The following is a 72,089-nucleotide window of genomic DNA, read 5'->3' on the forward strand; positions in this document are numbered from 1 at the left end:
GGTCGCATTTCACTGCCGTGTGAACTAAGCCTATGTTTTGTATACACACACACACACACACACACACACACACACACACACACACATATATATATATATATATATATATATATATACATATATATAAATATATATATAAAAATGTAATAATAATAATAATAATGGAACTAGATGGCATAAAGCACCCAAAAAAGATACATTTGAAAAACTCTACAGCACTGTCTCATGCAGAGCTGATCTGAGACATAAGTGATATATTATTACCAAAGGAAATCATACAAAAACACAATATTATGTTAACTGGCTGGCTAGCTAATATTGCTGGTTTAATAAATTCCATCTACTTCTGTCAAATTAATCCCAAACCAGTCGTGTGAGTCTGCCACCATTTTTAAAATTAAAAACCACAGAAGGGTAAATACATGCCAGGCTGACATTAGAATGATGAAAAAACAAATAAAATCTATAATGGTTGTCTTAGATTTGCAGTAGGTGTGCAAAACTCTGCAGCTCACACCAAAACTATTTAGATGAACAAACAGCACTACAGTTAAGAGAAAAATATGTATTCTTCATTTTGGGGTAAGCTGTACCTTTAAGCTTGGTTGTCATATCGAAAATTACCAATCAACTTGAGCTTCAACAGTTAACATACATAACATTTATAGTATAATCAAACACAATTTGTCAGCCACAGATGAAAATTGCACTCTGTCTCACCCTGTAATTAAAACACCTCTGTGTATTTCTCTTTTATGTGTAGTGCAATTACAGCATTGACATTGCTGATTAGAGCTCCTTAACTCAGCAGGAGAGCTCTATTAGGCCTGTGGAAGGCACATTTAAATGATGGCCTTCTAATGATTGGGAAGGTGAGTATTTAGGTCAATAAGACAAAAAAAATTCAGGGAGCACAAAATCTGATGACCAACAATTTATATCTGACTGGAAAATGATTGATTTATTTATTCATTTACTTTTTGCTCACATCACTTTTTTTCTAGGCAGGAAATGTAGCTAACTTCTTTAGTTGAGCACTTGTGGTGGAAATATTCAGACCTTTTGTCTCGGTAACCGCTGCAAAATGACCATTTAAAATACTTCATCAAAAGTGAAAGTATTGCACTCAAACTCTTTCTCAGCTAGAAAATAGTAGTAGAATGTACTTAAAACATTAAAAGCACAAGTTCTCATTATGTAAAGTTGCCTCTGTCCATGTTAAATTAATTTACATGTCACATTACTGGATCATTGATCTATTACTGTGAAAGAAGCTATTTTAACTTCTCTAAATTGTGTTTTTTGAGTTGCAATGCCTTGAATTGTATAAACTCAGATGTTTTGTATGTGAAATCATGAATTGTTAAAGAAGTAGTGACTATAATTTTTAAATATTAGTGGGCTAAAAAGTAATGACTCTGAGATGAAATAGAAGTGAAAAGTAGCATAAAATATAGATGCAGTACTCAACTGAGTACAGGTACCTCATAATTGTTCCTCTGTAAAGGACAGCGTGTTATAGACCCACACTAGAGTATTCTGTGTCACATTTTACCTTGTATAAGCATGAAAAGTTCATGTGTATGAAGGTACAGTACCAGCAGGGGGGGATAATGATGGGAGCAAAGGATGAACACAGTCTAAAGAGTGATAAAGTCCACATATGGAGGAGGACAGAGTGGATGGATCAGTCAGACACATGGCCTGTGTTGTCCAAAAGACATCACTGATTGTTGTTAGGAAGTTTGCAAAACCTAACCAAGAAGTTTTGGATTCAAGGACATTTATTATCATTAAACAGCACAGGGTTGCATAATGAAATTAGAGTTGTAGTTCCTTCACAATACTCAGAATGGAACAGTGTGAAAAACAACGCAAATATGCATATCTGTATACACCAAGGAAATAATTCTGTGGTGCATTTTGTGAATTAGCGTCAGGTTGAATATAAAAAGCAGCAACAAGATGGTGATGGTGTGATGATAATCCACATCACATTAGGAGTTCAAAATCTGGGAAACAGTGTCCATCGACTTTGACTGAGTTTCAGCACGTTGCATCACTTTTGTGAAAACACAGGTTCTTCCTCACCTCATCCTGCTGAAACCTTGCATGTTGCATCCTGTTTAGCTCGGAGCGCGCGCAGCACTTCGGGTGCAACAGCCCGACCTGGTATGCTATGGAGCAGGTCCCTCTGTGTGGGCACAACAGTCTCGAACGTCCCGTTGTTTGGCCAGCCTGAGTCCCATTTCGTTCATTTCATTTCCCTGGCCAGACATTATCCAGGAGCAGCCTTAAATCTCAGCTGTAGCATGGATGTTAACCGCTCTCCTCCTCTCCTCCTGGGGTGGTCATCCACAGTCACCTGCATTCAGCTGATCTGGCTGCGTGTCGGAAAAACGCTGACTCAATTGTTGATTGCTTCAGGCTGCTCTTTAATTCAAGCCCTTCATCTCCATTTTCCAATGACTAGAATACAATGCCAGTATATTTTTGTGATAAGTGATACGTGTTTCAGCAGTAAAGTCGATACCTGAAATGTCTGCTTTATTTTAAGTGTAACTGGATGCTGCCTATCTATTATTACTAACTTGATCATAGAATGAGAAAGTGTGTACTTTTCATGCCCAGGTAATACAAAATCTGACATTGTCAGGGTTACATACTTTAACATCATACCAGTTTGATATTTTCATAGCTCAAGTAATTCTGATAAGTTCTAAAGTTTATGATTTTACTGTATTCACTAAAGTAATTGCTGAGATCTGAAAACACTTTGACATTGCTAAAAATTGTTTTATTTTAGAGAAGACCAATATAAAATGTTATAAGATAAAATATAAATTTCTATATAAAACAGATGTGACATACTGGAAATAAAATAGTGTGCTAGCATGAAGAAAAAAGCTTTTTAAAAAGCTCATCAATCTCCCACTGAAAAATCTGAATTGCAAAATATGGCTTTTTTCCCTCCATCAAATCTGTAATAATTTGACACATTCGCCAGCAATTATGTTCATGAATTTGTCACCATACCTCATAGATCCTTAATCCACCCTGTGACCAGCAGTGGTTGCACTCCATCCATCACTGTTCACCTTTTCCGGTGGCAAAATAGCCCATCGGCATCGCCTGAAAATGTCCCTGGACGTTTCCACGGGAGCTCTGGCACCACCAGAGGGCCGCTGTAGGCCAGGTTCTCCACCTGTCCCAGGCAAAATGTCACGGTGGTGCTTTTGACCTCTGAAGTGTAGATAAGCAGGACAAACGAAGTCCATCAGCCAACCTTCATGCCTCATTACCCCCCCTCTACCAGAGGAGGCGCCACCTGCTGCCTCTTCAAGGTTGCGGCGTCCTTCCCTGCCCAGCCACCACCAAAAACAGCAGGTAGTTTGCCAAATCCTTGCCTACCTTCACACACACACACTCTGTCTTCATCTCTCACTCTCAGTCTTCCGCTATGCCCCTGACAGACGTTGGTCATCTGTGCCAGAACTGCTGACAGGAGTCCAGGCTGAGTGTCAGCTTTAGCCACAGTTGGAACCCAGCGGAAAGATGGAGGGAGTGATGGAAGGAGGGAAGAATAGGAGGATTATTTGACAGCCTGCGCCAAAAGCCCCTCTTTTGGTGTCTTGGCATCAGAAGTGATGATTTAGACGGTGACACAGGATGATAACACAGTAGCTGGCCTCTTGTGCTACCTTTTCGCCGTGCCACCTGCAGATTACAAAGATCAAGAGCTGCTGTAACACAGCGAGGCCTTCACTTGATGCCATTCAAAGTGGCACTTTGGCTATTTTAAAAGGATTCTCTGTTATAGGATAAATACAGAATTATGTGGACAGTAAAAAGTGACCTATTCTCAAACTTTTGACGGGATATTTTGATATAAGACACTGTAATGAACATGAGGGAGTCTACAAATGTTTATCACTGGTGTCACTGTCAATTGGTTTATGTCAATTTTAAGGCAAAGGCGGCATAGCAAATGTCTTTGTTGTGACAACTTGACATTATCCAAGACAAAAATATCTTAAATGACATTCAAAAGGTAACACGTCACTTGAACTCCAGGAAATTATTCAAGGCATCATTACAAAAGCATTTGACAGTGGAATAAACTTAATGACATCTTTATGACAACGTTGGAAAATGTCTTGACATTGTTTGACAGTGTCAACTTGTGATAGCAAAAACATTATTGGCTTGATTAATGTCAAGTTGGTGACATAGTTGACCAAATGACACTAAAAGACAACAGTCATAAACATTCATAAAAACTCCTTCATGTTCATTAGAGGTGTCCTGACGTGGTTATGACACTAATGGCAGTCTTATGCGCAGCCCTTCAAATAAAGTGTTTCCAAACGTTTTTAATCAGGTGCGTTCGGGGGGATAAATTGCAACCTTGACAGACAACCAGCTGCTTTGACCAGGTCAAGCAAAATCGGATCATCTCAGTTTGAAAACAGCTCTGCAGAGTTGGCAAAGTACCACCTCTGCATGCTCGCTGACTTTAACTTGACATTGATTCTTTTTCCATAACTACAAGTGGTAACCATAGAGACTGAATACTAACACTCTATTCTTACATCGGCTGAAGGAGGAATATCATATGCATGGTTTGAGAATGTGAGCACAAATTTAGCAACAACTAAATGATCATTATGAAACAAGCGTTGAAAGAACAAAACATTTCACTCAAGCAGTTCATTGTTTGGTGTACATATCTGTCTCTGAGTGTACATTTTGTTATTCTCGTTTGCTTTTATGTTGACTTCAGACTTCAGAGTCGGGATGTTTTTGTATAGTTCCAGGTGGCTTTGGTTAATCATTAGCTTTAATGAGACTCTTTCTTTTGAAATATTTCATCACATACAACTGTCTTCACTTCAGCAGCGATAAAGAGAAGTGTCATTGTGGTGGCTGTGATGCAATCATTATTGAAGTTCTTTTGACAAAAGATTTACATGTGTTTTGTGCTGGATTTATGCTGCACAGCATGAATTAATGTGTTGAGAAAAGTGTAAATAAGCTTTTCACCACCCAAATGAAAAATAAATTGAATGGTTATACACAAAAAAGGTTTCCAAAGTTATACACTTAAACACATTTTCACAAGTTTGTACATTCACACATACAGAACGCGTCTATCTCTGACTCTAATCTAAACCCAATTATATTCAAAATATATGAGCTGCTGAGAAGAAACTTCTAATCCTCAAGTATACTGTAACCGATCATTTCAACTTGTGTTCCTCTTTGTATTTCATTGTATTTCACTGGGGGCTGCTGGCAGAGTTTTATGCTGCTGAAGTTTTCCTGCCTTTTTTCTTTTCTTTGTCTGTAGTTTACAGGTCAGCCGAGGCAGTAAGAAAATGTTACTCTGTTAAGAAAAAGTTTTCTCAACAAATTGTCTTGCAGATAAAATGGATCGGTTACCATAGAAATAGCAACATATTTGTTTTTCATCTCTGTGTGTGTAATACATTTGTGTAATATATTCTTGTGTGTATTTTTATGTACTGTACACGTGTTAAACTATTAATAATAATAATATATATATTATTCTGTTTGGATTGGTGGGTTTGTGAAGTGTTGCACTGACAGGTCAGTGTCATTCGGAGATATAATATAACATAATGATTATTATATGCGTAACATTTACATTTCAATAAATTCAAACCTTGAGGCAATAAAGTTTATTGAATTGACTTCCTGTGTCTTTACAGCCTTTATTCCCTCTGTCTGTACTGCAGGCTGTTGGAAGCTGTCCAGCACGGTTCATTGCGAAGCTTTTGGCTGCAGTCAGGCGAAAGGTCAACCGTGGCAGCGAGGACAACTGTTTTCTCAAAATCAACATTTATTTTATTTTACTATGATATGGTTTGGTCTCCATGGAAACTGCAGAGGATTTTTTTTTTTTTTCTGATGTCGAATCTACTGGAGATGGTGCAGTGTATCATGTCGAAGGAGTAGAGATTTTAAAGAGCTACAGTTTGTGTACTGTCTTCAGGATGTGTGGTGGGATGGGGGTTGAGAGAGAGAAAGGCTGCACTGAGTTCCACAGTTTTCGAACCAGTTTAATGTTGGTGTGAAGCAATGAGGTTAATGACGCTTACACACTTAGAAACACTTACTGTGTTCATCTAACCACTTACCAATGCACATCACGCTCAATGTACATCTGACCCACACATTAAGAAATAGGAGTTTCAAAAGGGTTCTTCCTGAAGGGCTGAGGTTTTATCTAGAAGTATTTGCTTCTGAGGAACCTGGTTCCATTAAGAGCCCTTCTCATCCAAAGACCCCTTCTGCAAGGATTATTGAAATTCCTGAGGAACTCTTTCATCAACCCTTGGAATTTAAAAGGGTTCTTAGTAGAACCCTCTGAGTGAGTTCTAGACTAAACCCTCAACATGTAATATATCTTGGTAGAATCCTCTGGGGAGGTTCCTGTTATCACCATTAGAAGGGGGAAAGGTTCTGAATAGAATCTCCAGAGAGAGTTCTGGGTGGAACCATTACACCATAGAAGGGTTCTTCGTAGAACCTCTCATAGGCTTTTTCCACCAACAGGGAACTGGCCCCGTTCAAGTTCAAGCACCTAATTTTGAACTGGTTCAGAGGATTTCTGCCAAAAAATAAACCTGAAACCTGAAAAGATGGTTCCCAGCTGGAAACAAAACATTTTCTTTGAGAACCAACATGGGTGTGTCGTTATCTACAGGTTCTTGTTAATTGTTCAGTGTTACAATTATAATGGTTTTGCTCAAAACTGGTGGAAACAGAGACCGGGTCACTAGATAGCACCAACTGTTCCCAGATGGGTCCAGGTATAACTCTCTATGTTGGCTGGAATCTCTGAAAGGGTTCCAAGTTGAACTTTTATAAAAGGTTCAATCAGGAGCCAAAAGTGTAATCCTATGGGGCAAGCTGAAGAACCTTTTGTGGTTCCAGTCAGTATTTTTATTTCTGTGAGAGTGTATGTGGGAATCCTTACCACCAATGTGTATTTCCTAACCCCGAACTCTGGACCTTCTGCCACACTAACAAAACCCCTAAACTCAAGTCTTAACCCTAAACCTTTCTGACCATGACATACTGGCTGAATCTTAACTCACACTAGCTTTAAATTAACTCTGACTTCAGTCTAATCCTACAAACTAACCTCATTCATGTCACTTTCAGAAGCAATGACCAGAAAATTCTCACCTTTCTATTCTTGTGAACACATTTAGATCTTAATAGTCTAGAAATACACTCTCTCTCACACACACACATCCAACCACACATGCCGAGTTTCTCCTACTGTAAGTGGTTACCATAGATACCACATGGTGAGGCTCATGAAGTACAGTGGGTCCATCTCACGTGGGAGATATCGTGTATTTATAGAAACACTGTGGTGTGGCCAGAAATGAGTTTAGACAATGCACTTTTTTGGGTAATAACAAGCAATGAAGTTCTGTGGTGTGTGAGAGGCAGTGCGAGCTGCGGCGCACCAGTGCGGTAGCTGTGACTTTGAATTGTCATTGTGTGCAGGACTTCAGTGTGATAAAAATAAGCTGGGTGTTGGAACTGTCCGTGGTGCTAAACATAAGATGCACTGTAAGGTATCAGAACATTCTTGAACAAGAGAGGTCTTTCTTTTCTTCTGTCATCTGTTTCTACAGCTTTTTTTCCCTCTTCCTCGCAGCATGCTTTTGTGTATGTCACTGTCAGTCTGTTTTTCTACAGAAATAAAATTTGAATGACTCGCACTGAGCCAACATCTTAACAAAAAAAAAAAAAAAACCCTCCTCTTTCTTGCTCTGCCATCTGAGAGCTTCTCTTCCTTCAAAAGGTCAGCGAGTTTTGCAAAGTTTCTCGCAGCAATCTGCTTGCTCGGCACCCGGCTGCATGTTATGGGGAATCAAATGCAGAGTACATATCATGACATGTTTAATTAAATCCTATTTTGTTGAATAATGAACTAATTAACAAACTCCTACTGAAGGCTTTTTTCCCCCCTTCATCAAAACACGTTGGATTCTGAAGTATGTCCCCTTATCTTCCCAAAGTAATTGTACTTCCGAAATTGACATAATTGAATTGCTACCTACCCTGGCATATGAGGTGTATTGTTCTCATGGAATGAGGCATACCTAATTGCAATCCATCATAATCACTGCGCCTTTTTCATCTCAATTCAGACCTTAAGTCTAATGAATGGTTCCGTGATTATATTTTGTGGAAATATTGTCTGTTAGATATAATGGCCTCCCATTATTTAGCACTGTTCACTTGACATGGGCTTTAAAAACTAATGACCAATTAGAAAGAAGGTGTGAATCGGGCCAGATGGAACAGAGAATGAGATGTCAGACCGTGTTGGTTATGGCAAGATAGTCAATAAGACTGGTTGTTGAATTAATATCAGTTTTTTTTTTTTTATCATAATCTTCATTTACATAGCTCCCAGTTTAGCCAATCTAACCATCTGCCTCTCTGCTCTCTGCAGCACTTATTGTGGCTGTTTGGCTGGATGACTGACAGAGCACGCTTGGTATCCAGGAAGACAGTGATCCACTCAGGAAGACAGGCATTACATTTTGATAGCTGTCTATAAGTCATTCAGTCAGTCAGTCAGTCAGTACATTCAGCCATTTAGGTCACTTAGCCAGCCAGTCAGACAATTAACCATCCAGCAAGCCTGTATATCTAGGAAAACAATCATTATAGTGACGGGAAATCAGGTGGGCAAACAGGCTGACAAGACATGGGTGCGTGCAAGAACACACATGTGAGCGCCCATATAGAATCCTGATTTGGGTCATGGCAATCATCTCTAATCTTAACAATTTAGCATGGCTGCAGACCCCTCGCAGTATGTGTGCTAATTTTATATGAATACTGACTAGACTCTGATAAAATGTGACTAAAAAATGGAGATTAAAAGTGATTGTGTGGGTGGGTTCAGTGTTTGACTCTTAAAGCAACATAGGTGGATTAAAAGAGTGTCATGTGAAGATTCGTACGCTATACGCATGGCTCCTGTGCTTGTTTGTGATGTTAGAAGCCACTGCGTAGCGTGCTAAGTTCATTCAGACCAGTGACTCTTGTCCTGGGCTGGATCATCAGCAGCAGCCTCATCTAGTGCCAGCAAAGTGAATCATGTCAGGAGCCTTTCATGGTCAGGACGCGGGTGATGTGCGGGTTGGTCAGATGAGTTGACCTCATGGTTGATAAGATCAAGTTGATCACAGCATTAGGGTCAGATTACTTTGTCTACCAGTAAGCCAACAGAGAAACTGAAACAACAACGTGATCACAAATTATATAAGATTCAGCTTCTTCTCCAGTACTACTTTAATTTATATACGACTGCTGCTGTTTGCTACTATGTCCATCTCTCCTACTATTCATACTATTATTCCCCTGTACTACTATTACATTAATTAATGTTATATTTACCACTTTTACACCAACAACTGCTACTTCTTTGTCTTCTATTGCTACAGCTCCACAGATTTGATGACTTTAGACTCACAAAATCAAATAATTGTTCTAACTAGACTTTTACTTTAACACAAATGACAAATGACTTCATTTGGACTTGAGTCTTTTGACTTGTAAATTCTTGATATCTTCCCCCAAGATGAATTAATTTCCCGAATCACATCACATTACCCCTGTTCATTCTCAGCAAGTCAACGCTTAATTCCCCACAATCCCAAGATCCACTTCATTTGAACCAATCCAACAGCATTCGATGAAGCTGCAGGATAAAACCATGAATATCATTAATATTACTTTCAGCCAATTCTACTTTTTATTTTAGTTTACTTTTTTATAACATTTTTTACTTACTTACTTTTTTAACTTATATTACTTTTATTGTTAATCTTTTAGGCCAAGGTTTGTGCCAGTTGCTCATGCGAAGACAGCTTGCAAGATAATGCTTAGCTAATGTTTCTGACTTGAGTATTACTCGTGACTTGCACAACAGTGACTGAGTCTGAAATCACTCACTACTCACTATGTGGTCCACAACACAGTGGGTTTGCCATTGGACTCAAAGTATCCCACAACACAGCGTGAAAAGTAGGGTACAACCCATGGTCACCAACCAAGCAATATAGACCATCATGCATTGCACTGATATGACACAATTAATGGCACAGATAAAATGACCTGAGCAGTGTCCAAAATTGTTTTTCTTCACTATACAGTGATATGCTTCTCTCCATAGAAATCCCCAGACAGTGAATGGGGGAGTGATGATTGAGTGATTTGGGACAGAGCAAGTGACTTGATCTCACCTCTGCAACCAACTCGTCTCTAGTGTTGCACCACAGCAGATTTAACTGTAACTTCTCTGAAGAGAAATACATGATCATGTAAAACACAAGGAAACACAAATTCCAGTCACCTTATTTAAACTGGAAATCCTTCTGAACTTTCTACTGCTACTGTGATTACAGAGCTAAACCTACCAGAGGTTTTCAATGAAAGACAAAGGGAATGTTTCCATTCATCAGATGCATTACAGTAAAGTCTAATCTTTGAAAGGGCTAACTCTGGGTGCACTTGATCTGCAAGTGATCCATTATTGTTTGAATATAATTTAAATCATATTTTGAGATCATTATATAACTTGTGTTTTGAGTACAAAGAGACCAGAGTTGAAGGATTATGTTGCGTAATCAGTCTCCACATTTTAATGCTGTCAGAAGAATATCCTATATTTTGTTCTCCCTCACATGAATTATTGATAACATAACTATGATACCACTTATAATGAAAAAGTAATGGCGTGCTGCAATAACGTATTCTAGCTCAATGATCAGTGGAGGCATAATGTAGGGAAGACACTCGCTGAAGTTGGAACATCATAAAATATCGGATCTTGGTTGGAGGGGAGACCAGGGAGTGTTGTAACACCAGGTTGGTTGTAACACCGTCAGTTTGACCAGTACTGAAAAATGCTGTGGTCCTGTCTTCAGTATCATACACCATCCTTTTTTTGAGCTAATGGGATATGTGGCATGTGGATTTTGTGAAAAAAAAAAAGATTTCAGGTAACAAAGTAACATTTTTTGCTAATTAATGCTACCTTCTAGCCCACATGCTGGAACAGTTAGCTCTGTAATGGATACTAAGGGTAAACTTATTTTTACCCATTTCACAAAAATGTTGTGAAATGGGTAAAAGTATAAAACAATTTACAATTTACGAGTGCAGGCATGAGAAAAAAAAAACTAAGTGCTGACAGGTCAGAACAATAATATAACACATACAATACAATATGGTTTTTTTTCCTGGAGAAATCAGAAATTAAAATGATTGTGCAGTATTTTTTACATTTATATCTGCTAATACAGTAATATCAAGCCTAATCGGACAGCAGGATTTTATTGTAAAAGCCTATGACATAACGTTTGACCCCACATCCATCCAAACAATGGGACATCACTATCTGATCTGACAGCGATACAGGCTAGCTAATAGCTCAAACTGATGATATGAAGACAAAAATACCCAGTGGAGGATACCAAACTGTGGACAAGACACTGTTGAAGGGCATGTTGGGCTCAGGGAACTTCTTTGCTACTTAAAAAATTTATTAGCTTTTGTTAGCTGCAAGCTAGGCTCATTGTCACTATGGAAACACACCGACAGCTGCAAAATCACAGGTGCTGCACCTGCTGAGAACACAAGTGAGTGATTGTTTATGTGCGTGCGGGTTAAATTTCCTTGTGGGTGCAGATTTGACTGGGAGATGATTGCAGGCGATGGGTAGGTTCTGATCCTCAGCTTGCATGTGCAGGTGAGGGCGGGTTTTCAAAACTGGACCCGCACAGGATTCTGAAGTGTTACTATCATCCCGGGTCTCCCCTAAGTTATGTTCAGTGCAAAGCTTATAATTAGATTTTTAACCACAAATGGTAGTGCAGTCAAAAGATCCCTCCCACACAGAGTTTGTTTTAGTGAAAAAATATGATGCAATTTCTTGAATTGTGTTTGTGCAACATAAATAAACTCATGTCAGCCCGGCAGGAATACTGTGTGGTATTTTCCCCTTCCTCCTCTCTTGCTCTACGGACATTGTGAGTTTGAAGTTGCACTAAATGTATCTACCACCTACTCCACTCAACCACCCAACCACTATATGAATCACAGTTCATCATGCTTTCACTCTAGTAGCAATTTTCTGCCTTTGCATGACCAAAGCCCTGTAGTTGTACACACACTCTTACACACAGGCAAAATGATATCATTTAAAAATTATACAGCATTCAAAAGGTCACAGGGTATGCTGTCCATTGATATGATAGTACTGTATTGTGCAAGCTCTCTTCCTCCACTTCTCCCTCCCCTCTCCATCTCTCTCTGTTTCTATTTCTCTCCATCGCTCTTTTCTCTTCAGCGCCCTTTAATCAAACAGGCACAGAAACCGTCACTATTCCCATAAAAACAGAAACATTTTCTACACTTGAGACCGGCGCATTTCTCGCAAAATGCCTTGTTCGATTAATGTTAATGCCCCCCTCGTCCCTCCTCTTCACTCTCTTAAAAACTCTTCAGGTTTTTCCAACTGAGCGATTCCAGGCTGAGGCGGGCGCAACCGCACTAGAGGGGGAAGTCAAGTCGTGCTGGACTGGCGCGATATCCTCGCACGGTTCACAACTAAAAGAAGACCTGACCCGCGTTTTTTTTTTTAATCATGCTCCTAAAGGAATATGGAATATGCTGATTTTAAAAGTTGACCAGGGATTTCTAGTTGTGGGGTGTTTGCGAGGCATGGCTTTCCTTTTAACTTGCTTATTTCTGTCTTGGTGAGTATGACAACTCTTTTCTCTCTTGCATGTTCTCGGACTTTTACGCACGGCAAAAGGAGAGACTGTGGATAGATGTACATTTGAGAAAGTCTGCATTTTCAGCTGTTTTCTTCTCTGTTGAAATAGTGCATGTGTACTTTAGTTACAGTGCGAGCAGTGTTTGGGGAAATCAGCACAGTGAGACCAGTATCTATTTGGATAACATCACGCGTATATTGGATAGATTACTGGACGGCTATGACAACAGGCTGCGACCTGGATTTGGAGGTATGCTAATGACCGTGTCATGTTGTTTTTATACGATAGTACCTTTTAAATTATTATTTTTCCCAGAAGACAAAGTTTAACTTCAGTAGTTGTGTGTGTGCCTCATTTTCATTCAGTTTTGTGCTATAATAAAAAAAAATACAGTTTATTTTAATTTATACAATTATGACAAAATTGTCTTTTAATAACTGGAAACTGAGTTTTAGAATCCACTTAAAATAAATTTCATGTTATTTTTTTGTGAAACGAATTTGATTCTCAGTGGTCATTTTGCTCCTTGTTTAGGCTATAGGTTAAATATAGCTTATTTTTTTTAAATATTTCATTTTGGAAAAAACATTCAAATGTCTGAAAAAGTTGTTGATTTTGTCTGTATGAAAGCAATTGCTTATCCTCCTGCTGTAGGTCCTGTTACAGAGGTCAAAACTGACATCTTTGTCACCAGCTTTGGACCTGTTTCAGATGTTGAGATGGTATGTAAACCATACTGACCGCTGAAACACTCATACAGGCTGCACACACACAGGCTAGTTCACTGGCTGCCATACACATGCATGCGTTCCATCACTTCTCAACAAATTCAACACAAACGTATGAACACAAAAGAGAATATATACAGTTTTCCCGGCAACTCTGTGCATATAGCATCAAGTCATGGTTCTCACAGCCTTCATTATTCCAGCATTTGGGCAGGATGTCATTAGTGCAGCTTAGGATTTTAATCTGGTTGACAATCCCCCAGCCAGAGAGGCAGCGAGCGATAGAGAGAGATGTGGCTGATGTTGGGACGGGATAGGTTTGCCATTCCTGACATGGGATAGGCTGAGCGCTGCACGTCGGTTGTACTCCACACTGTTTAGGCTTTAGGCTTTAGATACTGTCTCGCTGCATCTAAAGCCTACTTGAACTGCCATGTGATACGTTCTATAGAGAGGAATGTAAAAGGCTCTTCAGGGCAACCAGCAAGGCCATCCATTTGATCTAAATGCATTCAGGACAGACTAGTATTGTAGAGTTTATGTTGGCTTTATTGAGTTTATCATCAGTCAAAAAGATGTTTTATGTCTCGGCATCTGTTTGAGCTGCATTGTCTTTTGAAGGAATTTAATAGAGACGATAAAGTAAATCATCTTGGGGCTATTTTTAGGAAATGACAGCATGTCTGCGTCCTGCAGAATCCCATATTAATTCCCTCAAAATAAACAACAATAGTTAAATTTCGTTTATAAATAAGCACGTACTGGCAGGAATAGTAGGATAGTCCAGAAATGAAAAAAAAAAAAATCACATTGCCAGTCCTCTATCCAGCAGGTCCAATGAAACCATGGCTCACAAACCCATCTGCCATTCTCTCCGGGGGTAGTGGAGATAGTAGCGTCATGAGCAGAAGCAGCACCAGCAGTAGAAGTGGCAGCAGTAGCAGTAGTAGTAAACAAATCCTTAACCCACACTCTCACTCCCATCCAGGAATACACGATGGACGTGTTCTTCCGTCAGACCTGGATCGACGAGAGGCTGAAATTCGAGGGCCCCATCGAGATCCTGCGGCTCAACAACCTGATGGTCAGCAAGATCTGGACGCCGGACACCTTTTTCCGGAATGGCAAGAGGTCGATCTCGCACAACATGACCACCCCCAACAAGCTGTTCCGCATCATGCAGAACGGAACTATCCTCTACACCATGAGGTAAACAGGAGCTGGACAGTGAGATCCAAACCCAGCCAAGACCGGAATAGAGCACAGACCTGGAAGGCAAATCAAACAAACCAGCATCCAAGAAATATGCACAGACATGAAAAGAAATGAGGAGTGCCATTCCAAAAAAACAAGATATGTGCCATCTGATACTGAAAACAGGCCTGGAAAGCAATTCAAACAAACATGACTCCAGCTTTGTTCCAAGAGGAGATATGTAGCATGAAAAATTATTCCCCTGGAGTCACTGATGGCCCAAAAACAGATTTTTTAAATGATTATTTAAGTGGATCAACTTTACTTTAAATGATTAGGTTCAAGAGCTTTATTTAATCCATATTTTAAGAGAGGCACAGCTACACATTTCTCTCCAACAGGATATGATATATTGCTATAATATCACATGTAATAATTCCATATTAATTTCACCCATCAACCATACATTTTTTTTGTTTAAGTGCGTTTGCCATTGTACAACATCGCACCACACTCACTAGATCCATCTTAAAACAGTAATCATTACTTAGCAAGTAACAGTGCATCAAATATAAATCAAACGCCCCTTCCGGCTCTTCTCTATTCTGACAGATTAACTATAAATGCGGAGTGCCCCATGCGCCTGATGAACTTCCCGATGGACGGCCATGCCTGCCCACTCAAGTTTGGGAGTTGTGAGTTTATTTTTTTGTTAAGCCTCGCTGGTCTGACAGATGGTGTCACTCTCAAATGATCACTCTGTCACTGAGCAAGTGACTGACAGAGTAATCTGACAGCATATATTTAAAGATTTCAATTTGAAGCGTCACATACAGTGCGTTTGGGGAACTGTAAAACAAAATCTATGCCAGGAGTTTCTCGTTCAGTTTATGTATATTTGAATCAGCAGTAAGAATTTGCCCCATCTCCTTGAAAGATGGTAGCATTATGTCAAATTTTCAAAAAAAGCAAACATTTTTTTTCAAGGATAATGTGTCAGTTTATTGTTCAGCAGTTTAAGTTGACATGTTGATTCCCCTGGGCACGTTGCATCTGCACCACGGTTTCGATTTTTCCTCCACATGTCTCCATTTCAGAGGCTGAGTGTTTTGCCTGCCTGATTATGCTGACTTGCTCGAATTTTTGTTGATTTACTTATTTTTCCTTGCTTTCAGTGCTTCTACCATGGGTAAGGTGGCTAGGTAGTTACATCTTTTCTTTCTGTTTTTAGGATCACAAGTCTGCACAGGGTATTTTATTTTGAAAATTGACTGGATTCTCTATGCTGTTTCTCTGTCTGACTTCCTGCCCACTCAGTCTGCTCTATGCAGCTTGATGTAACGTAATGCAAGACAACCGTGCCCTGTGGAATTAAGCCTGTCTGTTATCCTCTTGATGTGTCAAAGTTTCTTTGCACTTTGTGTCGCTGCTTCCTAAAATACAGCAAGTGAGCGAACAGATTGTGTAAATTGTGTGCAAAAGATGTACTACGAACTATGTCACAGCGGCGTGCCTGTGATATCTCCCTCTGGAGATGAATGAGTTAGTGTCTACATTGTTTATTCATAACTACAGTAATTTTCTTAAGTCAACTTTGTTTTTAGTTTACATACTTGTGTGTCTGAACAGCTCCCCATTTTCCCTCCAAATCCGATTGCTCTATATCATTTAAGACATACTGCTTCTCTCGTCTCTCGTTGTCCCTGTTGACTGCTGTCTGGCAGGGAAACAGAAACATCAAGGATGTCAGCATTGATTCTGACCAAAAAAAAAGGTTGGAGGTGAAACAGGTGTGAAAAACTTTGGAAAACAGAACCAGGCCGAGTGTTTTTTTCAAACAGGTGAAACATCACGTAGCCTATTCGCTGATGCATGAAGCAGGTTAGGAAATCCTCATTTGGAAAAACTGAAAAAATCTGCTGTTTGCTCACCTGCTAGTTCACATTGCTTCCAGTTAGGAACCAGTGTTAGAATTAGTTTATTTTAAAACTAAGCACTTTTATGAAACGGTGGAGGTTTTTACAAAGCTCTTTTATCCATCCTGTCTAGACGCTTACCCTATCAGTGAGATCGTATACACTTGGAAAAAAGGTCCTCTGTCGTCCGTTGAGGTGCCACAGGAATCATCCAGTCTGCTGCAGTACGACCTCATCGGTCAGACAGTGTCGAGCGAGAGGCTAAAGTCCAATACAGGTGAGCCGAACTGAGTGAGTCCAGTCCAATTTGCAGATGTGTTGAGCTCTCAGCCGCATATTTAAATAAGTAATGTGGTTTCAACTTTTGAGGTGATGTGTGTCATGTTTTTATCAGGGATAGGAACTGAAACGATTTTATTGATACCAGTGCCATTATTGGTTCTGGTATGATTGTTTATCGATTCCCTTACCGATTCCTGATCAATTTTAGTCGAGATGGCTGTAGTTTGAGAGCTAACTGTTGTCTGTTTGTCATCACCTGACCGTAGCGTCAAATACATGACATTCCTATTGCTGGTGTTTCCACTTGAAATGATCATTTTACAGACACTGTAAACAGGCACTGTCTTTGTGAAATGAAGCCACGCTTTGGACTGTTTCTTCCTCTCTGTCATGAATCCTTATTGTTGCCAAGTTTCCAGCAGCATAAATGCACAAGCTTGAAGTCATTGTTTTTTGGGGTTTTTTTATGTGTTACTGTCAGAGAAACATGATGGCGTTGACAAAAGAAACTGATAAACTCTGAGGTGCACGAGTCCAGTTGATCAAATCATTTGTAACTGGTTCTCAACAGTTCAGGTTCTCATTTCCCATCCTGAGTTTTTGTTGTGATGCTCTCTGGGGTTATGTAATATCTTGAACAGTAAATAAGAGTTTTTGTTTTGAACCAAGGTATCTTTAAAAACATGCAGTTATCTTGTAAAAGAAATTGCATGCAAGCAGAATGTTCAAGTATTATAGCCGTTGTTAATAATTAAATCAAAGACTAAATAGTAATTATTACAATTCTTGCACAAAACAAGATGTTACATGACATTGTCAGTCCTTCTTGTGTGTAATGACTTGCTGATTTGCCACCAACAGAAACACAAATGTCTGTTTTTTACTCTGTCAGGTGAATACGTCATCATGACTGTCCACTTCCACCTGCAAAGAAAAATGGGCTTCTTCTTGATTCAGACTTACATTCCCTGTATCATGACTGTCATCCTGGCCCAAGTTTCCTTTTGGATTAATAAGGAATCAGTTCCAGCTCGGACTGTGTTTGGTAAGCCTTCTTTAAATTCACTTCACTTACATACTGTAAAAATGTTATTTATTTATTTATTTTTAATTCAAAAGAAAGACATTTATGCAGTCTGAAGCAAAAGGAACAAGAACACATGCTGCACATTACTTTAATGCTGGAATATAATCATGTGGAGGAAATCAGGACTGCTCTCATTTTTGCTGCCAAAAATTACAACAAAATGGTTTTGCAGATAATGGAGGCCTTTTTTCTGACAACAACAGTTTTCTCTGTTGTCATTGTGCATGATTGCAATCACTTAAAAACGACTATAATGTGGGGGAAAATGTAAATCACATCAATTCAGTGACTAGAACAAGTCAGTTAGAAATTTTTAAAGCTGTGTCTCTGATACATTATGGTCTAGTGCCCTTTTTCCATACATGTGCTGGGTTGGCTTGACTCATTTTGACTGGGCACATCAGCCTGGCTCGGCAGGGATGTGCATCTCCCTTACAACAGGGCTACCCGCTTGAAGGTGTGTCTTTTAACTGCAGACAAAATAAGCTTGAGTTGTGTGGATGTTGCACGATGGATGAACACTTCATTTTCTAGAAATTATTCACATAGGCAAGGCTTCCTGTTTTTTTTTTTTGTTATTTAAACATTTTTAGACTGAATGTATGGTTTGACAATCAAAAATCCCATTGAGTCTTAGTTTTCTATGTACATCAAGTTTTCATCTCTTTTTTCTCCAAAACTCAAATGAAGATTCTCTGGATTTACTGACTCGCCACCCACTGCTTGACCCCAGTGTGCATCTAGCTCTGCAAACTTTGAGCAAACATACTTTACTTACTGCACTCTGATTGGATTAAACCGCAAAGAGTCGCTCTTAGAAATACAACCTTTCCTTCAGAGAACAAAGACAGACGCAGTCATCACCACACGTTTTAACCTTTCTTTATTATCTCTATTCCTCCTCCACTGTGGTGCAGCTGAATTAATTGGGAATAAATGTCCTTTTTGAAATTGGTCATGCAAGGGCCGAGAGAGGGAGGATGTTTACTTGGCCCTCATCCGAGCACTCACAGGTTCCGCTTGCTCACATTACATTACGCTACAGTTGCCATCAAGCTCTCGCCTCGGGAGCAGAGAGGGTGAGAGACACTGAACAAAGACAGAGAGGAATGAGGGAGACAAAAAGACAGAGACAAAGCAGAGAGGAAAAAAATGGGGAAAGTGTATTGGAATTGTGGAGAAATTTCTAGCCTTTTTAATTGAATTTTCCCCGTAATTTTCCGACAAGCTGCAGCTGAGCAGAGCAACACGGCTGGCCCTTGTAGGTTATGGTTCTGGAGTCTGCGTTTGTCTTTGGAAGTGAGCCAGCGCTCCGACGAAGCCTGCGCACTTCTTCAGAGAATACTTCCCAATCATTAGTGTTCGTGTGGAAGTCGAGACCCCATGCGGAAACGCACATCTGTAGCAACTCATTAACCTCGCTCGTCCTGCTGTTTTCATTTCACTCAATATTGGGTAGAGGATAAAAAACTGCTCATTGTCTGGATTGGCTGTAAAAAGGCTGAGCTCTGGGTGAGCTCAGGACGCACTGGGTATTTTAGAAGAGGTTATAAAGAAAAAAATCAAATACCACATATTGGATTTTTTTTTATTACAAAAGGCTTAACTTTATCTTCAAACTGTGATAAAGTTTGTTTAAAGGGCTCTTGAAGTACTCGGAGCATGTAGTTCCATATTTTTCTGACATAAAGGACAGCAAGAGACATGTCCAAAAAAGCCATTATCTGAGCAAGTTTCATTGATGCTGTCAATGACGTATGTGAGATAGAAAGCTGAAAATGAGGGAGAAAAGAAAAAAAAAGAAATTTCTATATGGATGTGCTCCACTCTGATAATACATTAAGTCATAGGATGTTGCGCGCTGGATTGTCAACAACCTCTGTAAGAGCTGAAAGTCCCTTGAGCACAAGTCTCACAGACTTAATTGAGTGTGGCCTAATTTGTACCTTGCTTTTTTCCCTATAAAAGCACATAAATGCCCCGAGCATTTTGTTTCTATCCTGTCTTTATACTTCACCCTCCTCCCTCCTACACTCTTGCTTTCTTTCTCTTTCTCATGCCTCTCCCTCCCACCCTGACAGGGCTTTCTTCCTGTGTCCCTCCTCCCAGTTTGCAATCATTTAACTTGTGCTCGAGCTTGAGACAGTCGGCGTTGGTTGGCTATCGGAGGAGTTCGTATTTGAGAGTTGTTAGCCTTTGCTGCTGAAGCAGTGTGTAGAAAATGCTTCTGAGACACTATTAGGTGCATTAAATCCCCCATAAGTTCTTACGCTGCTAATGAAATGTGGACAACTACGGCGCACATTTGGTAAAAGCATGGACAGCAGTGTTCAATGGCCCCTTTTCCCTGCTTGCTTTAGCTTGATGAAAGTGAATTAGATATGTACTTTGTTAATGGGCCATTAAAAGAGATGTTCATTGTCAGCATCTTTCTCTGACTTAATAAGAATGGAATCTGGGCAAGACGAAGGAAAATCCTTTTCTAGTGAGTAAGAGGCTTTTTTAGAGGAGAAATTGCCCTTCAAATCTATTTTTTGTTGGCATGTTTTGATAGTTTGACACTTCAAAAGTGCCTCTAAAATGCACCTGCCATGGACCTTTTGTGTGGTCCACACTGCTCTCAAACTATCATGGTTCCAAGAGGATTTATAAATGCCTTCAGATCTATACTGTTCTTCTCTCCGTGTTTTTTGATTCTTTGAGTCTGTACTCAAAGGATCCCTTGTTCCTGTTGCTTCAATCTGGAGCCATGGCCAGAAGTTTAGAAGAACTTTTGACTGACTACATTAAGACTAAAAAGCCTACTGCTGTCTTTCTTCACCTGAGAAAGACATCAAAAACCATGCTGCTTTCACTCTCCCACCTATCCATTGACACTTCTTTTATCTATTATCGTCATCTTTCCACACATCCATTATTTCGTCTGTTTATCTTTCCATCATCTCACTAACAGCTTGTATTGTGAGATAGTTATTAACAGCGAAAACATTAGCAAATTCTTTGTGGCTTGCGTCTGGTCATCTTACTGGATGGCTTTCTCAAGATTGTTTACAGACATTTGGTCTCTTTTATCGGCGTGCCAGTGCGGGGGCACGGGTTAGTCTGCTTATGAACAGATTAGCATCCACTGAAGTGACTTTTTGGCAAACCTTACTCCGCTGAAATGCCACATGGCCTGACATTCTAGTTACATGCCATGAAACAGAGCTCCTGCCATGTGTCAGAGATATTCTTAGGACAATCAGTTTTGTGCACAATGTGATTTGTTGGCATTTGTCACAATTTTGTTACATGAAATTACAGTTAATGATTGCGATTTTATACTGTTTTCAGTATGAATTGTGTGTAATGTGTATATTGTGTTGCTTTATTTGTAATCATATAATTTTTCAGACAAGAACCTGTTTATTTTGACACCCTCATGTCCCACCCAAGTGATTAATAAGTGCTTAATACACTGCCTTTAATTACAATATCTATTGTCTGTTCAAATAAGTTGGTGTTATTTAATAATTTATGCGAGCATTAAGGGGATAGTTTGGCACTGATGAAGTGTGGTTGTATGAGGTACTCATTCATACTCAGTAATGGTGGTAGATGGTGGTCTGCAGTTTGGAGAAACAGCAGGAGTACCGGCATGGAAGCTACGCAATGAACTGCTGTGGACAGCGTCAGCAACAAAACATATTTTAGCCACCTAAAAAGAGCCCACATAAAAAAATCAGTTAAGTGTACACTAGATTTACAATATTTTCACCACTTTACCCATCAGACAGTGTTTCCCAGCTGGAAACCACCGCTGTATAAGTCAAATATTTCTCAAAAACTGTAATTTTACCCCACAGAACACAGAGCTGCATGTCTACCGCTGCCATCAGTTGTTTGTGTTATTATGTGACTTTGGTGTTTAAAGGTTAAGGGCGTGAATGATTTACGTTCACCAAATAAAAACTTATTAACTGTCAATGTATGTTTTTTGTACCATTTCTCTGGAGCTCACAAGTTTTGTCTCGATTTTTTTTGGTCTTGTTAGACTAGAAATGGCAGTGATTGCTCTGCATTTGAAATTGTTGAATAAAAACAGGCAGATTGAAATGAGAACCTTAATATTCTTTTATTATTCTGCTTGTTTAAATTGTTTGTGCTTCATAAATTAATGTTTCACATAACTAACGTGCTACTAGAATTGTTTAAATAAAAAAAGGTGACGATATTATTAAATATTATTGATTAATCGAATAATATTAATATTATTATTAATCGTAATGAATGTACACTTAAACTGATATAGTTTTTTTTTTAGGTGGGCCTTTTTTTAGGTGGCTGACCCTGCCCATAGGACCCTGCCCATAGGAGCACATTCTTTAGCTTCCTACACTGGTATTTCTGCTGCTTCTCTAAACTGGGGTCATGCTGGCTGCCATCTACTGTAAATAATACACTGATTATGACTAAGTACCTCATAAAACCTTACTTCAAAAAATCAGAACTCCTCCTTTAACATGCATGTCTAAAATTTGAATCAATAGTTGACTTTAATAGACTGCATCCTGTGTAGAAATTTGCTTTTTCCACTTTCCTCCATTACCAACATCCTATCATTACTTTTGTCATCACAGAACGCTCAATCCAAAGCTTCAGTTTATATATAATTATGTCATGCACGCTACAGTATTACATTGAAAGAGAAAACATGAAAACTCAAATTTAGCCTCTTTAGGATGAAAATATAATTAGCATCTACACTCTAAGTCAAATTAATCTCACACACTGTGCATCTTGTGGATTTTTATTCATAAATTGAGTCTTCAGAAAATCAAAATGTGTTTTTTCAGTAAACTGGTGATGGGAATACACCAATTTTGGACAATAAACACTCACTTTAGTATTGATAGTTTTCAGACCTGTGTGTCAATGATTCTCCACAGTACATGACAAGACCTCGCCAGGAACTAGCTTTGAATCAGCTCTGCAGCAATGTGGTCTAATAAATAGCCTACTGAAGACATGAGGGTTTTAACTGCTATCATCTCTGCAATGCTGAAATGATCACAGACGTTATTTGCCAGATGGTAGATTTTGCAAAGAGAGTTGAAATGGTAATTTCCAAAGAGATGCTCCAGTTTTGTTTGTCACTTAAATGATAAAATAGCTTTGGTGTGAAGACCTGGTAGATTTGATCTATTGATTTGGAGAGAAGACACTCTGTCAGACTGAATATAGCTATTTATCCTTAAGTTGTTTTCTAATGTGTAGTGTAGCGTGTAGTGTGTGTGTGTGTTTGTGTGTCCAATTCAAGCTGATTGCAACAGTCTCTCATAATCAAGCATCGCCGTTGTTATTCATTGACATACATTTCCAGGTATTTAATCATATGACAGTTTCTTAGAAACAGAGACAAACACTCACATACGCACAACATCATTATTCCCAACACTGCGGGTAAAGTTCATGGTAAATAACCACTGTCCATCCATGTATTATGTATACCTGCTTATTATGTACAGGATTTGTTATGTTTTACTAAAATGTTTATCCTGACACATAAGACATAATGTGCACAGGACTTAAATGTTTTTGTTCCCATCAGAGAAGGGTCACCAAAGCAAGAAAAAGCTAAATAAATAGACTAGAACACTAAAGACAAAAAACAAGATTTCATTGTACCACAGGGCTTAATCTAAAATTAACGAAACAGCACTTATTTTGGTAAAAACATGTGTTTACTTTCTCTGGGTGTTTTAACTGTAATTTGGTTAATTTGGTCCAATTTGGTTTATTTGGGGAAAAATGATTAATTGTTGCATTTTAGTTCTGGTCCTGTTCCTCCTTGCACTGACTCTTTACAAATTAACCAAGAGGAGAAAACATTTAGTTAAATGTAACTAGTTTATTGGACAGTATTTTTTAGCAAAATTCTGCATGTTATGAATGACGACTAACAGGTAGAGGCAGGACAAATCGAAGTACAGTAATGATTCTGGGCTTATTACTGTGGAACTGCTGTTACAGACTTTTTAATGGACTTAATGTACTGACAAAGTACGCCAAGTTGGACAAAAGCACAGCAGTTTTAACGGCTTTTGACCCATAAATCAGGAAAAATACCCACGCTAAAATGCATTTTACCAAATGATTTGCATGAACATATGGCTTATATAGATCAATTGTACGATCACTAAACAGATGTCACGACCACCAGATGGATTTATAAGTAGCTTAGCTTTTATTACTCTGCTAAAACCACATATCTGCTATCATAAAGTCCTGTGGTTGGTTAATTTCCTTTCACACCACAAACCAACAGTGTATGGTTGTTTGGTCCACACCAGGATGTGACTGAGAGCTTTCTAACCATGTAGATTAAACAAACAACAATCCTAACATCTGTCTCCTCCCTGTTTGCAGGTATCACCACGGTCCTGACCATGACAACACTCAGCATCAGCGCTCGCCACTCCCTCCCCAAAGTTTCATATGCCACAGCCATGGACTGGTTCATCGCTGTTTGCTTTGCCTTTGTCTTCTCGGCTCTGATTGAATTTGCGGCCGTCAACTACTTCTCCACCCTGCAGGCCAACCGGGAGCTGCGGAAGGCAGCGGCCATGAAGGCAGCAGCTCAGGAGGCAGCGGCTGCAGCTGCAGCTCCGGCTGCGGCCACAGGGAATGATGGAGAGGTTTCCTCAGTAAGTTCAAACACGTTATTTATTGACAAATCTGTCTCAAGGTTTAAGCTCATAATGACAGACTTTCCACTTTCCCAGCGTTTCCCACTTGTCTTGTACACATTCAGTGGTAGATTTACTGGTGTTGTGTAGTGATATAGACCTTTTAAAATGCACTGAGTTGCTGTGATAAATAATGATCAGAGCTAATGTTGCACTCACAGGAAAGGAAAAAGGCTTCACTTGGCCTCATTACATGCCTCTGCATCTCTTCATCAAGCCACTCCACCGCTGTGTGCTTCTGTCTTTTTTCTCACAGATTTAAACTGAGCTGCTAAATAACATAACTCTTCACAGAGCTTTTAACTCCATGTGTTGAATGTTTGGTGCGATAACATCTATTCTTGTTTTTTGAGCCATTCTGCTTCATTAACATCTGCATGTAATGTTTAGAAATAAATTACTGACATAAAATGTCGAATTTAGTCATAATTTTGGTAACGTTACCTGACCATCAACACGTCTTGTTTCACAGCAATGATGTACAACAACAGCTTGTCAATGAGCTGCTGCAAACACGAGCAGTTTTGATCGCGTCCTCAGTCCAGTAACGTGTTTAATAGCCTGCAGCCGTAGACGCCACCGCTTGCTCTGAAATGGTCATGATCCTGTCGGAATTTTGAACAACTTATATCGACCACTGGAATATCGATTCTGACATATCATATACTCTACAAACAGATTTTGGTGATTTTGATGCTGGTAAAATGTTTAATTCAACATTTGCAGCTTGATAACTCATCGGGATGACTGGAGTAGACTGCTACTTCTGTTGCCAAAATGCATGCACATCTTTTCGATGACGTCTGCAACTTTATGCTTTGAAATTGTGTGCAGTGCATATGTCAAGTCAAGTAGACCCTCCAAAAGAGTAATGGAAAAAACTATGCCCTAAAAAATCCTTTTACGGGGAAAAAATGGAAGAAACCTCAGGTAGAGCCACACTATACATCCTGGGCAGAAAAAAGAATGTGCACCCAGAAGCACGTTAAACAACAGGTTTGGTGGTTGACTGGGTCGAACAAACACAGGACATTCATCTAGGAGGCCGGGCCTCTTGTCCCATGTGAAACCAAAAGTTCACATTATTTAAAGTTTAAAGTTTGTTACGTGGGTCATGTTACTTGAGTCACATGACTTACTTCAGTTTCTATACGTGACTTACCTACTTACTTGTCTGCAGCTGTGGAACTAGAAGCCACAGGTGCAGAAACAAACACGATCGGCTGATTGATCACTTTTGGGTGCAGACTGCCGTGAAGTTAGCTCGTGGCTGCTAATTAGCCAACTGCTATCTCTGCTCCTCTGTGCAAATATTACATAAACAGCGACTTTATTTCCCTTCTAGATCTGCTTGAGGTTTCTGCCTATTGAAAGGAATTTTTTTTTTCTCACCAAAGTCACCTCAGTGCTTGTGCTCAGTGGGAACGAGTGCAGTCTAGACCTGCTCTAATTGAAAAGTGCCCTGAGATAACTTTGTTTTGATTTAGCGCTGTACAAATCAAATTGAATTGAGTTCTGTGGCAGCGAACACAACACACCGCCATTCAGCAACTATTATACTGCAACACAACACACTTTCCTTCTTCAGTCAACTTAAACCCGCCTCCACAGTGGCCACCATTGTTGCTATTTCTCCTCCTTAGTTCCGCTGATGTCTGATGCTAAAGTGGACCGTGTTTTTTGTAACCATGGATATGCAGATTGCAGCAGTATGTGTATAACTTAATATTCTGTTTTTGACAGAGTTGTTTCAGTGAAAATGAGGTGCAACTTTTGAGGGTGCAAGGCGTCAACCCGAATAAGAATATTGAATATAGAATATATCCAGTATAGCCTTCAGTACTGTGGTTGGATGCTATTTTGGGATGTGTACATGTAATCTTTCTGTCAGTATGATGTCTATGGTTCTGTTTCACACTCATCATGCCTTTCATCTCTCTGGTTTGACTCAATTCTAGTCTCTGTTTCCTCCCCCTTTCTGTCCTTTTCTGTTTGTCTCTCTTTCTGTCTAAATCCATTCTCAGTTCTCTGTTTTTAAATGACTGTTTAAATTCCTGTGTTTTCATCTTTTTCCATTTCAATTAGCTTTGTTGGTATGACATACATAAACTTTTCTGTGTTACATAAGCATGTAAACTAAATGGTGAATGAAGAAAAATAAGGCAATGGTAATTATAACGATAAAAGAATAGATATGAACCATGAACTTTAAAATAAATTATTATATCTTGTGTAAAGGCATACATCCAGTTTGACAGTATAGTTGTGTTCACGTAACAAGATCCATATGTGTCAGTATAGACTGTTAAGTTGTTTTGAAGTTGGTAAAGACAGATTTATGTTGACAGATTACCTGTTATCCGTTCGTCTCGCCTCGTGGTAACGGATTGAGCTGCTGAGTTGTGCAACAGAAAATGAAGTTTTTCATCATCAACCAGGGTCATAAAGCCTGGAATAGCTTTAACAAATATTTTATCTCTCGTGGTTTTATATTTTGGACGCACACAGAAGAAATCTGCTTCAGTGTTAAGGCTCGGATGCCTTTCATCGTTTCATGTGATGACTTCTTTTAATCTCCAGTTCATTGTTGTTTACTCTCCGTTTTGTTGGTGTTTGTTAAGATTTAGTTTCTGTTCACATTTTTTTTAATTATTTGTAGTTCTGCCAGTGGAATATCTCTGTCGAGGGATTAGGTCAATTTGCTGTGTGATTTGTTTTCGTCTCTGCTTTGTGTACGGGACTCTTCTCTAAAGGGATAGTTCGGATTATTTGATGTAGGGCTGTAGGGTTATTTTCAGTGCTTTACTTTGCCATCAGACAGCCCATTTCAACTGGAACCTGCTGATATATAAACCAAATATTGCTCTGTCTACTCAAGCAAAGTCACTATATAAATTCAATATCTCACTGGAATCAAATCTAAATTTTTAAGTTAAAAAAAAGTGTGATGTACCACACTACTTTCCAGCATGAAAAAAAAATCATCTTCCTTCATACAGTACAGACATCAGTCAGTATCTTCATTTTGTCCTCTGATGCTGCAGAAAGAGGAGGGCCTGTTTATCTCATCCAGCAGTAAGTTTACGACAGTTAAACAGAGCTTGACATATATGGCAAAGCTAAACACTTTGACAACATCCAGACAGCTTACATTTGAACTTGTTTCAATACACAGAGCCAGCACGCTGCGCTTATGTAAAACGGAGATGATGGCTGGGTGACTGACAGGCGGAGCAGATTAAAATATCACTCTCCACGTGTTTACATGTTAATGCTTGATGAACAGGTGTTTTGATAAGTATTGTTTTTTCTCACAAGGCTTTTATTGCACTTACAATAAGAAGTGTAACTGTCACTGAGTAATCTTCAAGTTACTTCACCTGTTAAATTTCACTCTCTCTACACCTGTGGTGTCTCTGCTCTGCACTGACCTCGCTCTGTGTGTGTTTGGGTGACGGAGCTGCACAAACAGAGAGGTCCATGGCTTTCTGCTTTAGAAATAAAAGGGGAATGGACGAAACCAAAGGCACAGTTTTCCTATGATGGGTTTTTCTGCGTGTGTAATTTGGCTGATAAAAAAACATTGCGCGTATGAGCACAGAATGTGCACTGTAGCACGACAGAATGCTCTCTCTGTGATGGCAGATCACGGACACACCTCACGCACACACAGCACATCCTTCACAATCTAATATATACTGACTTTTGATAAGTATAGGAGTAGGCATTGCCAATACCTTGACTTCGACTGGTAACTGAATGATACTTTTTTGGATACCAATTTTATAAAAATCCATTTCAACAAAAAGAAAATTACACATTACAGTGTAATTACACACCTCAAAGCAGGAAGGTGTGCAAAGACCTGGGAGCAGCTCTGCACGCTTCACTCAACCTGGATAACTGGACTACAACGAAGAAACTGATGGAATATCTGTACAGTGTTAAACTATATACAAATATGAAAGGTTCCGTGAAATAGTGGCAGAGTGAGACCTAGAACTTTTCCTGTACTAAAGAGCAGTGAGTCCAGCTCTGACTGTCAGCTTTAGGTGTTTCAAATCTTTTACTGGTCAGTCTGAAAGCGGCGCCATGCTTGCTGTCAGAATTGCTCTCCCCCTTGGCTTGTGGTTATCCAAGCCCGTGGTGGCGAGGAGAGGATGTGCTGGGACTTCCGTCTGAGTGGACATTGAGGTGAATGGACCCACGAACAAGATTAGCCATTTTATCCAGTTAATAAGCGACACTTAGTTATCTGTGCAGATCATCGATGCAGATAAGTAGCTTGCAATAAAACAAACAAACAGTAACCTCCGTCTCTGGGCGTAATGTTAAAAGGTAGTGTTTTCCTGCAAAAACAGGGAGTCATCAGTATGATTAGATCTTCGTAGAAGCATGCTGTGTGCTTCTCTGGTCACTGATGCTGATGTGATTTACTCCTTTGATATCTAAATTTGGAGCTGGGTGATGAAGCGTTTTTCAGTACTTGAAAGTAATTTGGTTGGTGCCATAATAGATGAGTACCTTATACCATCCTATTTTAAATAATCCAAACTATCCCTTTAAGGTGTTTTTCACATGTTTTGATGGATGAGACTAGCCTGGGGCTTTCAGGCCGACTGGTTGTACTGGTCAGTGTGGTGAAGGTCACAGCCAGCTGTGTCAGTGGTTCTACATCCACATGGTGCTGAGTATTTATGAGGAATGCTTGGTTCTGCCTGTTTTACATTCTTTTTACATCACTCGTGGGTCCAATTTTTCTACTTAACGTTTTGCTCTCAAGTTACTTCTTCAAAATCTTTTTTTCCCTCCAAAACGTAGCGTTATCCATGTTCTTCTGCTTCTTCCTCAGCCCCCTCGCTGTGCTCATCATGCAAGCCCTGTATTCTCTCCTGCCACTCTCCCTCTCTATTTCATGCTCAAACACACTACTCTTGACCATCTCTCCTTTGCCTCTCTCCCTCTCTTTGTGGCGTTTCAGTGGACAGCACGTTCAAGCACAGTCTCCACTTTATCCATGCTTGTCCTAACAGTCCCACACAAGGACACACGTCCGCACATAATCTGCAGCGCGCACTCAAATGCATATAGAGGCGCGTATAGATGCATACACGTAATCTGACTCCTGCATCAATACAGTTCACTCATCACTCCATACAATGTCTTATCCATCCATCCATCTACAGTATATCTATCATCCATCCACCCCTCTCTGGCCCAGGCCTCTATTCTGCCCTGTAACTATGTGATAACCACAGAGAGTGACACGAGGAGACAGGCAGTGGCTCTGTGAACGATGTTGCTGCAGATTATGTAAGAGCCATAGATTAAGGGAATATCCAGCAGATCACTGCGGGCTCACAAGAAGGAGGGCAGCCACCACAATGGAGCGCAGTGGGGGCTGAGAAAGCTGACCCAGTCCATTTCTGTGGAGCAAGATGGAGAGATAGATGGATGCGAGGGGCCAGAGCGGTTTGTTTTTGTGTGTGCATGAGGGAGAGTTACACTGAGAGAAAGAGAGAGTGGGAGGGATGCATCATGGAAAATGACTGCTTTCAACAAATATGTAGGAGGGAAGACTCTTCATTACACAGAGAAAAGGAAAAAAAAAAACAATGGTGTATCATTGGGAGTAGAAATAGCCATCCACCAGTCACGATTTAAAACACTACGACCTGTTGTGACTGTCAGGTAGAGCCGTAACAGATATGGAAATCTCACAACAACATAAGATAAATGGCTCGTTTAATGAATCAAATGTACAACTGTAAACACAAAGGAGATGGGGGTGTTTATCAGTGTGTGTAAAGGGTGCTGCTTGCATTGTCAGCGGTGTATGTGAGTAGGTGGTGCAGTATGTGGTGCAGGAAATTAACAGAAAATAAAATAGCCGTGGGAGGGAAAAAAAAAAGAGAAGAGAGACAAAGAAGGGACCTTTATTTATAGGCCCAGCCACAGGTGTCGGCAGTCACAGGATTGGTGATCACTGCATGGGTGAAGAGACACCCTGATTAAATCGGAACTGTTTTGATTTTGAAGCATTTGTCCTCGTGTCCCAGTGTCCTGATTATCTGACTGAATGAGTGTTATTAGTCTCAAGCCCAGGAAGGAGAGTGGACAACAAAAGATGCTATGTGTGGCACCTAAAGCTGCCCTGTGGTGTCTACCGCTATCAACTGTACAGATCAGGGGATAGTGTGTAACTAAGAGATACCATATAGACCTCGTGTTGAGATAGACATCCGGCAGGTGTGGTGGTATTGCAGTTGGTTCTTCAGCATCTGTTGTCTGGCAAGCATCTGGTTTTCTCTTTTACTCTTAAACCTGCAATACCTGAGATTATTTCTCACATTTTTTTCTCTTTTTTTAACCTGTTAACCAGGAGCAGCTTGTATCTGCAAATAAATTATAGTGTTTTGTGATCTCTGATGTCATCTTTCTGCCAAGGTTATGCAAAGCCAATGTTTAAATCTAACATTCTGCCATGACTTAACATTTGTCCATTAAAAAAAAGGAGTGGACTAGAGTGGCTGAGTCTGTGGAAATGTTGCACTTAAATGCTACTTTTGCCCTGAGCTACCATGTTATCGTTCCAGATACAAAGACATTTGTGAAGTGTTGTGACTTTTCCCTGAAGGTTTGCGTATAGAGAACTATGTGACCGAATTACTTGCTGCGGTCTCAGATGGGTCTGTGTTGTTCCTAATATTTATTTTATTTTTTTTTTGAAAGCCTTGTCATTTTATTGTTCTCATTTAGCAAGCTAGTGGCTAATATTATACCAGGATTCAAGTTAGAGTCAGAATCTGTCTGTTTCAGAACTGGAAGCCAGAAAAGTGTTGCTTTCTTGGATGAGAGACTACAATACCGTAACAGTATTCCACTGTAGATGTTAAAAATGCAGGATAACATAAACAAATAAGGTTGTAAAGACTAAAATTTTGTTTGTAGCCGATGATCAGGTTGTCACATGTTTTCACTTGTTAGCTTCATTCCATCTTTGACTGCTTCAACCTGCAGCATTTGTGATGAATGTAGACCATGACATAAACACACAAACTGATAATATAATTTGTGTTTTGCATTTTTAACCCCAACCAATCTCCATTGTGTATTCACTTACTTTATAAACCTAAACATAGCTGTCACAGCTGATATATTGAGGATACATACTGCCTTGTTCCAGATGCATTAATATAAAAAGTACATTTACATACATATATCCATCTCTACTACCTCCTAATAATCATCCACAAGTGTATACACGCCCACACAACACCCACACAGATGAACCTCCATGCACTTACTGCCATACTGGTAGCACACTGAAAATAACACATACACACCTACACATATGCACTATGAAACACACCATTTACAGTATGCAAAGCTCCTACCCACCCCCACACATGAATTCCCACACCCAAACAACATGCATACATCCATCAGTCAGTGCCCATCCTCCCTGTGTCAAAGTGGGTCTGTTGATATCTAGAGCAGTGGATAAAGAGATGAGGAGTTGATCCCTCTGGGATTTGACCAGGAAGAAGCCAAGCAAGCCTGTTGTCATTATCAAAAATAGCTTGTGTATCGGATCAGCTGCACACAAACGTACAGTGCGCAGCACACACACATATTCCACTCAGGCCATGCATGCAGCATGTACTCACTGCATGATCTTTCACCTCAGTAGAAGCATTACAGTGACAGGTAGCTGACATCTGAAGCTGCAGCCTGGCGGTGTTCAGGTTTTGGACACCAACCGGTTCTAACAAATAGAGCTTAAATCCTCACTCTCAAATTAACCCTGACCTCTCAAATGAGCAGTGATTCAACAGGAGGAAACGTATAACTCACAGACAGGGGGACACAATGTGCTTGAGTGATGAGTAAGCTTAGCGTTGGGATGACCAGCTGTTAGATGACCTGGACCCACTCCCTTTTGCATCCGTTCTCTTGCCCACTGTCATGTTGCTTTGCAGCACATTGACAGTACATTACTTTAAAGCTGCTTTCTCAAAATGAGTTTTTTCCTCTAACTCTGAGCCAGAAATCTTCATTTCTCCAGCACTATTCCTATCTGCTTGTATATTCTGAAGGGTTTTCCAGAGGGGTTGGTTCATATATCATTCATAACCTGATTTATATAACATTTCACTCTTTTTTATGGCTATCGGCAGTTTTTTTTTTTCAGAGTTATGGAGTGACTTTGACTCTGATATGTCAACAAAATGAAACTTTTTTTTTTAACCATGTTATATCTGATGTTCAAATTTCTGTGAAAGATTTATGCAAATTAGTGCATATTTAATTAGGTAATGTTGCATTTGGACATCAGATTAACAAAAAATTAATATAAAAAAATGTGTCTTAATGTTAGTAATCAAGTTTCATTTCTATACTATCTTGATATAAATAATATCAACAAAATGAAGAATTTTGAACTTGGTTTTATCAAACAGTTACTGCAAGTGATTTCTCCATATTTATGTGGTGTGTCTGTATATTTGAACATTAAATATCAGAAAACTTGAGTAATAACTTAAGTAAATAATTGATTTGAGAAGTTTCATCTTTTCTAATGTTTTAGTTACTTTTTTTTTTACCCTCTTCACCTGTAGTCTTTAACATATCTTTAAAGTGTTTTTTCCTCAGCCTCTGACCCCAAAATATTCTCTTCCCACTGCACTATCTACTTGTGTATTCTGAAGGTTTTTCCAGAGGGGCTGGTTAATTTGTCATTCATAACCTGATTTATTTAACAATATGTTATTTTTTATGGCTATTGACACCATTTTCTGAATTGTGGAGTGCTTGGACAAAATTAAACAAGAATTTTGAACCTGGCTTCATCAAATTAGCACATATTGATCTAGGTAATACATCATTTGCATAAGGGAACACAAAATTTCAGAAAACTAGTAATACAAAGAAATGGGAAGTTTCACCCTTAAATCTAGTTACACTTTTTTCCTCAAACTCTGAGCCAGAATTCTCCACTTCAGTAGCACGAACATACACTGAACTTTTCCGATATTAATTCCATCTGTATTCTGAAAGTTTGTTAATATATCATTCATTCCATTCATTCTTAAGACAGGGCAATTTTTATTTTTATTTAATTTATCACTCTTAACTTGACTTTATAAATTTAAGGATTCACTTTCACTATAATTTGTCAACAAAATGAAACATATCCAATGTTCAAGAAATGTATGTAAATTAGAGTTTATTTAATTAGATCATGCCTCGTTTCCATATTTAAATATGCAATTTCAGAAAAATGTCTTAATGTAATAATTAATCAGAGCAATTCATGGTGATATCAGTTACTTAAATCTTTAATCTATTCACCTGTAGTGTCTCCCTTTAATGAAATGTCCCAATGTCTCGTGAATCTTGACGAGAACTGAAGAAATTTAAATTCTTTGATCATAGTGCAGCGAGTTTTCTTTCTCTTCCCTCTCTCCATTTTATTGTCGCACTTTGTACTTGGCAACTATTAGCACTTTAACACAGTGAAGGATGACCTTGTGGATAGCATGGATTACAGTTTTATGGTTTACCAAAGAGGGAAGAAGGTGAGAAGAAGCGAGGGAGCCTGTTACTGTAATATGTAGTCAAGCCAAGCCAAATCCATTACATTTTCTCAGGACTTTGCAATCTGTAAAACATCAACACCTTCTATCCAGAGACACTCAGTTCAGATATGGAAAATATCCACAAATATGCCCTACTGTATATGGATCTTGTCTCTCTGTTACCCGTTTCCATGGTAATGCTCCTGAAGTTTGTACATATCAACAACCAATAGTGTGGTTTTGGAGATACACATCAGAACAAAGTCATGTTGCCACAGAAGTATTTAATCCTTTTAATAACCCGCCTCCTACAGTTCTTAATTGTACTTTTACTGTTGGGTGAAATCCCTGCATATGTAGCTGCGTCAAGTTTTGTGAAATTAATAACTCGGGGGACTAATCTAGTCTTATTTTGAGATTGGCCACCATGCGTTTTTGGAAGGCCTCCCCTCAGCCAGAGGATTGTAACAGTTTAATAGTTTCTCAACCTGTAGAGGAGCATGTAATCCTGTAGCTTCACAAATCCAGCCTAAATCTCACAAGTTCAGTTTTGGCTTCAAGACTTTAGTCTGGAAAAAAAAAAAAACATCCACTGTGAACTGAACAAGCAGTTTGGAAACTGGACTGGTCAGTGAACTATTGAGAGTTTATTTCCTAAAACTTGAAAACAACAATTCAAAATCTGCCCTGTAGCGAACACAATGATTATTCTGCAAACGTTTGGTTTGTGTCAGAACTACAAACTAGTTTCGGTGAATCGTTTAGGAAAACAACAAAATGTTGCACTGAAATAGCATAAAAATAACAGAAATGGCCATGCTGTTCAGTTTAAAAATGGTAATATTTGCGAAATAAAAGTCAGTCATTGCAAGACAAGCATGTACATGTTGTATGTCCCTGTATGCTTATTTTCATAATAATTCAATGGAGCCACTGTTACCATGATTCATCAAGAAAACTGATCTATTTTTATTTCTTGAGGTTGATACAAGAATTTATACTGTTTTCCTTGGTTTACAAAAAGGGATGGCTCACTCTTTCAGTCTCTCTGACTCTACCCACAGGCAACAAGGTGTTCCTTGACCCATTTCCCAGATGTATACTCTCCCTTTCTCTCTGCACACATACTGTAGCTGATTTACAACTGCTGGAGCAGGAGCATGTGCTGAGATCACACTGCTTTACTGAAAGTTGATGAGGCATAGCGATAACCATGTGTCAATACACTGTGAGCCTCTTTTGTTTAATATGGTTTGTTTGCTTCCCACAAGTGCATCAATCTTCATGGAACAGGTTGATTGAAATCACATCAAATCAAAAACAAAACATCATTGATTTCCTTTGTTGGGCTTAATTACTATGGTACTCATTGCTATTCCAGGCAGCTTTTTTTTGCAGACACATACACACACGTTCCACGTGTGCACTGATCAACTCACAGCTGTGCAAATATGGCAACATCAGGATGGATATTTCTTAATTATCTTCTTTTGTTTTGCTAGATTTTAAGGGGGATCATGTTATCGCCTGCATGCTTGTATGTGCGTGCACAAGTGTGTGCGTAAGTGATCAACAGACCTGAAGCTTGTCTGCTGCTAATCTCAAATAATATTGGACCGATCAGACTCATTTTTTGTGCGCATTCATGACTGTATGCTGAAGGACCTCTGGGATTCGCAATATTTGAAAAACGCCAAAAGACTAACAAAAAAACCCAACAAATCTGTCACAAGTGACTGCCTGGTCTTAAGAATGAACAGATAAATATTGATATTACAGGAATGGTTGGAGGGAATTTCTTCAAATTTGTCACAAATATCCACTTGAACTGAATAACTAATTAAAGTAATGTCACTAAACACATTTTTGGTTGTAAATATTCTCGCACTAATTGCATCAAAATTTCACACAAATATCTAACAGGATAAACTGATGAGGTGATGATGCTGGTCAAAAGACTGAAGGTCAACTTCGTTGTGACATCATAATGTTCAGCTCTATATCAGTCCTCTATACTTCTCCATAGAAAATGTCGCTAAATGAAGACAGCATGTCTCTCACTGGAAATGATTCACTGGAATCACACATGTAGAGAGATTGTAGATATTTCCATTCTGCCAAAAAAAATATACATAATACCATTTATTAAATTCCCTCACAGTTATAGTTCAGTATAGCGGTAAGTTCTGAATTAATCTCCTTCAAAATCTTCAAAAGCAAGGCGATAATTCTATTTTCTGACTGCTCTGTTTAATACTACCATTGAAATCTTGTTTCAGCAAGGGACAACGTATGTGAAGGTCATGTTAATGTTCCTGGAAATTTGCAAATCCCTGCTGGTTGCATCTGGCAGTTGCAGTAGGTGCTTCACTGTCTGTTGCCTGGTGGGGATCTGCACTATACTGAGTGCATTCCTCTACTTTGTGTGTGTAATGTGTTGATAAATTCAACATTATAACATGTTGTTCGTTTACATACAGAATCAGTTTCTACTGCAGTATTATCATTCTCAGCACATACGATATGATGTTCTATGACTCTCTGAGTACAACACCACAGCACCACTTTAATTATTAATACCCTTATATTACATCATGTAGTATTCTCTTTAATGTGAATTTCCTCTTATGGTTTCTATATCTCTCCTCTTTGCCTCTCCAAGGTGGATGCCACTAGCGTCCTGAAGAAGAGGATGAACTCTGCCCCGCTGTTCGACCGCCCTGCAAAAACATTTCCCAACCCACCTGTCAACGCCCAGGCCTTCCTGCAGCAGGGTTCAGCAGTACCAGCCAACAATGTTCTGACTGGCACCAGCATCATCGACAAATACTCCCGCATCCTCTTCCCCCTTTCGTTTGGCGCCTTTAACCTGGTCTACTGGATCGTCTATCTCACCAAGGACACAATGGAGATGTCCAGGTGAGCAGATGGCTCCTCACTCGATATAATTTTATTGGTTAAATCTTAAATCTTGTGTATATTAAATAGGCTGTGTGTGATCCGTTATTCCTATAGGTAATAAAAACAAATTTAAGACAGCCATTCAGCAGATGGTGTGTGGAATAAAACAGGGCCAGACTTTTCACCTATTTAGACTCTTAAATCTTGTGAACAAAATGTTTCGCAACAGTGACTGGTAGATTAAAAATGAATCAAAACAGAGAACTGGAGGGCCCATTTTTTGCTTTAAATGTTTACAGAGAGAGATTTTAATGGTCTGCTTCAATGAATAAGAATAATGAATAAGTGAAAGTTTGCAGATAGTTCTTTTTTCATCTTATAAAGTTGGTGCTGAAGTTGAAGAGCTGGTCATTTGCTCTTTATTATTTAATGTAGCGTTAATGAATTGTTCACAGAGGCATGCAGGAGTTAGAGCCCTTTTCTGAACAGCAACTGTCCAATCATAGATACCAACTGTAACTAGGCACCACAAACCTGTCAAGCTTTGAATTTCTCTACATGTTACAGCGGTGTGCATGCGGTTAGGGTTGGAGGATGGCGTCCTTTTAGTCGACTTTCGAAAACCTAAAACGCAAACATGAAAGGAGGAGGTACGGATTAAGTCTCATCTTTATCTGCTCTAACGTTAGCATGCCCAGCTAACTAGTTTATCCCTGCAGCAACGTTACCTCCAGCCAAACTTGTGTGAGACAACACTGTGTTTGCCAAACTCATGGGTTATTGCCAGGGGTTAATTCAGGATTTCGTATGTTGGGAGTTTGAAAAAAAGTTCCATTTAGCATTAACATTGTATCATGTATGCAGAAAGAATTTTTTAACTGGTTGTGAAATAGTATTACTGATGCTCCTATACATTATGACCTTGTTTACAAGACCATCCATGAGAAAACCGGCAATTTCTATATGATTACTTCATTTTATTCTATTTCAATTCAATTCTGTAGTGGCTTTAAGCAATTTAACAAATTTAAGACCATTTTACAAAATTAAAATATCTAACATGGAAACACGTCTCTGCTAACTAAATGAGTTTAAGATTCAGCATTAGCTTACTTTAGCTAGCTACACTTATGGAATCTGCTAGTGAGGCTCATCATTTTAACCAACAAAATTCATGGACGTCAGCTAGACCTAGACGCTTAAAAAATTACCAAGCATCTGATGTTAAATCTGCCACCGTTATCACTATAAACAGCGTATGTCCGGTGAAGGATCAGCTGGTGTATTTATATGGCTTTGCACTTTGTTCACAAGTAGTTTTGGGCAAATAATAATAGTAAATCTTTAATTATGTCTGGATTCTGAGTGCAATAGAATTGCTCAAATGGTCAGAAAAGAAAGGTAGATTAACTGTACATTTCACAGGTTGTAGGGTACAGTTGTACTTGGCTTTGTGTATCAGTTCTTCTTTTATGTGTTTGTGTGATGGTGGGCATGAGTGATGGGAATGTACAGTATGTATCCGTTTCCATTATATGTTGTTGTTGTTTTTTTTCTATCTAATGTGTGTTTGCCAGCCTGAGAGCTAATATATTATTCAGCAGCCACACAAAGCTTTTACACTTTCAGCTCTAATTATTTACCATATGGCTTTTCCCGAATGTGTCAGCAGAGTGGTCACAGGCTTGATACAGTAGTTGAGTTATAATTGCAATACAAGACCACCAGGCAACACTGGCAGGCTCTGTATTTGTCATTCAATGTTTTGCAATGTGTCTAACACTCAGCAGTGCCAGCGGGCTGCAGTACTCATAGCCTGTAGGTGTGTGTGCTTTCCATACGCAGTAAACTGTAGCTTAAACGATGGTAAGAAAATGCAAATTAACTTCTTGTGTGTCTCTGAGTGGCGTTAAAAAGTTGCCAGCCTATGATGAGCTGTCTGACAGGATATACCCAGTCAGTGGTGCTATGATGTGAATGTAGATGTGTTCAGTCCATGTATGAAGAAATCTTCATCAGCTCAGTCACCATTGTCACTTCCCCGATAGCTTTTAGCAGTGGGGCTCCCCTCACTGGTGACTGAGAGTGCTGTTGTCAGCTCAGTCATGATTCACAGTAGGCTACTTCCTCGTTAAAAGCTTATTAAAAGACAGTGAACGCCACAGAAACAATCGTAATCTGACAGCTTAGTCATAAATAATTGGCTGTTCAGCTATTAACCATATGTACTGCACAGTGCTGTGATAGGCTATTTTTGTAGTGAACTGAACATGACAGCTTGGACCTGCAACAGACTGAACTCACTACTGAACTGAAAACAGAATCAGCACTGAATGTCAGGCTGTATGAACGGTGATGCTTTCACTTGCTGTTGTACATTCTGAAGAGCGTCTGGACTTGAGGTGAACAATTTTGAAAAGATATCTGATTGTGATTATTTTGACTGATATTGTAATTGTGCTAGAATTTGCAATGTTAGAGGGAATAATAACTTGTACATCTTTATTCTTATTTTCACTGAAAAACATTTTAAAATGGTTATGGTGTGATATTTGCGGGGATCTGTGCCAAACAAAGATGCTTTCTTAAGTCTGTAATATGATTTATAAGCCAGGAGTTTGCATAGTATTTAATTTAAAAGGTATTTTGAGAAAAATTTTGCAGATAACTAATGTTGCACCCCCTGTGATTTGAACATTGCAGTGGGTCATTTTGCAATTTCAATAAAATTTCAATTAATTGCTCAGCTGCACTTTATGTTCACCTTCTGTTGTATGTCCTGAAGAGTCTGAGCAGTTATGCTTTCACTTACTGTTACACACAGACGTAGTGATGTGCGAGCTTTGAATCAATCAGTATAAAAACAAATGACTCCTTTTACTTGAAACTGACAATTCCTCGTCTTCACCAATTCATTCACTGACTCCTACTTGCTACTAGCTGGTGTGAGCTGCGAAGACGAAGTGAGACCAGCGCTGCATCCGAAATCACGTTGCGTACTGTGCACTACATACCTAAAATGTGCACATCATTCCACATACCTTTGTACAAATACACAGTTTTTATCTTTTTGGAAGCACTGCAGGTTGGCTATGTGTAATCGTGGTAACTAGTGCAAACAATTAACTAGTTTTAAAATAATTTATACCTTGCAATGGTATGCTATGCTATGGTTGCTATGTTAACCTAACCCTGTGAGAAAATGAACCACCTTGGTGCTTGTTTTAACTCAGTAGGACACTACTTCAGTAGCTCTCCTTAATATGAGCCACCTACCCTGAGCCAAGTTTCATGCCAGTCAGTAACCATCCGTGTATGAGCAACACAAACCTCGAGCACTGACTTGTTTCACTCTCTGTTTCAGCAGAATTTGATTGAGTTGGTCTGATAACAATTGGTAAGTCTGGAAGAGCGGCACGATTAAATTATTTCATCCCATTCAAATTAGTGGAGGGCTAAACCGTAACTGATTTGGTGACTGAACTGAATTGACAGCCCGACTCTTTGGTGAGTTGCTCATACAAACTTCAGTTAGTAGCTACACCTGTTGTTTTTCTGTGATTAACATTTCCTGATCTATACTAATTAAGCGACCACTGAAAACTGTAGTGTTTCTGCATTATCAGCCAAAAACGTGATTAAGAGATTTCAATTGAATGAGATAATAAGATTTTTAGATAGTGGGTTCTACCAAATCCCAACGCCACTGGCCACATTCACATCGACTGTGTGTTACTGAACCCTTTTGGCACATAAAATCTGTGATCTGGTGTTCAGTTTTAATCAAAACACCACACACTACAAATAATAATTCAGCAGACAGATGATGAGATGATGTCAAGTTGAACTGTGAAGGCTTAGAGGCACATTATTGTCATTTTCACAAGTCTTTCAAATGTAGCTTCATGACAAACGGAGACATATATATGACTCTCAGCTGTTATAGATAGTAGATAGGAACAACAGCAGTCTTGGCATTATTATTGCCACAGCAATATGTCTGCCACCAGATGAAATCACGCCGCAGTGTTTCGATTACATCAAGAGGTATACGATGCTCTCATACATCACCTCTGCGGATGCTGCAGGGTTTGACACTTTGACAAGGTGCTGAGGGTTATGCTGGTTGAAGGAGAAAGCTTGGTTTACGATGCATGTGTGCATGCAAGTTTCTGTGTTTGATTTGTCCCGACCATATGCTCTAAACAGATGCATAGGCCTGGTTGTGCATTTATGTGCTCACTATTGATGCACTTCATGACTCCCGGGGCTTTTCAAGCGTGTGGGTTCGGCTCCTTTCATTCCCTGCCTTGCTCTTTCTCTAAAAAGGGAAAAGCCCTGCGGTCTGAGCTGAGACAAGTCAGATGACATGACAGTGTTGGCAGGCGTCGGGATAGCTCTGTGTGACTAACCCTCTTAGTGACACTCTCATAACTGTTTCTATTAATTGATAGGGACTGTAAGCGAGAAAGCAGATCCTGACAAACTTCTTGGAGGAAAACAGCAGAGTGGTGGCCTTCCGGCTCTGGGTATCAACAGGAATTAAAAATAAGGACGTGCATTGCAGTTTGGTGCTAATATTGTTACCTATTTTTATTTGGTCGCAGTCCTAGTCCTCTGTTCTGTAGCTGTTTTTTAGCGTTAGTCTTGTGCTGTTCTGTGTCACATGCCCTTATGTTTTAGTTGGCTAAGTGTGGGCATTTTAGTCTTATGTTAGTCCAGTAGTTCCTGAACTTTTCCTTCCATAGTTCATAAACCATAATTAGCTTAAAGTCTGTAATACTTTGGTAAAGTTATTATTTTTTAAATTAATTTTAGTCTCGTCATCAACCTTGCATGTTGATGCAGTCACTGTTAGGGCCCTATCTTACTCCCGGCACAAAGCCGCTGTGCTGGTGGCCCAGGTGGCTATGCTATCTTCCACCAGAGCAGTTTCCATTTTTGCCACGTCTCCCAGACAGCAAATGAACTTGCTCCTGGACTGTCCGACTTTCTGATTGGTTTATTGCATGCCTGGCCTAAACTGGCGCATGGGACAGGACAGGACAGGATACCCCTGTGCCCCTGGGGCAAGCCAGCAAAGGTAGATTTAGACACACCTTGAATAAATTAAATCCATTGCGCCTCACACTTTCTGCTTGCACTTTAGATCAGCATAAGATAGGGCTCTTAGTGTTTAATGGTGTTGGTGCCGTCTCATTATTATCGGTCGGTTTTCATGAACAAAATCAACATTAGTTTGTATGTAAGTTTCTGTATACATTCTTGGGAATATATTTACATGCAAAACACACAAATGTCTGCACAAACATTGAAGATAGGATGACTGAGGAAGTGCATTGAGTGGGGGGAGTGATGAAAGGAAAGACGAGGTGATATAACACACAGAGCCCAGGGGCTAATAACTGAAAGTCCCAGTGGTGTTAGAACCAGCCAGTGCAAAGAACCAGTACAACCGCAGGTTGTCACTGTGATTGATTGTAGTTACATCATTCTCACTTCACTGTCACCAAATCACGGCCGCTGCAGATAGAGTGATAGAATTTACAGTTGAGTTCATTTTAATTCATATGGCCGTGTACCGACAAGCCTCCAACAAGTAAGGCTGTGTCCCCGATGGCTTAATGATGATGTGAGGGGTTCATTTGCAAAAAAACAAAAAAAAAAAAACAGTTGTCTCTGTTTTTATTCCTTTTCCTAAATCATGCTTTGTGTGGAATCCAAGGAATATTAATCAAACTGCTGTTGGGTTGCTCTGATAAGAAATGTCAAAAAATGTTAATTTTCAGAAAATTTTATTGTGTACAGAAGGGAAAATCAATCAAAGTGATGCTTGTTTATTCATTTTAAGAATGCCATTTTCTGTTTTTGCAAATGAACCTATTTTTACATTCAAGATAGATTTAATAAAATTGGATTTTTACTTGTCTTTGTTACTAAAGATTCTCTGTGTAATGCACTAAGGGCGACCATATCTTGCAAACAACTAACATTCATATACTCATAGAAATAAAGATGCTAACTAGAACCATAAAGCGTTCTTCAGCTTGTCCCTATAGGAGAACCTATTTTGGTTCACAGTACAACATTTCAGTTCCACTCGGAAGCTTGAACTGTTGGTTGGACACAAGAAACAATTTGAAGGTGTCTCTTTGGGCTCTAGGAAATTGTGCTGAGCATCTTCACAATTTAAGTAAACTGCACTGTTTAATAAGGAACACAAAATTAACACAGTAACTTAAAAATATCATATGCACAGTAAATACGGTTCCACTAGCGCGGAAAAACAGCAACAACAACTTCAATGGCTTTCTCAGGTACTCGTATCTGTACTCTGCAAGTATGCAAATTTAAGTACTTGTACTTGGTGTCAGTGCATCCCTGAATGTGACATATACAACCATACAAAATACAATTACACAGTCAGATCCAGCATCTGCATACAACCCACCCTGGCATTATATTAGATTAGTCGACTGAAAGTTAATTTAATTAATTGAAGTTAATTAACTAATTCAATTAATTCCCAACTATTTTGATAAGAGATTAATTAATCACTGCAGTCATTTTGGAGTCTTTGGGTTTTGCATGTTGGTCGGACAGAGCAAGCAATATGAAGATGTCACACTGGGCTCTGGGAAATTGTGACGAGCATTTTCACAGTTTTTTTTAAACATTTTATAGACTAAATGATTAAGTTGGTTTCAGCACTTGTGAAGACGACAGTAACACACGTGACTGAGCGAAACTGTGAGTCTTAACGGAGCCGCTGTAGACACCAGCTCTGGTGATAATGAAAGCAGTCCTGCTCCGTGATGTGGATCACAGCCGAATCACAATCCACTGTACAACGCTTCACACTTCCACAATCACCACTCTACATTTCATTGCTATTTTTCACGCAGCACCACCCACACCGGTGACCCCTCGATTCTGAGTTAGAGCAACCTTAATCCAGATATCACATCCATTAAATGACAGCGGGCAGTCTTTTCCACTCCAGAGAAATAAATATACAGCTCCAGTGGTTCTAACTGAAAGCGAATCGCAGTGCATGCAACAGACCGCTTTCTCTCTTTGTAGCTCTGCTTTTATTATAGAATGTCCTCCCGCAAAGATGAGCTGGACCAGAAGAACACTCTGTTTGTGTGTGTGTGTGTGTGTGTGTGTGTGTGTGTGTGTGTGTGTGTGTGTGTGTGTGTGTGTGTGTGTGTGTGTGTGTGTGCAGGTGGATGTGTGTGTGTGTGTCTACTTCTGTGAGGATACAGGCATACAAGTGTATAAATGTGCCATGGCAGCAGTGCCTACCGACTGGAGGCTATTTTAATGAATAGCACCATTCAGGGTGAGACATGAAGGAAACAAATTTGCTGAAAACACTTCCTTCCATGAAGGGCCCCAGCTGGTTGGATGACTGGTTGCTGGCTGGCTGGCTGGCAGGCTGACTGGTGTATGTGTGTCAGAGTGGGTACAGCAGGTGATAAGCCCCGCTCCTCTTTATTGCCCATCAGAGTGCCAGGCTTGAAAAACAACTTCCCCATTGTCGCTCATAAATCAAAACCACTAAATGTTTCTTTCCAACTCAATTCCTATTTTCGACTGCGGGGCCGTAGCCATAACTTTGGTGTAATGATCATTCAATTACAGGCCACTCAGACAGGGAGAGAAGAAGACCGATATAAACAGCGATCCCCTATCTATCATATTTCTCTCTGTGGCCTCATGGGAATTGCTACATCCGCCTTTTGTCACCTAGTTTGTGTGTGTGTGCCTGCATGAATGCATTTCTCACACATCTACCTGTGTTTACATGGACGTCTGTGTGCACACTGAAGCGTGGAAATGTGAACATTTACAAATCCTTATGGGGAGATAAATTGTTATCACACGGGGAAACTGCTCGTTGTCCCTGACTTTCTCTTCACATATACATGCTCTCTCTATCTCTCCCACTATCCCTCACACTCAATTGCTTTCTCTATTTCTCACTTTATCTCTGTGTCACTCTCTCAGACACACTCTCTCCCTCTCCGTGCTCCCCCCTTCCCCCTTCTCTCTGTCTTTCTCCCATGGTGAACTGCTTGTACCCTGCTTCCCCTTTGATAAGACAGGACAGCCCAACAAGCTAAGCAGAGTGGTGTCCCTCTACCTCCTCTATACTCAGAATTAATCTTATGGCCATTTTAGACTGTACAAATGTCTTGTTCGGATGCATATTAGTTTACTTGAGCAAATACAGTTAGAGTAGAGGGGCAGTCTCAGTTAAAGTGTAAGGTGAACAGATTTCTGAGACAAAAAACAGGGAAATTTCCAGTTTGATGGTCAATATATTATTAAAATATACAATGTTATTAAATAAAAAAAAGGGACAATTAAAGTTTAATGTATTTTGACCAAGGCCAACTAATAAAATTATGTACTAAGTAACTTTATAAACAGTGTCAGAATATCATAGTTTAAAGAACCATGGTGAGTCAAGCTATGATAAATTATGGAACACGCAATAAAGAAAATGGTCACTCCTTTACTCTTAATAATAACAATAATAATAATAATAATAATGATAAAAATAGCTAATAATGCTGTTCGGCTTTTGAGAGCTCGAATTCTCTGGCCAAACAGGTGAGCAAGTATGCTGTGTCTTTGCCAGTCAACAATCAGAGTCACTACATAGAAAATTATTAAATAAAGAGGGATCCTTTCGGTCTGTCTCCATCAAAGTTCACCCTACTAAAGAAAAATAGTCCAGTCACCTGCAGGTCATAAGTTCAGTCTCTGCAAGAGCCTATAAGAGTCTATCAGCAGTCACATGACCTGTCAGTGTGCCACTTCTCACTCATTTTAAATCATGCTGGATACAGTTATCACTTGCAAGTGAGGATTTTTCTTAAATAATAGAGAAAACAGCAGTACAGAAACAGTTAAGCATCACACAACGGTCACAGAAATTACTTAGAATTTACTGCTTCTGAATGTCAGGTGGTATTTAAAGATCTGCTCCACGGAGCAGTCTTTAAAAATCAGTAGATAAGATGAATAAAACTGCAGGTCATGATATCAATAATTCTTTCTGTTTCATTCTGCATTATCATCATATGTGATTACAAGTGGCTTTCTCCTGCTCCACCTCCGCTATCTGCGTGTTACTGATTTTAAAACCCCTGTTGCTACAGGAAACAGCAACTTCCGAGCTAGCAACCTACAGCGGCTGCTAACGGTACAACCATAAACAAGATAGCAGATGTTACTTTTTCTTTTGCTGGGATTCAACCATTCTGATGACAGGGCTCACCTCACGAACAAGTGCCCCTCTTTTTGGCTTTGGGCTTCCCAAGATGATTGTGATTGGTTTAGAGGAATACAAACTAATACCAGAATTATAATGTGTCTAGCTAGACATACAGTGCTGTGGATATACAGGCTAAACAAGACTCTGCCATGACATTTGTATTATTGTATACATGTCCTGCAGTAGAATAAAATGGCAGTTACATTGATTTTAGTAGAGTTGCAGTGTTTTATTGATTGAGCATTCTATCGATCATTCTGGGGATTAATTGAGTAATCCGATAAGCAATATTGCACGTTCTGCAATTATTTCCATTAAATTATTTTTTGTTTTATTTAAGAGCAATAGTAATATACAAAAAAGAAAATAAGACTGATATCTTAAATGAACAACTATTTGTTCTCTTTTTTGAAAAATGTATTGTTAATGTCACCTTGCTGTGTCCTTTGTCAGTCTGAGTAAACCTCCTCCCTCACATGCTGCATTTGTGGGCACCAGCTGGTTTTTCTGAGACATTTGAATTTTACATCTGTCAAATTCTGTGAATTATCCACGTTGTTACACATGAACGTTTACTTAAATCCAACTATGTGATTTGTACCAATGAAATTCACAGTGTTACAGTAGTTCTAAAATAAATCAATATACAATGTTCAGCATTTGGGCAGGCTGTATTATCCTGCTGAAATGTTCACACCATACCACAGTCAAAAATGTGTATATCCACGTGTCAACTGTTTAATTTGAATCTACCAGTTAGTGTGTATATACAGTGTGATATTGGTGGACTGGAACATAAAATTAAAGCTAAAATGAAATGTTGCACACAGTTGCACACGCAAACATACGTTTGCATACTGTAGAATTTTAGAAATTGTTTAAATTTTGAAATTGAATTTAACAGAATTTTAGTCCCATGTTAGCCCCTAAAAGCACATGGTCAAGGTCTCTACTCTACCTCAGAACACCTCCTCACCTATCTACCCACCAAAAACACATAAAGCTGAGATTTTATTTATTTTTTCTTCATTTTTTGCCAGCAGCCATGTAAGTTCTCTGGCTGAAAATGGCTCTCAGTGCTGTCAAAAGTGTCTCCTGCTTTAACACATGAGGCGGAGGAGGTGGAGGTGTGAACTACCTGGCAGAGGTTCCCAGACGAGTTTCACAAGGTCTTTGTGAACAACTTTGGCAGTGAGGGACTGAATAAATTCAAATTTTAAATTCAGCCCGGAATGGATGCCAACCTTCACAGCAACACCGAACGGGAGCGTGCTGTTACATCACACCAGTGTGCTTGTATGCGGGCAGATGTGGCCGGATGTGAAATGCAGTAGGTGTGTGTGTAGGCGTCTGTATGCATATATCTGTATGTTTGAATATGATAAAATACCATATCCATAATTCGAAGAGAAAACCTTTGTTTACTCTCGGCAGCATACCAGAGAGCGGCTCTTTCTATCCTTAACACACACACACACACGCAGTGTACACAGCTGACATTTTTTCACTAATTGTATCTTTATCTCTCTTTTTTCCTCTCTTACAGGGATACCGTCTAAGCCAAGAGTTCGTCTTCCTGGAAATCACACACTTTAATACACCTGCACACACACGCACACAACAGAGATATATATACACAATAAATAGATGACAGACATTTGCCAAGCACTCTTTTATGCCGCCTCAGTGCATTGTATTTCTTTTTAAGTACTCCCTTTGGAAAGTGAGTGTGTTGAGAGGAGATGAACCAGCTTCTATTGCCAACTTGACCCGGGAGCTCACAGCCTGTGGGCCCCAGGCTCTGGAACAATTTCAAATAGGTATTATATCTCTCTCTGTTTCTTTCATTTCTTTATTTCTCTTTCCCGGTATTAAAAAAAAAAAAAACACACATTAGGACACTTTTTCAGTGTCTGTCCTGTCTTCCCTGCCTGAGTGGATGGGGTAAGACGTAAAAGCTAAGCTAGCTAGGCTGCACAACCAGAGGCAGAGCCACCACTTTGTTGTATGTCTTTAATTCCGTATGCATGCTTTTCCACACATGAGAGCGATCTTGTTTGAAATGAGACATTCCCTATCCCTATACTCAGAACACACCTGAGGGAATGAGTGTACCCGTTGTCCCAACTGGATCCAGTGTGACTGACTGTCTCGCAAGAACTCTTTCACTCGCAGCTCCTCATTTTTTTTTTCCCCCACAACACTCATTTGCAACAACATTTTTTGGTTCATTGGCTTAATTTCCCTCCGCTGATGGAGTACAGAGGCTGTGAAGCAAAATCTTCAAAGGGTTGTTATGGTGGGTTCCACAGATACATTGGCCTACTGGTTGAATAGTCGCTGTCACATGCACATGAGGACGGAGGAACGTGCACATGAAAGATATAGAAAAAAATACAGACACTGAAACATGCACACATGCTAGTCACGTACACTTTGTGTTTTGACAGTGACAGGATTATATGCCCTAGATTTCCTATAGACAGAGAGAAATTTAAAACATCAGTGCATGATTTAATGACTATCATAAAACAACTTGTTATAGCCCAAAGCTGCAATCCATCTGTTGCCATTTTTAGGAAAAATCACAGAAACAGAGGCTGCAAAATTGATGGGAAAACAAAGTTTAAAGGGATAGTTCAGATAGTACTGATTGTTATTGTCTTAACTGTTGTAGATGCCCAGTTTGGAGAAGCTGAGAGGAGTACCTGCACGGAAGCTAGGCTATGTACTGCTGTGGACAAAGCCAGCAACAAAACGTATTTAAGCCACCTAAAAAGGCCCATCTAAGAAGATCTGTTGTTCAGCCAAAATTGTTCAGCCAAACTCCATTAGGAAAATCAGTGATTCAACCTTGCAGAGCACGGGACGTCTTGGTCTACCGTTGCTTTAGTTGCTTAGTTTATTTATGTTACTGTGTGACTTTGGCGTTTCCAAAGGTTATCTCTTATTCGCTGAAGTCACACAATAATACAAACGAACTAACAGGCCGAGGAAATGGTAAACCAGCATCCCTCCCCCCACGTTTTGTGAGGTAAAATTACTGATATCACCAATGGAGTCTGGTTGAGCAATCATGAGTAATATTTGACATAAAAAAATGGTGGTTTCCTGTTGGAAAAGGCTGTATGGTGGCAAGATAAGGTCTAAATACAGTACTCGCTCAAACTGGTATTGATCCTTCATGGGCGTTTTTGAAATGGCTTAAATACAGTACATTTTGCTGCTGATCCTGTCCACACTAGTACTCTGCTTAGCTTCCCTGCTGGTACTCCTCTCTGCTTAGGGGTCGTGTCAACCTGCATCTACTGTCTTTAAAATACTGAGTTTCTATTAAGTACCACATACAACCCCACTTCAGATAACGTGGACTATCCCTTTAAGTGGGCCAGATATGTAGCCAGAGGAATTCGTTTGAGCTGCAAAATTCATAGCATGCAGCACACTTCAGTGCACTATAAATGTAACACAATGGATGCAAAGTTGTGGCAGAGTATTACATCAGACATTCATTTAAATAAAAACGAAGAAAACAGGCAGCCAACCCACTCCTGCGCATATACTCGTTAGCATTTCATGCATTAAGGTATTTATGTATCCTGGCAACAACCCATATTTCCCTCGAGAAGATTTAGGTCTTTATACACTTACATTGTTATCATTTTCTTTTCCATTGTTTCTATTTATTGTAGTCATTTTAATTGAAGTTAAAGGATTCCTGCGCTGGTTGCCAATTAATTCTTCAGATGACAGCTCTGGCTCCTGCTTTTCATTAAGAAAGCAGCGAAAAATAGAAACCTAAAACTATCATCATCAATTATACAAAATGCCAAAACATATTCATTAATAATCCACTTGTGTGGATTTGCATACGATTATACTCCGTTTCCAATTAAGTAGAGAGGGTAACATGTTAAAGCCATGTGGTGTCTATATATAAGCTGGTGTGTGTTTTCTTTCTTACGACATCCATCATCCAAGAGGACGTTCTCATTAAAGGTGTCTCCTATTAACACAGGCACCTGCACACTGCTCCAAAAGATTATACTAGTCTTGAAAACTGCACACGTCCTCGGGCTGTTCAGTTGCTATTTGATTTTTTCCCACACAAACATGACATGTATGTAACTTATAAAAGCTTTAAAATTGGTGTTAATTGCCCCCCTGTTTTTAGTCAGTCTTACACTTACTGAAGGCCCTATTTGTAAAAGATATTGAATAAGAGGTGACATGAGTTCCTGGTTCTTTAATTTTATGTTCTTATTTATTTATTTTTTTTATTTCAGTTGGTAAGGGAGCTCTTGATTTGTTGTAATTATGTGTATTTCTTATGAGCACTTTAATTTGTGAACAGACCAGCATGGTAGAGCTCAGTTTAACAGTACTGACTTAATAAATTAATAATGCATGATTAAAACTTTGCATCATAAACGTAGTTTTTCAAGAATTAAAAATATGCAATGCAATAAAAAATGCAATATAAACTCTGGTAGGACCCCCAAAGGTTGGGTTCCATTGTTTAAAACTTTATTCTGAAGTTGCTTTCATGAACTTGAAAACAAGCAACTCTACTGCCAGACAAGAACATCGATATTGGACTTTTCTGCAAAACCTCGGATAACATCCAGTGCCAAGGATTTCAAATTGTTGCTTTCTACTGCTTATATCTGCGCAGGGCAACTATGGTATGACTAAGGTATGGTTAGGGTTAAACAGATAACTTTAAAGTGGCCATATTATGCTTTTTGATTTTTTTTCCCCCCTTCCATTAATGTGTAATTATTTGCTTTTTGTGCGATTAAAACTTCTGCAAGGTCACAAAGATCAAAGTCTACGCCAAAGAGAGTTACTCAGCCCTACAGAAAACACTCCTCCTCAACTGCCTCAAATGCCTTGTTTGTAATCCAGCCTTTGTTCTGTTACTTGATGACATCACTATACACATATGCATAATGTGCAGCTAGCTTGGAACGGAATTTGGAATGGGCCTGGGGTGGCCAGTATTTAAGTTTTAGCCGCTTTGGGGTGTCTGTCACATTAAAACAATAACAAAAGACATAGTTTGATGATGTCATGAAGTAGTGTGGGATCATGGGACTTTTAAATAACCACCATAGGTGATGAAAATATATCTTACGTTACTCGTTATCTCATGGACGAGGTGATGTTAAAGTTTTATCCATGTTACTTTTAGTCACTTTTGCTGACTTCCTTCTTCACTCTGACGTGTTCCGTGTTTTCCCAGAAAAACAGCAACTAGAAACTAGCCAGCAACAACTAGTAGGAAATGCACTGTTATGATGAATAAATTACAGATTCCTCAGCAGTCCTCCAGTATGTGAATTATTTAAACATGGGCACATGTAACCCTATTCTAGTCGAAATCAAAGTTTGAAAATGAGCATAATATGGCCACTTTTAAATATTTGGTCAGTTTAAACTGAAATGATGTGTAACTGTGTCAATTATGGAGCACAACGGATTTGTTTATTGTGAAGCCTATTGTTGCATGTTTCTCTGACTTGTACACCAGAGGACAGTGGTGTCAGACTGTATGAACTGTCTTTGTGTCCTCCCTCCTTCTCGACTTCATCGACCGCCCTTCCTCCTCCCCTCTGTCCTCCTGAGACAGAGGCTGATGAGATGGGGCATTTCAGCCCTTATTGCCCTGTCTGTCAGGCTCTGTTGTGGGAAAACCTGACTGCCAGTGAACTCGGACCGCCGCAGAACCGCTGGCTCAGACCTGATGGAGCCTCCGAACACCAACCACCTCCCACCTCCAGCAGCGACTGAGCGTCTCTCTGCAGAATAAACTTCTGTCGAATAGTCAGACAGGAATAAGCTCTGGTGAGATCTCATGTATGGATGGAAGTGTGTGTGCGCACAAGTGTGTGTGTGTGGTTTTTTTTTTTTTTATATGACTGAGCTCATTTGCGTTTATCGGTGACCCAATTGATCTGCCCTCTGACCCCCAGCCTAGCTGCTCAGCTCCATCGCTCCACCGTGAGAACCGCACTTGCATGACCTCCGACCCTTTATGTGCTTGTTAGGGTTGTTGAATGTAGAAGGTTGTGAACTCCATAGAATATAGAATTCTATTGCTATGGTGACTGCGGCCATAAACTGCCCTTTCGTCATTTCGTTTCATTCCACCGGCATGGGCTTTATTGATTCTTTCATTTAGCCAGTGTTAATCCTTTTTTTTTTCATTTCTGCACTGTCATTTGCCTAGGAGTTGTGGGCACAATTTAGAAGACAATGAATGCTCTACATTGTTATTTTATGTGTATATTTTGTGAATAATGATTAAGTATTTCTGTAGGTTGCTATTTGTATTCCAACTGTATGACCCTGCTTGATGATCAGCTGCATTGCATTAATTAACCATTTGTACTGGTTTGAATGACAGACCACAATTTTTTTTTTTGTATTTTTAGCAGTTTAGTTCCTCCACATTTGCTCCTTGTACACATTGCTCTCCATTAGTTTTTATTGTCATGAGGATGGCCTGTTTTTATTGCAACAGAAAACAATATTTGCATATTCAGGTTTTTTGTCCCCTGTTAATAAATGAACCCCTACTCACTTTTCCCACAGGATTGTATATTACTATGTTCAATAAAGCCAGATTATGTATATATATATTTCTCTCTTCCACTTTGTATTTAACTGCCACTGTGTAGTGAGAGAAACAGTGTTTTAAAGTAGCCTTTGAGGCTTTAGCTGCTCAATGTGGTATTTTGAGAATGCAATCTTTGTTGTAAGATGCCAGCTCTGGAGCCCTTCTCAGCAGGACATTTTCCTCTTATTATTGCCACAGTTTTCAATATATGACATGTAAGGATCTTTTTTTTTCATCCAAACAGATGCCTAAATTTACATTTAAGGGACTGGAGGCATATTACAGAAACATCCTAACTTGCGGATCCTGTCTTAACTGTTTATGATAATTATAGGTTTAGGACCTGATTTAGGAAAAAAGCAATTACAGATTAACAGTTATGTTCCCATCCTAACTTAACATAGGAAATGTGTATTACATAAGCATCCTGATTTTTCAAATCTTAAATAAACTCTCATAACTTCAGAATAACTGTTGAGCTGTCCTAACTCTCACTTTTGTAGTAATAGCTAACTAACTAACCAGCTAACAGTAGCTAACTATCAGTACCTAATGGTAGCGTTAACAAAAATCCATGGCTGCTCATTTATTGCTTTTATACAATGGATATACATGGCAGAGACTGTTTCTGCTATCTTAGCCCACCCTCTTTCAAATACCAAGTTAGTACTGCTGTACATTTACCCAAAAATATCTTCAGATTTCTCTGCAGATGTTGACAAAACAGCTGAATCTGTCTTGAAGTTAACGCTGATCCCCCCTGAAAAGTTTATTACACAAGCAAATCTCATAGACTCTTGTAACTTAATAACTGTTAAGCTAATGATAACTCTCACTTTTCCACATGTATAAGCTAACTTACTAACTAGCTAGCTAACACTTGTGTATGCTAAGAGTAGCTGTTAGTAGCCTTCACTAACAGTAGCTGAAGGCAGTGATAGCTAGCTGGTTAAATACCAGATGCGGCAGACACCGCATCTGCTTTAACACGCTTTCTTTTAGCTCCAAGTCAGCACTATTGTGAATTTCCGCCCCATAAAACATCTGTGGATGTTTCTACAGATGCTGCCAAAATCTGAAACTCATCTGTCTTGAAATTAAGAGCCCATTGTTGTTTTTGCTCCAATTTTTCAATTTATGTTTCAGTAAAAAAAAAGCAACAGATACAAAGTTTAGCTCAGCAGATGAGAAAAGTAGCATCGGTTGCCAGGCAACAGACATAGGATTCCCTAGTCTGAGATAAGATGGGATGAAGTAAGATAAGATATGATTTCTAAAGTTAGTTAGGATTTGCCTTAATCTTTATTTAAGATCTTCTAAGTTTCTGTAATACAGGCCCTGGATAATTATTACAGTCTGTCCTCATGCACAAGATCACAAAAGTTTAATCTAACCAGTTTCATTTGTTACTTTTAACACAGAGTATGGAGCCAATAATTCTCATTTCACACACGAATGCCACTGTACCCCGAATGTGACTCCTTTACCACTCAAATGATTACAGTAATGATGTGATACGTGACGTCTTGAGCGAACAGACGAGATGTGGTTTGGTCAGTGACTCACACATTTATATAATTCAGTCTCAATATGCTCTACTCTGTGAATGGGTCACAGGAAACCACAGCGTATGACACTGACTGCTGGCTGACATTCAAGTGACACTTTACACCGCAAACGCATACACACAAACAATCATGTTTGCGCAGCTATATAGAAACATGCGCACATGTACACACAGTTCATGCCCTGGTCGAGATGAAAGACTGTCCAGGCAAAGAAACCTGCCACCTCACAAACCAGTAAGTGTTTTTCTTTTTTTTTTCTTTACCTAAAACACCATGAACTCATCCATTAAGCCCTAAAGTTAAATGAACCTCTAACCCAAGCAGTGTTAACTTCCCATTCATCCGCCCCCACCCTCAATCCTCTCACTCTGCTCTCATTCCTCCACACTAAGATCAGCCCGTAAGGCAGAAATAACCAGAGAACTGCTAAAAAAAAAAAGGAAGTTTTATCATCCAACTTCCTGTTACGTTCGGATGCAAACGCATGTGCTTTCAGACCTGCCTTAGTCTGGGTCACCGTAGCCAATCACAAAAGGGTAGAGTGCCACCTATTGGTGCACAACCCGAATCCTCTCTCCTCTCCGTCACCACCTCATCCTCTCTCCCTCCTCCCACAGACACGCTGGCACTCAACTCCTACACACTGACTCACCATATGTTTTTACACACGCGCGGAGAAAAATCACAGTTTGAGTGCACACAGTAACCACGCGCACACACAGAGGATGCACACAGATGCTCATGCATGCACAAATATATACAGAATGACAGCACATTGATGCATACAAATGCAAAAACTGTTTTTCTGTCAAATATATTAATAAAAGCATAAAAATGCCCACAAAAATATATTTAAAATATTGTCTCAATACCTTTGCATTATTTTTAGTTTTAAGGTTTATCAATCATTTAAGACAAACTTCACTCAGTATAGGGCCTCTACTAATGAGTTAATTTAATTGAATTTCATAACATAAAGGGAAATGAGTATGATTGAAAGGGTCTAGTGATTCCTCAGGGGAAAACGTTTTTAAATAGTTATTCGCTCTTCAATTATTAGAAAAAAGAAATAAAATAGAACATATAATTGAATTCAAATTTATCAGGCAAACAACAGCTTTTAAAAATTATAGAATACCTGAACAAAGACAGCCATTAGGTACTATTGATTTAAATGTTTCATAACACAAACTACAGTTTCACAATAGCTGGGAAGTTGGTTAAAATGTAAAAAAAAACAAAAAAAAAAACAGAATGCAATAAATTGCAAATACTATTTGACCTATATTCAAAAAAACAAGATATTAAATGTTTAAACTGATAAACTTTATTGTTTCTGTAAATATGAGCTCATTCTGAACTTGCAGCACATTCAAAAAGAGTTAAGGCAGGAGCAACAAAAGACTGGAAAAGTTGTGGAAAGCTCAAAAAACACCTGTTTGAAACACTCCACTGGAAAACAGGTTCATCATTGACAAATAGTATCATGACTGGGTATGAAAGGGACATCCTTAAAAGGCGCCGTCATTCTCAAGAAAGGATGAGGCGAGGTTTTGAGAAACACTCCATGGGCGAATTGTCCAGTTTCTCAACACACAATTGCAAGGAATGTAATGATTTCACTATCTACAATCCATAATATCATTAAAAGACGAAAATAATCCAGAGTAATCTCTGTAAGGGGCAAGGTTGAAAACCAGCATTGAATGCCTGTGACCTTTGACCCCTCAGGCAGTCCTGCATTAAAAACCAACATTATCGTATAAAGGATATTACTTTACAGGCTTGGAAACACTTCTCCTGGCCTGACATGCACTGACGCAAAATGGAAAAGTGTGCTGTGGTCTGACAAATACACATTTCAGACTGTTTCCTGGATGTCATGTTTTCTAGGCTGAGGAGGAAAAAGACCATCCAGATTGTTACCAGCGCAAAGTTCAATAGCCAGCATCTGTGATTGTATGGTGGTTTGTCACATCTGTTTTGGAGCAACATCTGCTGCCATCCAGACAACATATTTCTCAGGCATGTCCCTAATTATTTCAGAAAGACAATACTAAGCCATGTTTTGCATGTCTTACAACAGTGTGGCTTCATAGTAAAAGAAATCAGGTACTAGACCGACCTGCCTGCAGTCCAGACCTATCAAGCTCATCATCAAAAACACTGAACATTACACATAGCATTTTACACGACATCCCGACTTTCTGGGAAACAATAAACCAACCACCACACCTATACACACACACACACACACAAAGCAATGGCTTTGTAATTATAAAACACTAAAATAAAAACAGTACTCATTAAAAACAGGAACTCAGAAAATGCTATCATAAGTTAGGAAGCACCAAAGAAAGGAAAAAAAAGTTCAAATAGAAAAATAAGGTAAATAAATTAATATTAATCAATAAGTAAATAAAAACTCCAAAAACAAAAGAAAAGGTTTATTTCTAGTTTTTGTCTATTTTGATACATTACATCCTCCTAGTGTCCTGTAAAATAAAGTACAATCCATGTAACATGAGCACCTACTTTGTTTACTGTGAGCCGGTGATGAGGGGTGAATGTGAGCATCACATCTCTATGACTTCACTGTCATGGTGATGTGAATTGTTGAAGGAGCAGCAGGATGATAGGTGTAGGCAGAGAAAAAGGAAGGCAGCTCATTCTGCTGACCTTTGACCCCCCCGGGAAAAACTGTTTTGCACACACACATGCGCAAACACGCCGCCCCCCCCCTACGCACGCTAACAGCAGTGTGACTGAGAGTAGCTGGGCCAAAGTGTAGCCGTGTCTCTGTGCTCCTCCACCGTGAGCGATTTCCACAGCGCTGTCAGCAGGCGCCATATTAACCACATCAGATTCACTCATATGCCAGGCTGTCGCATGCAGTCTGATTCATCAACTTTCCACACTGTCAACCCAGGAGAGAAGAAGATGGAGAGACAGAAGGACAGGGAGAGGGATGGGGCAGAGAGGAGACAGAAGGAAGACGGTGAGAGGAAAAGCCAAGATGGAGAGGTGAGAGAATAGTCAGGAATAAACTGGAGCTTAGACAGCGGAGAGAGCCAGAGGGAGTGAGATAAAAGTAGAAAGAGATGGGACAATAGGGGATTCAGATAAAAGAGGACATTTTGGACAAATTTTGTCCTACAAAAATTACTTTTTGGTGAAATTTTATTCTTTCATTTTCTTTTTCTAAACTGCCCTGTGGCAGAAAACAGGCTTGTCCCAGGAAAGAATTTACAACTTGAAATAAATTAAAAACTGTGTTAAAAGCCTTCAAATTTTAAAATCAACAATACCACTGATTAATAGGTATAGAAATGTGCTCATAATCATATTTTATACAAATGTTAGCCCTTTAAAGTTGTGTCCCAGATTTCTGTCAACTTTGTGATTGTTTTTCTTCAAAAAAACATTTAATAAGTATAAAAGGGGTTGACTATTACCTAAAGACCCCTGTTTCACTTCCTGGTTTTAAAAAAGTCAGGAGATCTGGTGAAACACTGGTAAATCTTCTATTTTTGGCAAATTCGTTAAATAATATTACTATCGGATATGTCTCAACCAAAACAAAACTAAATAAGAATTATGTTTTAAAATGGATATTTTGATTAGCATTAAGGGGGCAATTTAAATAAATAAAATGGCTACTCACTGTGGCTACGCTGTTATATGAAAAAAACTTCTTAAAATGTCAGCTCCCACTCGGCTCTTAGTTCTCTTTAATAATGTTTTCGAAATCAGTAATTTAATTAAAAAAAATGTCTGTCAACTCAGTCATAGAGATTTTTTTTTATGTTACACTCATGAAATATATGTTCTTAAGACTATAAAGTCAGTTTACATCAGTAAAAAAGATTAATTTGTGTTCTTTGCTATTAACAATATTGTACATTGTTTATGACAAAAAACAACATTATCAACAGAAACTGTAAGTGGGCATAACTATAATGATAATTATTTTTTTTAATAATTATATACCAGACTTTTTAATTATACAGCTACTTAAATAACCTTGTATTTAATACATTTCTTCCATGTTTTATATTATGTTTCTATGACTTTTTGTGTGTCTGAAGGAGTTGACCAAATTTAAGCCACAAAAAAAAAAAAAGCTATTTAATAAAAAATTAAATCACTGTAGGAGGTCAGCCCGTCACAAGGTTTAATAACCAAGAGTTTGCTCTTTTAAAATCTATTTTTCTAGCATAAATGAAGAGCAAAACATCAAAACCTCTCATAACATGGTTTTGTCCCAGTTCTCAAGAATGAGTGATAAACAAAAGCGGCACACATGCAGAACTCCAGCTCTCTGGTGCCCTGACATGCAGAGCTGGTGCTCCAGAAGAAACGCGACGGCACAAACCAGCCGATAACCCGGAACACTGCATGTCACGCAGATGGGAAACATACTTAGACTCTCTTTCTGCCTCTCCCTGTGTGACAAAGCCACAGAAACACTGGCTCTGGTGTCTGGTGTGGAGGTGCCGGCTGGATCTCATTTCATTTCGTTCCATCTCCTTTTCCTCTGAAGGATGTAATGTGGCATCATGCACACAGATCTCCAATTCCATTTGCTGCTTAGCGGCAGTAGGTTGCATGAAACAATGCTTAGGAGGTTTCACTCAGTGTGGAGCATCTTGAATAGAACTATCACCCAGCATATCACATTTCAGCTGTTGAATATATGAAAAAATATTGGCCTGAAGTGTTCTGAAGAGCAGTGATCCAGTCAGGCTTCTGTGGTCCTCATTTGGTCTATCTCTTATTGACCAGGAAAGAAAATCCTCCGTGTTTTAGTGATGTTATGCAATGTGCCACTGTTTGAAATGTAAATGAGGTCTGAAGAAGCTCGTTACAGATTTTCTAACTCTCACTTGTTGCAAAATAATTTCATACAAGGAGAGATTGCTCTTTAGGTTGATGACAACATAAATGCCATTTCTTTTTTACCTGCTCACTTCACAAGTATGATAATTTCACTGATCTTAGGGTACAGCAGGAGGAAAACATTGCTTACAGAGCAGCGGGGGGGACGTCTGCTAAATGGGATTACACTGACAGTTATATATAGAAAGTAAAACTGCAGTGACACAACAGAAATGATACCATATTCCATATTTTAAGGGGAGAAGTTTGTTAAAATTCACTGCTGCAACTGTAATAAACACTACAGACCTATAATGCTGTGATTATGTCAATAAAAAAAAGCTTAACGTCTTAGTTTGCAGCTGTTTTTCATGTGTGTTTTATGCTAAAATGTCAGAACCGTTCAGCCCGGTGACAGAATTATGTTAAAATTCATGTCAACTCTAGTATGGTGCAAACTTTAATAAGCGCTTTGGAAGTGCAGTGTTTCAGCTGAGACACTGCGGTTACTAATGACACACAACATCCATAGTGGTAACGGTTAATTGAGGTTTTGCAAATGCTTAATTTCCCCATATAGTTTGTGTTATTAACAGATACTGAAAGTGAAAATGTCGAGACAAGGCAGAGTACTTGCTCTGGCCCTTGCCTTGGTTGAGAGAAAGGCTGAAGCACATGGTGAGAGAGGACGGACCAGCCGGTCTGTGTGCATTTGTGGCATTTCGTGAGCGAAAAAAATTCTCGGCAAGTACTATCATTTGGTTTAAGAGCTTAAGATGGACAAAGCCTGGTTCAATAAAAAGTGACTTCACCCAGAGATGATTTTTCAACTCTCAGCGACCCTCCCTCCCCCAAAAAAAAGCCAAATGTGCAGTGCTCAGCGCAGAAAAGATGCTCAGTGCTTTGTCACACTGCTGGTGTGTAAATATGTTGTGTGCCCATAAGAAGCAATTCAAAGATTACGCTGGCCTCAGGAAATTATGCTTTGATAGACTTTGTATGATTTCATTATTGTAATCACTTGAAAATAATAAATGTTGTGCTTTCATTCCCTGAGAATGAGCCATTCAAACCTGCAGAGGGCATGGGTCTTTTACCATGAAGGCTACCATGTTGTACCGCCATGTTTCTGACCCCTAGCCTGCACACCTGAAAGGGCAAGGTGAGATTAGGTGTTTGCAATCTGCAAGCTTACTATGAGATGCCACTAAATCCTACACACTGGTCCTTTAACACTTTTTCCTTTGGTTTCAATAATAAGGTGGAAACACGAGACAGAAGCTGAGCTTAGACTTGGCATAAATTTCAAACATGACTTTGTCTGCAGGTTATTGCCCCATTATGAAGTATAATAAGCTTAACCTCGACTGATTCTAAGTTATTAGTGGAGAAATTGTAAATCCCTGGTCTGTGTTTGGCTTCTGTAACCCTGCTGTGTAATTGACCTTAGCCTGCTACATCATGGTAGGTTATACGTACAGACCCAGTCTCATTTCATGAAAATATATTTCCTGGTTAATTTGATGAGGAACATCCTGTTCTGATTAGACCTGCACATGGGGGACGGTTAAAAATAACCTCAGAATCAGTGACGAACGACCTCCTTCGATACACACGCTCTTAGAAGCACCACACAGAGCAGATGAGGAGCTTCAATGAGCATTTTAATGTAAGATCAAAAACAGGTCTACTACCACAATGTTTCAGTTTCTCTCTTTGAACACAACACACATACCCTGTAGCTATGTTTGGTCAGTCAAATTCAGCTTAAGATTTGAACTTCAAAAAGGTCAAAATCCTTAGAAATCTTAAATAAGAAAGTTGTAAGAAGATCATAAGAATGTGTGCATCTCAATGAATTCAGATGTCTCTTGTCTTCTTTTCATGCAAATACCCAGAATCCTGGCCTGGTACAAAAGAGCCTGAGCATTAGAGGCTGTATTACAGAAACTTTCTATCTTAAGTCTCATGTTCAGATAGGAAGAGTTTACATAAGATTTTTCTCAATTTCAACTAACTTTCCGACCTTATCTTGGTTCATTCTAAGCTTAAGACACCCTAAATACTCAATCCAACATTGCTTACTAACTTTTATGTCTGTTACTTAATAACTAACGATTCTTTTCTCACCTCACTGAGGCAAACAATTTTGTAAACATTTTTTCTTCATCACTGGAAAATACTGAAACATACATTGAAGCATAAATTGAGTTTTAGGTCTGTTATGTCTGAGAAATCCAAGGATGTGCTTTGGGGAAATTTACAACAAAGCTCGCTTCAGAAATAATAGAAACTGAATGGGATAAAATACCAGACAGTCTCCACCATACGCTGCATCCATTGTGTAAAAGCAATAAAAGCCATCCAGATTAAAATAATTAGCTATAGTGAGCTTACACTACTGTAAGCCACTCTTAGCTAACACCAATGTTAGTTATTGTTAGCAAACATTATTGTCAGATATTGTTATAGAACATTATTGTTAGCTACTTTTGAATAAACACTAGCATAAGCTAACATTAGCTCGTTAGTAAGTTAGCTGCTATTATAGGTGGAAAAGAGAAATTTTGGAATTTGGAATTTTTCTAGTAAATTAGGACTTCAGTGAAAATGTTACGAGACATATCAGGGGCAAAATAGGCAGTAAATGCCATGTCTGAACACTTCTTGCTTTGAAACTGCAGTGTGCAAGTGCAGTCTCCAAAACATGGATTCAGTCTTGGTCTATGACATCATAAACCTAAGGAACCAATCCTGTTAATCCTCTACATATCATTAACCCAGGCCAGACTGCAGGAGAGGCCAGATGTAGCTAGTTAGTGCGATTAGCTGCAGAACAGAGAAGAAATCTACTTAAGGATCGGGGTCGGGGTGTGTGAGGTGTGTGGATGGGGCGGCGACCATTTGAATCCTTGAACGCTGAGTAAAGGCAAGGTGTAGAGCAGCGTTTCTCAACCCTGGTCCTCAAGTACCCCTGCCCTGCATGTTTTTAGAGGTTTCCCTGCTCCAACACACCTGATTCAAATGATCAGGTTGTTGTCAGGCTTCTGCAAAGGCTTGATGACGAGCTGATCATTTGAACTGTACTTCAGGACCGGGGTTGAGAAACACTGGTGTAGAGCTATATGTAAGCAATTTTAACAAGGCATTTGAACATATTTTGCTAAAAAAAAAAAAAAAAAAAAAAAAAAAAAAGAAAGAAGAAAGAATCTGCAAGTTTGGACATTTCTGTAACACAATCCAAGGACTCAATGCCTCAAAGGGCTGAAACTCTAAGCTAGTATCCATATTAACTTATTCTCCTATCTACAAGCTCTAAAGTAAGAGAACACCTATGACTATGATAATGATTACTAAACAGACTTATGAATGCTTATCCTCATTGAATGACCTGCATTCCAGTAGGAGAGAGTGTGAAAGTGTGTGTATCGACTGATTCTAGCGGTGTCTGTATGTGTGTGTGTGTGCTGATTTGACTGAGCTACGACTCTGAGAGAGACTGGTGCAATGTTCCCGGCAAATTAAGTCAATCGGGTGTTGAAGGGAATAACAAAAAATATAGAAGATATTGAGATGCTGTTCACATTTGTTCACGAAAACGTGTATGATGATCTGCAATAAAATCTGCGTTGAAACACACATTGTCCTAAATGCATTTGGTTTAAACAGCTTATATGCATGCCTAAATGGTATTCTGTGCAATATCCATACAGAATGGAAAGACACATGCACCGCCACCTGGGCCCCATTTAAAACAAAGCATTGTTATAATCATTTTTGACATTCAAATAACCTATTGCCATCGTACGGATGGAGATGTGATGCACTCTTTGGCAGCATTGAACTGTTCTCCATAAAGCCTCTACATAGCAACTCCTCCAAGCATATCATTAAAATTCCTCCTGATGCCATAGCAACCAAGTTTTTCTTGTTGCAAGAGGTCAGTTGGAGCTCGTCGAGAAGATGGCAGGGTACCAACGGCTGGGTCTCCCACGCTGGGAGGTGAAAGGTCACATCTCAACTTCTGCATCGAGCTTGTACTCTCCTCCAACAAATTACTCATGAGTACACATCTGTTTCTTTCTACGTGTTACTCACGTCTTAGCCACATCTCCCAGACACTCAGCAGCTCCCATTGTATTCACACTTGTTATTCGCTTAAGACTCTGTGCTTTAACAGAGAAGGCGAGGAATTTATTTATCTGCTCCCCACAGGTTCAAGTTTCATACAGAGTATAACTCACAAATATCAGATTAGCAAGTTCCTCCAATTAATTAAAGCTAAAGTATTACACATAGCCTGTGTGTGCCAGGGTAACAAAATAGCATTTGATTACAGGGTGTAACAGATTTATCTCAGTTGAAGGCTACACTTTAATAATGAAGTTGCTGCAGTACGACCGGTTTTTATGAGGAGAAATTAATAGACGCCATTCTGTGGCCCAGGCAACCAGCCAACTAAATTCTAATCAAAATCATCTTATTTAAACAAGGCGTGACATCTTGGCTCCAAACACATCTCTCTGTGTTTGTTTTAGACTCAGACAAAACAAAATGAATTATTTATTATTAACAAAACCGTGACAACTCCTCACCGCCACCACCTTTTTTTTTTTTTCTATTCGAAGTGCCTGAAAATGTTATTTTAAATGAAGTGTAGGTGGATGGAGAATAAAAGAAGATGCAAAAATCAGTGGGTCATTTAAAAGCTTTGACTATATTAAGTTTGTTGCATGTTGTGATGAATTGTGGCCAAAGCAGTTGTTGACTGACAAACGGGAGGACGTGGCAGATGTCAGTTAGGGTGTTGGACACGAGAGACCAAACGTATTTACTTGCGTGTGTGTGTGTGTGTGTGCTTGTATTAATCACATTCTGGTAAAAATCAACAGACACAGTCACATTGTAGGGGCTCACCTTACGTCACCCATCACTGTGTAGCCTGTGCAGTCAGATAAATGTCTTCAGATGTCCAGCGGTGAGAAACGATCACACTTGTTTTGCAGTCTGCATGGTTGTTTTTAATGGGGAAAATCACAGACGTACTATAGATAGGGTCATTTAGTACTGATTATTATTAGTATTTGCAGAATTTGTATTAATTAACTATTTCTTTCACACTTTATTTCATTTATTACACTTTATTTCATCTTTAATAGCAATGGTACATTCTCCTGTCTCACATTAAATACTAAGAAATCTGTGACCATGTATTTTTTTAAATAAACAAAACAAATGGTTTTCTTAAATATTTATGTAAATGGACAAATAATTAAAAATGTATAAAATTTGAATTGAATAATTTAAAAAGTGTTACTGTTAAGTGTTACTCTAGATTCCACTCTTACATTCAGAAGACATAGTAAAAAGAGGCGTCTTTTTGGGTATTGAAGTATAACTTCAGATATTTTAGGAACTCATATATTCAAAGAACATGCAAAGCTTCTAAAGACATATTTGAATGCTATAATAATCATTACTGTATATCACATTGATCTCAGACAAACAAGACTGTCTTAAAAGGAAATTACAGCAGTATCATCATTGTGATATACCTGTTAAACATAAAATGTTAAGCTTTGACAACTTCATTTTGTACTTAGATGTCAGTTAAGTGTATAAGATAATCCATAATGCTGCTCCTCCACTACTGAAGAGCTTTGTTCAGCTCTATTCTGGACAAATGAGCCGAACCTCAAGGTCTGCTTTAAGAAGTAGCGTTCCTAAACAAGGCTTTGCCTTCGCGCAGTCTGCTTTTTCTTGTAAAGCCATTAAAGTATGGAATAAGTTCCCCAGCTCTTGTCAGCATTAATTTAGTGTCGGTGTGTTTATGTGTGTGTGTGTGGAGATGATAAGTTTCGTTTGGTGTGTCATTGTTTCCTTTCACCTGCTCAGGGACTGCAGATGAAAATTAGCTCATAAACCAAATCTGATACTTTTCTCATTTTCAAGATGAATGTATTTTGTACACATCACCCCTGATTTAAATAAACTGCACTAAGAAAAAAAAAAAAATGGTTTGTATTGATTATGGTTCAGGACACTGAAGTTGTCTATCAGTCATATTTTGAAATAAAATTATCAAGGAGGGCACTGATTTGACTGACATATACATTGGTGAACGAATTAATAGGCAGACCTGACAATATGATGCAATGCATTTCTCCATTGCCATAAATTGTGCATAAATTGTGCAAAATGACCACACAGTTAATTCAACAAGTCTCTGACACAGTCCAAGAAAAGTGTATATATATATATTATATTATATTATATAAGGCATCTATTAATATATATTTAAAGACTACCTCTAAAATGTTGAATTGTATTCAAATATTATTGACAAATTGTAGAGTTACTCCTGACACTGCAGTTTAAGCAAAAGACATTCATTGTGAGGATTACAGCAGGGGAGAGAATGACGGTGAAGAGTGCATACTGGGTGATGGGAAAAGCTGATCTGTACTTACAGAGGAACCAGTGCTATTAAGCAGCTTGGTGTGACCTCAGCATCTAGATTATACTGTAGATGTACAGCAGTGTGGATGCACTCGGCCATTAATCCTCATAACATGAAATAAGAAACAAGCTGATGCCCCGTGTGTAATATGTCAGAATTCAAACTATTAAGAATTTTAGATTTGTTTTAACCTATTGAAATGAACAGCAGGGAAACAGAGAAAAATATGTTGATATGCGCACATCTTCTAACCTGTCGGGCACTTAGACAGCAATATATAAACAGCTATATAAGCAATTCATAGCATCCAGCAGTATATTAGGCACCATGATTTCTGCATTAAAGCAGCTCTATACATCAGCTGCACTTCCTGGCTCTATGTACTTAAGAGGAAAAGTGAGTTTTATTGGCAGCCTTAATAGCAGTTAGAGCTCCTCCTTGAAATCAATGCATTTTCTTTTTGGCATTTCTGTATAGGCTATAAGGAAGGCGGGTTTAGACTGGGAGGAGCAGACTGATGCGGGAAACAGAGAGTTCAGTAACCAGTAAAGGAGGAATTCAAACAAAGTTAAGCTCAGATTTAATGTGGCTGAAGGTAATTGTATTACTTAGACAATCATGAAGTAATAGCATTTCTGTGGCTACCTGCGTATCCCTTTCTTTCAATGTAGCCACAAAACTTTCTGGGCTACATAAAGTAGTGATTAAACATGAAAAATGAAATGTGATTAAGGCGTAATTAACTAGTACCCATGTATTTTTCAAAATGCCAATGATGCTTATAGCCTATGACATAAACATGTACTGTTCTGTCCTGTACTGTTGTGCATTTGAGTTGCATTGCTTTACAACAGAGTCACTCTTTGATGTTGCTACATATAAAGGAGCAACCAAATCAGAGATGGTGATTGTTGAGTTTTGGTGAGTTTTGTTTTGTTTCTGTCAAGTTCAAGTACAAGTTCAAGTTTGGTAAAAGAGAGAAAGCTGAATTCAGACAGTGTGTGGTTGATAACAGATGCGAGGATTTTTCTTTTTTGACATTTTGTGAACTTGTTTTGTTTGTTTATCAGACTAAAAAAGCTAAAAGCTTGTGAAAATAGCGGCGTCATTACTTGCATACATCTCCCAGCTGAGTGGGAGCTTCAATTTGAAAAACACAGAAAAGAAATAAGATGGAGTCGCCCTTTTATGTATTATTACTGTGCCCATTTACAATATCTTTGTATATATATATATATTTAGAGCTGCAGCGCTAAATGCCAAAAGAAAGACAGTAATTGAGTTAATGAATTAACACGCCAACAGCACACTAACCAAAGCTATCATGTACTAGCAAACTTTTAAACTTTGAGGCATGAAATGAATCCATTATTGACAACAATGTCCATGAAACAGTGTCTGCAGTCAGACAACATATTCACATTCAAAGAAAGTTTCGCCCTGCTGTAGATGTAGTCTGTGGATTGAGCCAAGGGTCACCAGGTAATATTATGTGCATCCATAGTTGCCTTCTGCGTGCAAACGTAGTGTTTTGCAGATGCTGATAAGGGCAACACATTCAAAAGTTTTCTCGCTGTTCCTCCATCGCACAGAATAGCCCCTCCGTGGAAGCAAACAAGATAACAGCACACACTGTAATGTTGCAAACCAAAAACAGAGTTTCTAAATGTATTCACCCTGGCAGGAGTTTTTCAAAAGCTCAGTTTTCAGTGGCCTAAAATGATGTTTGTGTGTGGACAGTAGAAAAAGCTACATTTTAAAAACTACCTGCGTATGTGTGGACAAGACCTAAATGAAATCATGGAAATTCAGAAAGCACACAGATCTACACTGCCAACCAGCATCAGACTCTGCTGTAAAACACAGTCTTTTGTCGTCTGATTTTCTGTCTCCACTCTTTTTTTTTTTGCTCCAACTTTGCATATCTTAAGTGGAAGATTGATGACAGGCTGCATGCTGTGGACAGAACCTATGCTAATGAGGAACACAGGAGACCTCCCCTGGGTTTAGAAAGCAAGTTGAATGAGAAGAGGCAACAGTGACTCCAAGCACAGCGGGCGCTGCCTGACTCTGCTGGAAATAGGTGTGTACATATGTGTGTGGGCAAGCGGGTATAAACGTGTGTGTCTTCTTTGTTGGTGGCTAACTAACGTGTGTTTACGTGGATATCCATGTGAGCACACATATAAAGATGGACATGCGGTATTTGCCTATTTTATTAAAGAAAGGACTTGGTGGTGGTGGTGAAGGGGAGGTGGAGGGTTGCAGTAGAAATATTAAGACACAAATAAGGTCAAATCCACATTACCATGGTAACCCACCAGAAGAGACCAGCTGGTCCATCTGTTCCTCAGCTAACTTTGAGTCGGTTCTCCCACACCTCGTACCAGCTGCTGTTGTTATAGTCATACAGGATCTGCATGTTCACTCGAGCAGCAACATCCTGTGCTATGCAGTTTCACTGGAATCCAATTCTGAAGGATGCATTCACAAAATACAAAAACATCACAGGAAGACATTCCTGCCCAGCGTCCACCCGGCACCGACTATTATTACATACAACAAACAAATAATGGTGATAGGAAAGGTCAGACAAAAGGAGGGTATTTTATTTTTTTGGGGGGGACAACAGAGGAGGGTCATAAAGGTCAGCGATCCTGTCTGTGTATCAGGGCATTTATTTTCCCCTGCTGGAAGAGACACAATACACATGGATCTAGTTATTGATTATTGAATATTATCTGAGGGCTTCTGTTTATAATAGCCAGCACTGTCACTTCTGTACTCTGCACCAGAAGAATCGGCAGCATCCAACCTTTCACAGCTAAACATTAACAAAGACATTTTTCTTTCTAGGTAACATTATATAATAACTGTCATTAATACATGGTAAATTGATAATTAATTGAATTTTAGTGAATTGTTATTTTACTGTTAACAAATATAAAAATAATGTTTATAAATGAATTATTAACCATTACAAAGTGTTACAAAAACTTTGTCCATCTCTCTATGTACTAATTTTGTAAAGGTTTACAAAGTGTTTGGTAATCATGAATACATACTTTTGTTGTAACGTGTGCAACAATAAACTGTCTTAATAATTTGATCAGAATGTAATTGTGATCATCTCTTATTAGCTCTGGTAAAACTTATATTTTATAAACAAATTATTTTCTATTACACCAACTAATGATAAAATAACAGAAATTATAGCATTACTAATTATTAGCAAACATAATTATTATTTCATTGTCTGTTAACAGCAAAATAACTATTATTTTACCATTTTTTGTTACAGATGGTTGTACTAAGTGTTACAAGCAGCACAATCTTTGGTTTAGACATATGGAGGAAACATCCCTTCCTTAATCTTGTGCCAGGACAGGCCTGGTAAGTGTGCCTGGTTGTCAGTTATAATTATGAAGACTAAGTGGTTTAATTATGATGAATAATAGGTCAACTAACCTTATATTAGGTATCCAGGGGTGAGGGGAAAATACTACTGCTGTCACTTATTCAGTGGCAGTGACAATGGGTGTATTTAGTAACTCTTAGCAGCACATATTGTGAACATTTATGTTCTATTTAGATAATAAATGTTCAAATTTGGATGCATGATATGGAACTATTTATATTTTATTCTCTTTTCGTTAATGTTTGAAGAAGCTGCTCAAAACTCATATGATTTCTTAGATATTGGTGAGAGTGTTGCACTTTTTTTTCTATGTCAGAGTGAGGGTTTTTAAATATTAATAATGCTGGGGATGGCCTTGCTTTTTTACATAGTGAAACATAAGGTTCAACTCCTGTCCCAAAACCCAAAAATTTGCATAAAGCCCCTTGGCATTTCCTCTAACCTTCTATCCAAAACACAGTCTGACATATAAATAGCCCAAAATGAAACACAGTCGCGGAACGATTATTCAGACCCTTTAATTAAGTAAAAGTAGCAATAACACACTGCAAAAATACTGCATTATAGATACTGCAATATTGTTGTAATTTGTTGAGGTGAAGCCAATATTAACTACTTTATATACAGTTCCGTAAAATCTATTACAAGGCATGATATTTTTTTAAGATCAGGTGTTGTGTTTGTAAAACTGTAATCTGCAAAGTAAGTTACTAAAGCTGTCAAACAAATATCGTGTAAATTTTGTTTAAATATTCAGACAATCATTAGCAGACCCAGTTAACTGACTCTACACTGATTCAGCTTCATTTTCCTCAAGTCAGACCTGGACTTGGACAGACTGATTTTAATTTTAGTGCACCTGGAACAAAACACAGCACCTCCTTAAAATCAAGACACTCACACCCTTTTGGAAACCCTGATCTGAAACCTCCCAACCTCTACTTGCAATCATTTCACAACACTATATTTTATTTTACACTTTAATTTATTTTAATTTAATTATCAAACCAACTACCTTATTTGAGGGGTTTCTATATAACTGTATTATTGTCTTATCTATCACATTTCTTCCATAAATGGTAAGTTTTAACAGTTTTTATTAGCTAATTTTGTTATTGCCTTTCTCAGTTTGTTCTCTTTTGGTGTTTTTGTTTGATGACTGCTTCTGTAATTGACTCAATGTCAGTGTAAATGAAGGTCAATGATCTCTCTATAAAGGTTGAATGAATTAATGAATGAAAACATTTGCTTTTGAATAGTGGATTTAAAGTAGAAAGTATCATGACATGAAAATAGTAGTGACCTCATATTCATACTCTTATAGTATTTGATTCCATGTAGTTATAGAACTATAGTTAAAACTTCAGAATGATATGGTGGTTTTATTGGTAGAAGGTTAATTTGCATGTCGATTATTAGAAGATTCATACCTGAGTTTCTCAATAGTATAACAGATTAATTTTGCAATGTTAAACAAAAACTGAATTTTTGCATAAAAATGAAAAAGAAAAAATATTTCTTAACATAAAAAAGCATCAGAAGTTTTCAGAAGAAGCACCTTCCTGCACAGATTGCCACAGTAAGTGCTCTCAGAGTCAATAAACACTCACATAACACGGGCAATTTCAGCAACATACACTCTGTTCAACCACAACTGCACCATTGCTTACCATCGCAAATGTCAGGTGAGGCACTGAGCAGTAACAACCCTCTGTTGTGGAATTAAATGGTATCATAACACTGCGCTGCTTTCCCAAACCTGAGTTTAGGAGGTGTCTCTTGTGCAAAAAGTGCCGCAGTTTAAAAGGGCAGTGAAATAAAGCCCTTTTAATTAGCCCCTTTAATCAACGCACTGGCCTTTTCTGCCCCACAACGCCATCACTCCTGCGGTGCAACGAGACCGGGGTCACAGTTGCATAACGTGTCCGGCTGGAGTGTTTTCAGTCTGTATGTCAAATGGATCTTTTTCTGGGTAATTTCTCACCATGGCGGCCACTCTGATTATCATGTGACTGTGGGGGGTCCACAGCCGAGAAGCTAATGAACTGCTTACATAAAGTCTTCTGCCAAGGTTGTCTCTCTCCGTCAGGATGTCTGGGAAAAAGCTCACTGCTCACTGGAGCGGGGCGTTCATATCATGGATGGGCTTTGGGAGAGAGGGAGACAGTGAGCAAGACAGAGAGAGAGAGAGAGCGAAAGTAGATGAGAGAGGTAGAAATAGAGGGAGAGGGAGCAAGAGAAAAGTTGAGAAAATAACAGATGGCTAGCTATAGCTGGCTGGCTGGCCAGGTGGGTGTATGGATGGGGGGACAAGAGGGGGATAGATGTGTGGATGGATTTATACATTCTTGGGAGTTTGGTTGGATGGTTTTAGCTCAGAGATCTTGGGAATGTGAAAAGAAAAATGTCACAGACAGTTTAGGGGAAAACATAAGCAGAGATCAGACCCCCCCCCCACCCCACCCCCCAGGCAACAGAGAAGCACCTACAGCAAAGCCATCGCAACTGTCAGATGCAACCAGCCGAGATTTGCAAAGCTCCTCCAACATTAACATGACGTCCCTTTCTGAAACAAGGTTTCAAACTGAAGCAGCT

General features: G+C 39.0%; 1 protein-coding gene across 1 annotated transcript; it reads left to right on the plus strand.

The window, feature by feature from the left end:
* The first annotated feature begins 12,544 nt into the window (after positions 1-12,544).
* On the plus strand, positions 12,545-48,216 carry gabra6b (gamma-aminobutyric acid type A receptor subunit alpha6b). Its single transcript, XM_084730353.1, has 10 exons — positions 12,545-12,821; positions 12,967-13,091; positions 13,497-13,564; positions 14,559-14,779; positions 15,377-15,459; positions 16,814-16,957; positions 17,855-18,007; positions 24,458-24,735; positions 37,021-37,277; positions 48,095-48,216. Exons 1-10 carry the CDS (start codon positions 12,733-12,735, stop codon positions 48,105-48,107), a joined length of 1,431 nt encoding a protein of 476 aa, XP_084586479.1. The 5' UTR covers positions 12,545-12,732; the 3' UTR covers positions 48,108-48,216.
* Positions 48,217-72,089: the final 23,873 nt, after the last annotated feature.

The sequence above is a fragment of the Lutjanus erythropterus genome, chromosome 11, assembly GCF_056507025.1.
Source record: "Lutjanus erythropterus isolate fLutEry1 chromosome 11, fLutEry1.hap2, whole genome shotgun sequence".
NCBI lineage: Eukaryota > Metazoa > Chordata > Actinopteri > Lutjaniformes > Lutjanidae > Lutjanus > Lutjanus erythropterus.

Excerpts from the sequence above, each read along its gene's own strand:
- gabra6b (XM_084730353.1), top strand. The coding sequence starts at position 12,733 with ATGCTGATTTTAAAAGTTGACCAGGGATTTCTAGTTGTGGGGTGTTTG. Across the intron at positions 13,092-13,496 it reads GCTGCGACCTGGATTTGGAG|GTCCTGTTACAGAGGTCAAA; the intron begins GTATGCTAATGA and ends CTCCTGCTGTAG. Across the intron at positions 14,780-15,376 it reads ACTATCCTCTACACCATGAG|ATTAACTATAAATGCGGAGT; the intron begins GTAAACAGGAGC and ends CTATTCTGACAG.